This window comes from Dipodomys spectabilis, unplaced genomic scaffold, assembly GCF_019054845.1.
Source record: "Dipodomys spectabilis isolate Male_0828 unplaced genomic scaffold, ASM1905484v1 ptg000669l, whole genome shotgun sequence".
In the NCBI taxonomy this organism is placed as follows: domain Eukaryota; kingdom Metazoa; phylum Chordata; class Mammalia; order Rodentia; family Heteromyidae; genus Dipodomys; species Dipodomys spectabilis.
Window position 1 is genome coordinate 7,037,083 of NW_024871346.1, and position 69,638 is coordinate 7,106,720.

General features: G+C 52.8%; 1 protein-coding gene and 1 long non-coding RNA gene across 5 annotated transcripts; one reads left to right on the forward strand and one right to left on the reverse strand.

The window, feature by feature from the left end:
* The first annotated feature begins 9,886 nt into the window (after positions 1-9,886).
* LOC122101507 lies at positions 9,887-29,546 on the forward strand. Its single transcript, XR_006146389.1, has 3 exons — positions 9,887-9,966; positions 17,104-17,111; positions 29,535-29,546. It is a non-coding gene; the product is annotated as an uncharacterized LOC122101507 (long non-coding RNA).
* Foxp4 (forkhead box P4) lies at positions 9,964-59,468 on the reverse strand. Of its 4 annotated transcripts, none has more exons than XM_042671824.1 (17): positions 59,011-59,468; positions 40,997-41,228; positions 29,171-29,266; positions 22,136-22,258; positions 21,571-21,657; positions 19,808-19,955; positions 19,466-19,676; positions 19,183-19,287; positions 18,414-18,501; positions 17,296-17,379; positions 16,985-17,153; positions 16,829-16,905; positions 16,142-16,243; positions 11,815-11,936; positions 10,981-11,047; positions 10,504-10,673; positions 9,964-10,177 (listed from the first exon to the last, which is right to left on the reverse strand). In XM_042671824.1, exons 2-17 carry the CDS (start codon positions 41,210-41,212, stop codon positions 10,030-10,032), a joined length of 2,013 nt encoding a protein of 670 aa, XP_042527758.1. In that variant the 5' UTR covers positions 41,213-41,228; positions 59,011-59,468; the 3' UTR covers positions 9,964-10,029. The 4 variants fall into 4 exon arrangements, with proteins under 4 accessions (XP_042527758.1, XP_042527757.1, XP_042527756.1 ...); XM_042671823.1 differs by having other exon boundaries at positions 19,466-19,679; XM_042671822.1 differs by having other exon boundaries at positions 16,985-17,189; positions 19,466-19,679.
* Positions 59,469-69,638: the final 10,170 nt, after the last annotated feature.

A 69,638-nucleotide genomic window follows, 5' to 3' on the forward strand; every position in this document is an offset into this window, starting at 1 on the left:
CCATTTTTTCAGATGAGGAGTCTCAGAGAGTGATGTCACCTTGCCTTCAGGCTCACAGCTGGATAGTGGTGGAGCCTGGTGGGAGACCTAGGACGGTCTGGCTTCTAGTTAGGCAGAAAAAGGGGTCAACTGAAAAGAGGAGTGAGAAGGGCCTGTGTCCTCATGAGAGGAGGAAGGGACAAGTCATGCTGCCCATCTCTCCCCCCAGAGGACTGTCTGTGTCATAGCAGGAGAAGACAGGTAAAGGAAGACAATTGCTGGCTGGGGTGGACACCAGGCTCTGCGTCTAGGGCCCCAAGGGCTCTTGAAGGAAACTGTTCATGGCCAGGGACTCCTAGATGCAAGCCAACCTGAACAGCGTGCTGCTCCCCCTTAGCCTCCTCCTTTGTCTTAAACACCACTAGATTTTCACCAGGTGCAAAAGGCCCAGTACCCTATATGGCCAGTTGTCCAGTACCCACACATGGCTGTATTCTTGTTAGAAGGACATACCAGGGTCTTTTAGAAAGGAGCTGGGATGTTACCTGACATCTTCCTCCACATGAACCCAAGGCAAATCTGAAGTCCACCTTCTTTCAGGATAAGCTGAATCCTCTTCTGACAGTCCAGAAAGAAAAAGTGATCTACCTACAACTCTGCTTTCTTTAAGAGTATCAGACAGAGGACCGAGGCTAAACTCTATGTTGAATTAGGGCTGTGGGAGGGGGAACTAGAGGTCCTTTCAGACCCCATTTGCATGAGGTGATGTTCCTCTGAGGGCCTGGGAGAGGACAGGAAGCTTCTGGGTCAGAAGGAAAGAAGAGAAGGATGACATGGTGGAATCTGGAAGGCCTCAACCTGTACTTCCGGGCTATATCTCTTGAGAAATGTCAGAAAGCGGACACTTCCCAAAATCCATTGCAACAGGGATGCAGATGACAAGCCCTCTCCACCAGAGAGCAATGTACTTAGCCGAGTTAGGAAGGCAGAAGTGAGGCAGGTGCTGCTTCTTTGCTCTTTTGGTAAACTGCTTTCACACTCAGGGAAGGGATGGAAATTAAGAAATGTTCCTGCAGCACGCCCTCCCCCCCCAAGGAAATTCCATAGCCCATTCCAGAACCTTCCAGCTATGGAGAGAAAGGTTTGGTGGTAGCAGTAGCAGCTTCCAGATCCTTGGGTCTTAGCCACAGGCTGTGTTCTTGAACTCTTGCTCCAGTGGGACCTTGGGGGTGGGGGTAGCTGGTCTACTGTGGGTCTCTGGGGACTACATGGCCACTTCCTGACTCTCAGCTTGGGCAGTGTTGCACAATTATATGGTGTCATGGATTGCTTCTCCTAGATGGCTTTCTCTTCCCTCCTATTTTCTTTATTTCCTTCCCTTCCTCCCTATCTTCCTTCCTCCCTTCCTTCCTTCCTTCCTCCCTTCCTTCCTTCCTTCCTCCCTCCTTCCCTTCCTTCCTTCCTTCTTTGTGCCGGGGACAAGGCCTAGAACCCATGTCCTTGCATATCCTAGTCATGCACTCTACCACTGAGCAAATCCCCAGTCCTCATTTTGTCTCCTGTGTTCTCTCTTTAAATCCTCAGCCCCAGAGGAGTTGCTTGCCTCCCATAGTGGCACAGCTTTCCACAGCCCCTGCGCATCAAGAGAGCTCTGGGCAGAAGAGCCTGAAGCTCACAGGGCAGCCCCCACTCTGTCACTTACTCTGAGTATTGGAAATGTGTCATCTCTCCTCTGCAGGCCTCTACACATTCAGACATTCTGCCCTCCCTGTTTGAACCTAGAATGGGCCAATGTGCAAATGAGAAATTGACAGGGACCAGCCTCGGTCCCCTTTCTGCCTCTGCTCCTAGTCCTGGTGGCACTGGTTTTGGGAGCCCAGGCTGGCAGGAAAGCACAGACTTCTACTGCAGCTAAAGCATCCATCCATCCATTCTACCAGGCTGCGAACAGCCAGGATCCAGGCTCCCGGCTCCCAACTGCCTCCTCCAGCTCCTCACACATGGTCATCTTCAATTCTTGGAACTTCTCTGTGTGTGTGTGTGTGTGTGTGTGTGTGTGTGTGTGTGTGTGTGTTAGGGCTTGAACTCAGGGTGTGCTCTAACCTTAAATTATTCAGAAGATTCTTTTGGCTTTTACCATTAATTTTCCTCCCCCTCTCCCCTCTTCCTTCCTTCCTCTCTCTCTTTTTCTTTCTCTCTCTCCCTCTCTTTTTTTGTTGCTGATACCTGCTTGTCTTGCTTGCTCAGCTGACCTTCTTCTCCCACTTGAACCATAATTTGCTGGTTGTTTTGTAGATGGAGTCTTGAAGATTTTATTTATTTTTTTAAATTATTTATTTATTTATTTTTTGGGTCCGGTCGTGGGGCCTGAACTCTGGGCCTGGGCGCTGTCCCTCAGCTCTTCAGCTCAAGGCTAGCGCTCTACCACTTGAGCCACAGTCCCACTTCCGGCTTTTTCTTTTTTCTTATGTGGTGCTGAGGAATCGAACCCAGGGCCTCATGCATGCAAGGCAAGCGCTCTACCACTGAGCCACCTTCCCAGACCCCGAAGATTTTATTTTTTGAACCTCAGTCCTCCAGGTCACAGCCTTCTGAGTCGCTAGGATTACAAGCCTGAGCCGTTGGTTCCCGGCTGCATTGCTACATCTAAAATTTTCAATTCAGGTGCCCGTGGAAGTCTCACTGTGTAAGACACAGGTTGAGTTCCCACTCAACGCCCTTCTGTGTGGCTTTCCCTTTGTCCCTGCTCCCTACCTCTGAGCTGGTAACTGAGTCATCCTCTTACTTAGGACCCGATCAGCACTAAGTGAGGTGGTAACTGAGTCATCCTCTTACTTAGATGCGATCAGCACTAAGTGTTATTTACTAAAAAATGATGTGTTATGATGCTTTTCTTTCAATATTTTTCTCTTTGGAGTTAATTCTCCCTCTCCACCTGCCTTGGCTATATCAGGGTTTGAGTTCAACACCTCAAGCTTGCTAGGAAGACACTCTACCATGTGAGCCATACTCCAGTTGTTTTGGGCTTTTTAAAATAATTTTTCAGGTAGGGTCTCTTTAATTTTGCTCAGCCTGGGTAGAGTGACCAAAGCCCTGTGTAGTTGGGATCACAGGTGCACACCACCACACCTGGCTAACTCAGCTACTGAGGAGCTGAGATTCTAGACACTCACTACTACACCTGGCCCTCTCCTGGCTCTCTGAGGTGGCTATGTGTGTGTGTGTGTGTGTGTGTGTGTGTGTGTGTGTGTCCTGGGGCTTGAACTCAGGGCCTGGACACTGTCCCTGAGCTTCTTTTGCTCAAAGCTAGCACTCTACCACTTGAGCCACGGCCCCACTTCTGGCTTTTTCTGAGTTGTTGATTGGATATAAGTCTCGTGGACCTTCCTGCCGGGACTGGCTTCGAACTGTGATCCTCAGATCTCAGCCTCCTGAGTAGCTAGGATTACAGGCGTGAGCCACCAGCACCTGGCTTAGTTTTATTCATACAAATGATTGATTCGGCCCACAGGAGTACAGAGCTCATTGCTGCAAGCTCACATGCCCTGCATGCTAGATATTTTATCTTTTGGAAGAACTTCCTGGTGACTCTGCTCTGGGAATGAGTTCCCCTGACCTCTTCCTTACCTTGACTCCTAGCTTCCTGTGGCTTGTGGTTAGGGGACACATCCTCCACCCTCTCATCGGGAAAAGCCATGATCAGGACCTGGAGTTTGAGAATTTGCCGGTCTCCACGTCACCCCCCTCCCCCGCCCCTGCCCTCAACAGTTAATTAATAGCTTGACCAGGTGCAATTTTAGGTTGGAATTAATTTTCCCTTTGAACGTCAATGTTAAAGGCAAACCTACATTATTTTCTCCCACAGAATGGTTGAGCAATCCAATGTTATTCTGTCCTCATCTTTTTATGCGCCTCGAGTTTTTCTCTGAAAGTTTCTAAGATCAGTGTTTTTGATTCCAGGCTTCTGAAATTCTGTGCTGGCGTTCTTTGGTGAGAGAATATTTCTGTTTGGTCTTCAGAAACATGTTTATCATGGAATAGGCTCTTGAATTATTTCTCCCCTCCTTCCTCTCTTCTCTCCCCTCCTTCCCTTACCCTCCCCTCCTTCTTTCCCTCCCAGCCTTCTCCCCTCTCCCTCCCTCATTTTCCTTCCTTCCTTCCTTCCGTCCTTCCTTCCCTCCCTCCTTTCCCTTTTCCTTATACCCCTTCCTCTTTTCCCGTTGCTAACCTGCCCAGGCTGGCTTCAGTCTTGGCCTCGGGTGATCCTCTTACCTCAGCCTCTGGAGTAGCCGGCACAGTTGCTACCCACACCACCAGGTCAGGTGGGGTCACTTCTTCAAGGAGTTTTTTTCCTGTTCCTAGATTTTTTTTTCTTTCTATAGTTCCTTCAGATGTTAGGCCTCCTGAATTGGTCATCAACTTTTGTCTTTTCTGTCTGACCCTCCCCCTCCCCTTGAACTTGAACTCAGGGCCTGTCCTTAAGCATTTTTTCACTCGACCACTTGAACCACACTTCCTGGCTTCTTGGTGGTTCCTTGCAGAAAAGAGTCCCATGAATTTGACTGTCTGGGCTGGCTTTGAGCCATGATCCTCAGATGTCAGCCCCTCCTAAGTAGCTAGGATTACAGGCGTGAGCCACTGGCACCTGGCAAATCTACAAAATGTTGAAAAGAAAACAAAGCTCCTGCCATTTCCTTTGTCCACAAAAATTTTATTTTGTCTGGAGCCGAAGTCCAGACCTCTGAGGTGTGCAGGCAGCTAGCTGTCCGCCATCGGACTCCAGCCGTGCTCCCCAGGTCTAGTCCTGTCCTGGGGGGCTGGGAGGCAGGGGCCCTTCCAGACACTAGGCCTTTCACAGCGTCTCCACCCATGTACCTCCCAAGCTCAGCTCAAAGCCGGCATCGGACACGAAGCATCATCGGGGCGCCAGGGCAGCCGCGGAGACCCTTCTCCAGCTCCCCCGCCCCGCGGGCTGCCCCTCTTCTGCTCCCAGACTTCTCCAGACTTCTCTGTCCAAGGACTGTGTGTTCCCCTTCTTTAATCCACCCCACACCCGCAGCCTCAGCCTGGTGCTTTGTCTGCTGCTTTGTCCTCAATCAATTTTGAATGTGTGAGTGATCGGCCTCGCAGTTCTACTTCAGTATTTGTCTATTTTTATTCCTCCCTCTGCCACTTTCTTCCTTGTCACCATATTAATGACAATTTTCATCAGAAGCTCTTTAAATAATTTAGACTCTCAGAAGAATTCTAGGTGGCTTCTGTATCAAGGGTTGCTTAGATGAAAAGCAGGTGAAGGACTTTTTTTTTTTGCAGGCAGCTTTATCTTGTTTCATTTCTTTACATATTGCTCTGTGTGTGTGTGTGTGTGTGTGAGTGCTAGTCCTGGAGCTTGAACTCAGGGTCTGGGCACTGAGTTTTTTTGCTCAAGGCTAGCACTCTACAACTTTGAGCCTCAGTTCCACTTCCGGTTTTCTGGTGGCTAACTGGAGGTAAGAGTCTCACTGATTTTCTTGTCTCAGCTGGCTTGGAACCGTGATCCTCAAGTCTCAGCCTCCTGTGTAGCTGGGATTATGTGCGTGAGCCACCAGTGCCTGGCATGGTCTGGTATTTTTTTTTTTTTTACTGAGAACTCCCCATCCCAGAAACCCCTGGGTGCTCAGTGTTTGTGCCCCTCACTCCTTTGCACCTGCGGGACCCCCCCCTCCCATCTGCCCAGGCCCTCCTCTCCTGGCTGTTTTTCTAAACTTTTTATCCTGTGGATGCAGACTGCAGGCTAGGGGAGGGTCAGGGCCTGTGTGTGGCACATGACCGTGGGGATGGCCAGGCTGATTGCCTGAGATGCTAAACCATTAAAGGGGCCTTGGCAAAGACCTATGTGAATAGCAGTGTGTGTGTGTACTCTCAGGAGTGTGCTGTTAGTCTGTGCACATGGACATGTATGGGTCCTGGTAAATTCACACTACACACAAGGGCCTTTCTGTGTGCCCTGGCTCAGTCTTCCCTCGGGACACCTCTTGTGTTATTTTCGTGGGGCATTTTGGCCTCATTCTCTGTCCTTCAGTGACTGTGTCAAGCACCAATTTACCTCACTCTACCTAGGGACAATCAGTAGCTGGGGAACTCAGAAGCCATGGCCTAATTTTTGGCTCTGAGGTGCTTTGTCCCTCAGTTTCCCCACCAGGCATCTCTGAAGAAGCAGTGGGTTGGGGAGGAGGGAAGCCAGGACTAAGCACTGCACTCCTGTACCCTCTCCCTGTGCAAACACGAATAGTGCTCTGCTGCCCTCTGACCCCGTGTGTTCCAGCCCGTGGGAAATGAAAATAATCACAGCATCTAATTCGGAGGTGCAGTGAAACACAAAGCTTCTGCAAGACAGTCTGGCATACAATAAAAGCTCATTCAGTGCTAATAATGATTACTATTAAAAAATAGTTGAAGCCAGGCGTGGTGGTGCACACCTAAAATTCCAGCTTGGGAAGGTGAGGCTAAGGTAGAATGACAAGTTCGAGACCAGCTTGGGCTACCAAGTGTGCCTCAGACTCAAATAAGACAACACAAAACAAACCCAGATTCCCTTCATTGTCTGCTCTCTCGTCTGGCTACTCCCACTCTCCTCCTCTTCCCTGCCTCGGGTCTTCTCTGTTTTTTACTCTAGTGCTTCCTGGTCACAAGCTGCGACTGGGAAGGCCCAAATGGCACATGGAGCTCTTTCCATCCTGGCTGGGCAGAGACTCCTCACAGGTCCCCCTCGCCCAGCTGTTGTCCACAGGAGCAGGTCTGCTTTGTCCGAAGCGCCCTCTGCTGGCCACTAGCTGATGGTCTTAGGCAAGGGTGGCAAGTTAATGACAGAACTGGGGACGGCTTCCAGGTCCTTCTGAATCAGAGGTGAGTGTGTGTGTGAGCCCCACACAGTACCCAGGAAGGTAACAGTGCTCCAATGACTTGACAATCTCAACCCACCCAGGGAGTGGTCCACAGCAGCCTCTGTGCCTTACACGCAAGCCCCTCTCTTCTCCTTGGCTGAGACAGACCCCAACCCCCCTACCCCCCAACAAAAGCCCTGACTGGACATTTGGGCATAGTCCCATGGGAAAAAGATTCCAGTTTCTGGTTTTGTCAGTCCTGGGGCTTCCACTCTGGGCCTGGGTGCTATCGCTAGCACTCTACTACTTGAGTCACTTCTGGTTTTCTGGTGGCTCATTGGAGATAAGAGTCATGGACTTTCTTGCCCAGCCTGGCTTTGAACCGAGATCCTCAGAGCTCAGCCTCCTGAGTAGCTGGGATGACAGGTGTGAGCCACTGGCGCCCGGCTCAAAAGATTCCAGTTTTCCAGCTCTTTGCAGGACTTCAGCTGAAGCAGGAGAAATGGAAACTGGGCAGCTGGGAGCTTGGGCCTGAGAGCAGGGGTGTGTCTGTTTTGTCCCTTTAAGAGCCTGCACTGGAGGGTTGGGGATTTAGCTAGTGGCCAAGTGCAAGGCCTCAGCTCTGCAGCCAAAGTCTGGCTTGGGAAGTCATAGTAGAGACATTGGGGGAGCTGGGCGCCTAAGCCAAGGCCCCTGAATTCTCAGGGCTTGGGGGGCGGGCAGAGCCATGGGTGATGTCTCTTTTGCACAAAGACAAACAGCTTGTTCCGGTGCACAGGGGGTGTGGTCTCTGCAAGGGGGGTGCAGGGGCCACAGAGGATTTCACTAATGTCCAGGGCAAGCTAATGGGACCCCCAAGAGGGCGAGTCTCAACATCATTTGGGGTGCGAGGATGAGATAGGCCTTCTGCAAGTATGCCAAGGACTAGGGTGGAAGAGCAGGGAGGCTGGGGAGGGAGCTGTGGGGACCCGGATGGCGGAAAAAGAGACAGCAGATAGACCTCCCCACCCAAGACCCTGGGGGAGGGCCCACAAGGTGACCTTGGTGCTGGGAGAGACCTGGCAGTAGGTGGGAAGCAGGATGAGGCGGTTGCTACTGAGTGTCTCGGACAGCTTCCCGTCTCCTGACTGCCCCGCGTCCACTGAATGCATTCAAGAAGCACCTCTCCAAGCTGAGTACCACTGGCTCACACCTGTAATCCTAGCTGTTCAGGAGGCTGAGATCTAAGGATTGAGGCTTAAAGCCAGGCCGGGCAGAAAAGTCTGTGAGGGCTAGAAACAGAGCCTTGGCTTGAGTGGTAGAACACAGGCCTTGAGCAAAAAAGTTGAGCAGTGCTCAGGCCCCGAGTTCAAGCCCAAGACTGGCGTACGCATATGAAAACGTCCTTCCCAACTCCCAGTCACCAGAGCCACGGGAGCCACGAGCACGAACCCGCTTACATTGTCAGCATGCCACCCACCCGTGCCGGGGCACTGGGGCCTGAGCACTTGGCCCTCTGATGACGTGGATGGCAGCCCAGGAGGGCATGGGTGGCATCTCTGTAGCCATCTCGTACCTACCATGCTGGCTGAAAGCACCAAACACTTGGGCAGAGACCAGAATCTCACCCAGAAAGAACTGAGGCCAGAGGCTTGGACTGTGGGAGAAAGGAGGGAGAGGCCTGGGGAATGGTCTGGGGGTTCAGGTACATACCTGGCTCCCTCCTGCAGGAGCCCCCCCCCCCCCCCCGCTTGGCGACACACACAGGGCCAGGAAATAGAGGACGTTTAATATTTCTGTGCAGGTCAAATGCAGCACAGGTGGGGTACATGGGGGGAGGCTCTTGCCTCACGGGGGGGGGGGGGGGGTCTGTGCAGGGGTATGGGGTTTGCTTGGGAGAGATCCAAGGAGTCTTCTCAGCCAAGGGCCTGGCAGGGTGCTCAGTGTATCCCCCCCACACCTCGTCCTTGGTTTTGGTTCGGGGTCCCCCATAGGGGGTTGGTGGAAAGTCCCACATTTCCAGCTCTTTCGCTAGAATCCACGCTCCCAGTGGGATGGGGGACTTGGTCCTAAAAAGAGAGGGGTCCGGGAGCCCCCAGGAAGCAGCCCAGAGTCAGGAGCCAGGGCTGTCTCCTCCCTCCTTTCCCCAGGCGGGGTAAGGGCAGAGGGGAGGAAGGGGAGCAGAGCCCCCAGCCTCTAATGAGTCCCAGGGTCCTCGGGTGGGGTTGAGGAGGGGCGGAGGGAGAGGGTCTTGCCACCAACAGACACTGTAAACTTTGGTTTAAAACAATAAGTTAAGTGGAGGGGCTGGGCCGGGGAGGGGCAGTAGGTATTCAGTAGGCGACAAAGGAAAAAGCCAACAAAAAGTTTTGGTTTTTGCTTCCGGCATAAGAAAGGTCTTTGGTCATCCATTTTAACTAGGGGATGGGGTAGGGGGCTGGGGGGGTGGTGTAGGGACTGCAGTGGGGGGGAGGGGGGATCTCCAGCCAGTCCTGGGGCGAGGCTGGATTTCAGCCTGGCTTCCCCCTGTGCCACAGTGGATGTTTCTAGAGTCTATCAGATGGTGCTCAGGCTGCAGGGGTGACCTGACTCCACCTGCCACAGCACCCAGCAACCAGTACGGGCATGGGGGCCAGCCTCAGTCCAGACTCAGAACAGAGGGGCCCAGGGGCTGGTCTGAATGTCCACACCCTACCCAGGGGTCAGGGCTAGTTAGGGTTACAGAGCAAATCTTCACAGTACAGAAAAGACAGGGGGGTGGGCACAGAGGAGGGGGGCCCCCTCCGGACAGAAACCATTGCCAGAGCCAGGCCAGGGGCGGGGAGTGAGGGGACTCAGCCCCGCCTGCGGGTGTTCATGGCACTGAGGGGCCTGTAGGGGGCGCTGGTGGGGAGGAGGGCCCTGCTGCTGCTGCTGCTGCTGCTGGTGGTTGGGGGAAGCGGTGTTCAGGTGTAGGGGAGGGTTGGAGAGGGCCAGACCCTCCATGTCCTCTACCGGTCCCAGACCAGGGGTCGTATGTCCCCAAGTGTTTGTCGGTCAGGTTGTCTTGGAAGCTGCTAGCTCAGGCCTCGGCCACCTGAGTCCTGGAAGTGCCTTGAGGTTGGAGGGGCTGTGGAGTGGGGTAGATGGGCCCAGGGTCTGGGCAGTTGGAGGAGGGGGGGCGCGTGGTATCTCACCCCTCCCCTGCCCTGCCCACCCCTCCAGACCCTTAGGATAGCTCCTCTCCTGGCAGCTCCTCCTCCAGGTCCCTGTCTTCGGGGGGTCCCACGATGCTAGGAGTGGGGGGCACCAAGGGGGGCCCAGGTCGCCGTTCCTCCCCTGCCTCTGCGGGCTCCTCCTTCACCTGCACCTGGTGGCTGCGCAGAAGGGATGAGGTGGGGGGGGGGGGGCGGTATGGGGGTGGGCTCCGTATCCCCTTGCCCCCAAATGTATCCCAAACCCATGGGCCCTCCCGGAACAGCAACACCCCCGACTTTCCCAGGACACCTCAAAAAGAGGGTGTCAGGATGGAGTGGAGAGAGACACGGGGAGAAGCCATGGGGAGAGAGGGTGGAACACAGGGGGGAAGAACGAGGAGGGAGTGGAGAGCTGAGAGGCCTTGGAGGAGGGAAGAGGAGGGAAGGGTCCTGGGGCAGGAAGGGCTTCCTCCGGGAGTCTGCGGGCTCCCTGTGACCTGTCTCACCTGTACTGGGGAGGGGAAAGGCGAGGAGGGCTGCTGCTGCCATTGCTGGGCAGTGGCTCTCCAGGGGCGCCCCCATCGTCCTGGCTGAGGGGCAGGAGGCTGCTGGCGGAGCCCGGGTTCAGCATGCCAGGGCTGCTGAGAAGCGGGAAGCTGCTCTCTGCCAGGGCGGCCTGGGGCGGGGGCGGGGGGGGGGGGACACGCAGGGCTGGGGTGATCAGCAGCTGAAGGAGGCGCCTTCTCACCCTCCTCCTGCCCATCACCACAGCTGCCTGGCCCAACTCTGCCTTTGGCATCCAGCCGCCCCTCCCAGGCCGAGCCCAGAGCTCTGACCTCCCACCGCCCTGTTTTCCTGGGCACCTGACCTGGTTAAACCCTCCCCCGGGAGACGCGTCAGGAGGCAGCAGCTACACCCTGTGTGCTGCCCAAACCCAGCCTTGAAAGGGCTGGACCAAAGCGGATGGGGCAGGGGACAGTCACCTGGTAGCTGGCATTAAGTGCTCCATAACTGAGACCGGAGATCATGTTCTTCACCAGGGTGGGGCTCCTGGGGAGAGAGGGGGGGCTCCAGCTCATCCATGGCCCAACTAAGGGCAGGGCCATGCTGGGCTGTGTGGGTGTCAGCCTGGGAGTCCGGAGCAAGGTCCTTATTCCTGGCTCCCACCTGGCCCGGGAGGTAGCACGCCCCCCCCCCTCCCCCCACCCCCAGGCATCTGCTGCACCTGCTGGCTCTGGGACCTGTCCTGTCTGAGCACAGGATGCTTCCCAGTCTTCACCACTGGGCACTGCTGATGGCCTGTGTGCCCTGCCCCCCCCCCCCCAACCAATGAAATGAAGAACTGAGGGCAGGTATCAGAGGTGGGCTCATGCTATATGGACAGTGTGGACCCTTGGGGGCAGCAGACCCTCAGCCATGGTCCAGGCGATAGCAGATGGCATCTGTCTATGTTCCAGCCCTGGCTGTGGGGACTCTGCCTTATTGTGGTACCAGGTCCCTCTTGGCTACTTCTCTTGATCACAAGAAGCAAGGACAGCTAGGTGTCAGTGGCTCATGCCTGTAATCCTAGCTACTCGGGAGGCTGAGATCTGAGAACAGCGCTTCAAAACCAGCCTGGGAAGGAAAGTCTGTGAAACTTTTATGTCCAATTAACAAGCGAAAGCCAGAGTGGAGCTGTGGCTCTTGCTGTGAAGGGCCAGCCTTGAATGAACATGCTAAGGGAGAGCACTCAGGTCCTCAGTTCAAGCCCCAGTATGGGCACACACACAAAAGGAAAAAGCAGTCGCAAGCGTCTGCTTTCAGGGGGGTCCACGTACCCGGTCATCTTTGGCGGTCTCCGCTTCTGATACTCGCGTTCATCCACAGTCCACACAGCACCCTTGACGTTCTCCACACGGACGAAGCACTTGTGCAGGCTGAGGTTGTGGCGCACGGCATTCTGGGGGAGCAGGGGACAGGCGCTCAGAGGCAGCCGCGGGGCCTGCTCTCCATTCAGTGAGCGTTGAGGTGGCGTCCTCCAGCAGTCCCATGTCCCAGGTGGCAGTAGCTACCTTTCCCAGCACAGTGACAGCGACAGCCAGAGGGAAGGAAGGTCCCTCCCCTATCCATCCTGCCACCAGGGAGCCCCACTTCCTCTCACTGGCAGCCCACTTCGCTATCGGCCCCCTCTCCCTGCCACACTTTAGAAAACGCTGTTTGCCGACTAAATGACATCTAGGCAGCAGTGATTACTTTCCCTGTCATCACTGATCAAAGACACGCGTGGCTGTGACTCAGAGCTGCTGATGGTAGGATGGTGATAGGGTATCCGGGACACAGCTCATCACGGGCACATGCAGCGCTCCCTTTGGATTCTGACAAATTTGGAAGTCACTCATGACCTTCATGGTGATCTGCACCTACCCCTGGGAGACCGAGAGCCACAGCCTGGAGCGACTGCCTAATACACACTTGTAGAAATAAACCACCTGCTAACCGGGAAGGAGTGGCTAGCTACAGGCAAGACGGAATGAGAGAGAGTGAGAGAGAGAGGAGAGGGGGAGGAGAGAAAGAAGACAAGAGAAGACAAGACAGGAGAAGAGAGAAGAAAGGAGAGGAAAATCTGTCACCTTGTTCTTCCTCTCTCCTCCTGGCAAGGTAAATTCAGGAATTGAGGTCATCTGGCTTGTAGGTCACTTGGGTGAGAGCAGGCTGGCTGGACCCAATTCCCCACTGACAGCCCAGGCTAGGGACCTAATCCATCTCCTGCTCCTCCTCCACGTCCCTCAGTCCTGCCTGTGCACTCTGTCCTCAGATTTTCTGTCCCCTACCTCCAGCCTCCAATATCACCATCATCGCCATTCCTGCCTTCGTGCCCCCACCCCCCACCCCGTCCCTGTTACCTGTCCTCTGTCCACTCCCCCCATCTCTTCTTTACATTTTTAAGTGGGGAAGAAAACGGGCAGGGCGGGCAGCCGGTGCCCCTGGAGACCCCCCCTCCCTCTCTCCCTTCCAACTCTTGCCACTTGCAACTGGCCCGATTTCATTACCAATTTTAATTTGCCTCTAATTAAATCCTGTGTATTTTTCCGACTCGCTTGCTAATCCACGAGGGAGGCGGGCGGCTGGAGTGGAATCTCATGGAGCGATAATTACAAAGGGCCTAATCACGCTGGGCTCCTGCCTTGGAATAAATTTGCCCGCATTACGGGGCTCCGATCCTCCGCTTTGCAAATGAGAATGACCCCAATTTCCGAGGATGGCCTCACCGGGGCTTTTTTCCCTCATTTCGAAGCCTGATTCGTGATGGGAGACTAATTCGTTACGCTAAAACATTAGCGGCAATTTAAGGGGTCTGGCGGGGGCTGCGTAAACAAAAGGACGGGCCCACAACATGGGTCCTGGGAGGGGATGGACATGCAGGCCGAGAGGACGAGGCCTCGGCAGATGGCAGCTCTGTCCCTGGAGCAGCAGCAGCTGGCCAGGCCCACACCCACTCACAGTCCTTCTGCCCTCGTCTGAAGCAAATGGCACCTGGGTGTGGGGTGGGGGCCAGAAAGGGTGAAGGAGAGAGGGTAAGAGGAAGACCAAATACCGTAGGGCAGGGAAGTGGTGGAAAGCGGAGGTCAAAGGGAAACTGTAGACAGAGAATACTTCACAAGTAACACAAATGAAGTGTGGCTTTAAAAAAAGAAAAAGAAAACAAAACCCCTTGAGTCCAGAGCCCGTGTCTCACACCTATAATCCTAGCTACTAAGACTGCGGGACTAAGACTGCAGGATTATGATCTGCGGATCACAGTTGAAAGCCAGCCTGGGTAGGAACATCCTTAAGACTCCATTTCCAAAATGACTGGCAAAAAGCTAGACCGGAGGCGAGACTCAAGTGATAGAGCAACAGCTGAATAAGCAAGCCAAATGAACCCAAGGCCCTCAGTAATGGCAATATCAATCAATCACTCAATCCATCAGTCAACCCCCTTGAAAGTCAAAGTGGATCTTAAGCATAGACAAAATCTAGTCTGCCACTGGTAGTGCCAGGCACGGCAGCCTCGGGCAGCAGAGCACTGCTAACTGGGACGGCCACTCAGTCATTCACTCCGCCTAGCCTGGCTGGCTGCTTACTGCTAGTTAGGGAAGAGACTGAGGTGAAGGCAGACATGACCAATCCTGGGTGACCTGTTTTCAGCTCTTGATTGCAAGAGGCGACACATGCAGACAATCCAAGGAGAGAAAAAGGTACTCTCCTCTAAGAGAAAAGGCTACTGGATGAAAATGAAGCTCTACATTCCACCTCAAAAGAGGCAAAGGATTAACAAACGGCAGCATCCAAATTGACGTTAGATCACAACTGTAGTCTTTCCTCTGTACAGAACCACCACTGCTAAAACCTGGTATCTGATCTGGCTTGAACGGTGGAGATCAGCCCTGGTAGCCCCAAGAGGGCCAGGCTGGCTCAGAAAGAGGGTGAGACTGTGGTTGGCAGGAAATGACATCACTCATAGCCAATCAGAGCAGCTGCTCTAGCTATCTAGTCTCTCTTCCCAGGCTTTGGGGGCTAGGCATGGGGACCTGGGAGAATATGGAGCAGAACCTCCTCCTGCACTCTGCAGCTGCATACTCCAGGGCAGGGGCGGCTGGGGCCATGCAGACCCCACCTCACCCTGGGCGCTGGGGGGGGTGGGGGTGGGGTGTGGAAAGAGGCCTCCCAGTAACACTTGTTGAAATCTTGGGGGAGGGGAGAAGGATGAGCTTGTTTAAGTGCAGTTTCTAAACTGGCCAGCAGGGGGACTCGAAAGCCAGAGATTCAGAAAGGTTTAGCGATAGGGACGCCCTCAGGTGTCCCTCTGTATGGGCAGCACACACATGCACACACACACACACACACACACGCACACGCACACACACACACACACACACACACGCGCGCGCACACACACACACACACACACGCCCTATTTTGGCTATAAAAAAATAAATGGCTTAGCACCCAAGCTCACATCTCTGTGTCCTATTTTTTCTAGGGGTTCCCCTCTTGCATTCCCCTGGTCTCTCAGGAAAACTCCTAATGACTGAAGGTGTTAAAATGACTAATTGGATAGAAACAATTATCTTCCTGCCACTGGTGGCAGAGCTGCGGAGTGTGAGTGGCTGGGTTTGTGTTTCAGAGTATGCTCCACTAGCCCCCATCCATGCCTGTTATCCCCGCCCCACTCCCAGGTGGAGCATTCAGCCAACGTCCAGATCTAAGCGTGGACTCACCACCAGCCTGCCCACTACTGCCTCCTGAGGCCCTACTGCATGGGGCTGGAGTCTGTGGACTAGAGCAGAACAACCGAGAAAAGAGAAAGACTGGTTTCCACAAAGGCAGGAACACAGAGGGGCCCTGGGAGCTCATGTTTGTAATCCTAGCTGATCAGGAGGCTGAGATCTGAGGATCACGGTTCAAAGCCAGCTTGGCCAGGGAAGTCTGTGAAACTCTTATCTTCAATGAACCACCCAAAAGCTAAAAGTAGAGCTGCAGTTTTAAATGGTAGAGTGCTAGCTTTGAGCAAAAAACCCCAAACCAAACCCACCCAGGGTAGCATCCAGGCCCTGAATTCAAGCTCTAGAACCAGCTCAAAAAAAAGGAGGGGGGGGAAGTAGTATAAAGCTGGATAGGATCATTAAAAGACAGGGGAATGCCTGCTTTGCATGCATAAAGCTTTGGATTCAATCTTGTAACTCTCTCTCTCTCTCATGACGGTGCCTGGTAGCACATGCCTGTAAGTAATCTTAGCTACTTGGGAGGCTGAGGCAGGATCCTTCTGAGGATCTTCTTTTGAACCCAAGAGTTCAAGGCCAGCTTGGGCAACATGGTGAGTCTTTATCTCAAAGAAGAAAAAAAAGCTAGTCAAGGAACAACACTCAGCAGCTCTTGCTGAGCTGGGGAGAGGCCTTGGTTCTGCCTGAGGCTTGATGAGCTATTCATTTTCTTTTTTGGGAGGAGGGTGGTACTAGGGTTTGAACTCAGAGCCTCACTAGCCTTCTAGTGAGCCATATCCTGCCCCTGGCGGGCTATTTCTGCAGAACTCAATGTTGAGAGGAAGAACTGTTAGTCTTGCCCTGGAAGGGAGGGAGATGCCTGGGGTGCCGGGAGGGCAGGGGGAGGAGGCGTATACCTCACCTTCCAGGTAGCGGTGTTTCTGCGGAAGTAAGCGAACATCCTGGTGAACCAGTTATAGATCTCATTCAGGGTCAGCTGCCTGTCAGGAGTTTCCAGAATGGCCTGTGGGTGAGAAAAGAGCAGAGACCCTCAACCTGGGCCTGGTAGGGCCTCACTCCCGTGTTCCTTCCCTCTGCCTGGGCCCTAGCTAGCCAGCGTGGACGAGTCACTGCAGGCAAGAGGATAGAGACGGGCAGATGTGGAGGTCCCCTGAGGGTCAGCCGGGCCTGTTCGGCCAGCCTGCAGGAGCACAGGGGCTTCTGAGGACAGCTTCACACACCAGGTCCTGGAGGGAGGACGAGAGTAAAATTCTCAGAAGTGATGTCCATGGGGTGGAGTTGATTGGGATTTTCCCAGAGCATGGAGAGGGACATGAGAATGTATATAAGGTTCTGTGTACGTGCGTGTGCATGTGTGTGTGGGGGGGGGGTATGACAGAGAAAGAGAGTGCTGCCCGCTTATCACAAGTAGATGCACATGGACATGACAGATGCCTGACAAACCTAGTGCGTGTGGGCAGTCAAATCAGTGTGCCCTAGTCACCGTGCGACACGTGTGTGAGCAGCAGGTCTGTGTGAGCAGGCAAGATGGAGGGCAGGGCAGTGCCTCTGTGCCATTCCCCAGCCCTCCTCCGCTCCGGCAGCTCACCTGGCGGATGAGGGAGGCGTAGGTGAAGGGGGGCCTGACGTCGGCGTTCTTGTAGAACTCATGATTCTGGGCCAGCTCTGGGGGAGACAGGCAGGGGTGAGGGCCCTGCGGGCGGCGCCCCCCCCCCCCCCCAGCCCTGCTCTAGCGCACCCTTACCTGAGGAGATGGGAGAGCAGAACTTGTCACTGCTTCTCCTGCGGGCTGGGCCCCCGCTGTGCAGGGAGGCAGAGCCCAGGCCAGGGGGCCGCAGGGGGGTGACGGGGGCAGCAGCCGAGGTTGGGGGGTGCACCAGGCCATCTGGGAATGGGTCTGCGGAGACGGTCACCTTGGAGAATGAGGAGGAGCCGGGGACTGGGTTCAGCTGTGAGCAATGGGGGAGGGGAGCTGAGAACAGCACCAAGGGAACTGAATGGAGGGTACAAGGGACTGTGGGGGCTGGGGGGGGGGGGGGCAGGAGGGTCACTCACGGGCTGGCTGAAGGGCTTGGGCTCAGAGGGCCGCATGTGCAGGTGCGCCATCATGGCCTGTAGCCGCTCACTCTCCTTGGCGAGCTGTGGAGAGGCAGCGGGGCGAGGTGAGCCTGGGCTTCCTTTACCCAGTGCGCCAGCACTTGGGTAGGAGGGTTTTGGGGTCAGAAGACCCTTATGTACTTAGTGATTCACATACTCAGGTTCACGCCTATAATCCTAGCTACTCAGGAGCTGAGATCTGAGGAGGACCATGGTTTGAAGCCAGGCTAGGCAGGAAAATCTGAGAGACATTTATCTCCAATTAAGCATCAAAAAGCCAGAAGCAGAGTTATGGCTCAAGTTATAGAGCACTAGCTTTGTGCAAAAAAGCAGAAGGACAGTGCCCAGTCCCACTACAAACAAATAAGCTCATTAATTAATTCAATGGATCTTTTGCTATAACCCTCTCCTGGGAGAGTGCTCTGTGCCTAGCAGATTGGCTGCTTGTTGGACTGTGCCTCAGAGCTTCAAACACAGGAGCCTGACTGCTGCCTAGGTTCTAGGCACAGCTCTGTCACTTGCCGGCAAAGCAACCACCAGAATGGCTTTCTGTGCTCTCTGTATACAAAATGGGATTAATGATCCAGGTGTGACCACATGAGGCTGCCTGCCCTGCACATTAGTTTTTATTTTGGGGGGGAGGGGCTGGTACTGGGGCTTGAACCTCAGCAGTAATGTTGCTTGGCTTTTCCACTCAAGGGTTAGCACTCTTAACACTTGAGCCATAACTCCCATTCTGGCTTTTTGCTGGTTAATTGGAAATAAAGAATCTTTCAGCTTTGTCTGTCTGGGCTGGCTTCGAATCGATCCTCAGATCCCCACTTCCTAAGCAGCTAGGGTTGCAGGCATGAGCACCGTCGCCCAGCTTGTTATTTTTGTGTTTGTGTAGCCGAGTCTTTTCAGTTCCCCACTTTGGTTCACACTCAGAATTCAGCTGTCCTCACCTCATGCCGAGGTAATTAAGACTTAGCATAGAACACTCCCACAAGACTATAGAGACCCTTCCTGGAAAGCCCACATGATACTGGGCAGGGCCCAGCCCATTGTACCCCCACCCCTGCCCCCTTGGGCCACACCTGGATCTCCAGCTGCTGGACCACCTGCATCTGCACACGGCACTGGGCCGTGCTCCGGTCATCCAACGCATGCTCAGTGTTGAGGTGTCTTGGAGGGGAAAAGAGGCGGAGAAGAGAATGGGTCTGGGTTTTCCTGCTTCACCTCCCAACCCAACCTCCAATCCCACTCGCCTTTGGTCTGCAAAGCAGACAGACCAAGAGATACAAAGAAGAGAGAGAGGAAAAAAAAAGAAGAAAAGAAAAACAGGGCAAAGGAGGAAGCCTTCTCGTCAGGCTCCTTTGATGTCTTTGCTAAAACTCAGCAACAGAGAGATCTAATTGCAAATGAACTAATTAAGTAAACCTCTGACGAAGCGTGAAAACAATTTGTTTGACCCTGATGCTGCATGGGTCCGGGAGACAGCAGAGTTAATCAGTCAGTGACAGCCTGGCACTGCGGTGGCAGCTGGCCGCCTGCTGCCAGCCGCCTGTCGGCCTCCCGCCCTGCCTGTCCGCGGCCCTCCCTCTCCAGGCGGTGGGGAGGGCGGCGAGTAGTGAAGTGCTTCCCCCTGAGACTCCCCCTTGTCTGGGTAGGGATGGCAGGCTGCCAGCCAGGGAAAACAGAGGGGGAGGGGAGTGATGGGGGCCAAAGAAGAACCAGAACACCCCCTCCCGCTCCCCTTGCAGGGAAGACACAGGCCAGCTGGTGACCGAAGGCCCCAGAAGGGACAAGCTTGGTGGCAGGCTGGGGTGGGGAGCTGCTGCTGGGGAGGGTCAGGGTGACACTTACTTGATAAACTGACCCAGGTCTTCGCACAGGGTCTCACAGCCTGGCCATTTGCACTCTCCATGTCCATAGAGGGGGTGGGAGCCGGGGGTCTCCTCATGGGAGGAGCTGGGGGGAGGCAGGAGGTAGTTGTGGTTAGAGACACCCCCCCCCCCATGGCCCCAGCTCCACTGCTGGCGCTCTGGGAGACAGGGCCAACTTCTGGGTCCCTGAGCTCTCGCCGGGAGTCCTGGCCAGCCCGTGGGACAGGTCATTGCCTCCCGCTCCCATGCCACCCCCACTCTACCTGTCTCTCCGTGCTGTGAGCACAGTAGGTTGTCCGTTGGGCAGGGGGTGGTGGGAGAGGGGTGGGGAGACCTTGGGGGGGCTGGCAAACGAGGTAGCAGTAGCAGCTGTGCCGGCGAGGTCCAGCCCCTCCTGCCTGACGCTGTCCTCAGCAGGCTGTCCAGGGGCACCCTCGCCCTTCCACAGCTGGGGCAGATCCGTCGGGCACACGGCTGCTGCGGGAGAGATGGGGAGGCTGGCAGGGCCCGGGCCCATCCACGGCCTGCATCTCACCTGGCTCGGGGGCTCAGAGATGGCGGGGGAGCTGGGGGTGGAGGGTGGGGGAGGGTGGGAGTGGGCTCACCTTGCGGGAGAGTCTGGAGGGGCCCTGACGCTTGGCTGGGCTGCAGGCTGACCAGCCCCTGTCTCTGCAGGTTGAGCAAGTGCTGCTGCTGTAACTGTTGTATCTGGAGGAGCTGCTGCTGGAAGGCCAGCTGCTTGTTCCCCAGCGCCTGGGAGGGGGCCCGAGGGGGTGGGCAGAGAGGGGCGCCGTTAGCCTCAGCCGTGCCATCTGGCCCCCACGCTGCGGCCACCCCCTCCCAGGGCCTGTCAGCCCCCGGAGCTGCCGTGGTGGCGTCCGCGGCTGCAGCTTCTCTGCTCCCGGCCCAGCTTCCATAGGGCTGCATGCCTCCTCACAGTAAACACACGCATGCACGCATGCACGCACGCGCGCGCGCGCAAACACACACAGCCAGACCCAGACACGCAGCACGAAGCCCTCCTTCCTTCCCCCTCCCTCCTCCGCGGCTCTGGCTCCCGAGCTACAGCTGTGCATCTGTAGGGAGGGGAGGAAGCTCGCCCTATCACCATGATCAATGAGCCCGTCAGATCTGGGGACCACTCCTGCCTGGAGGGCATCCTTTCCACAGGCCCAGGGCCCCCTCCACTGGGGGGAGGTTCTGTCCCCGCATTCCTCCACCCCTAGATCCCATCCTTTCTTGCTTTTTGGACACAGGGTGGGGGGAGGGTGGGACTTGGTCGGAAGATCAGCTCACAGAGCAGTTCCACTACCACGGCACACACGGCTTCTTCTTCTGCGGACAGCTTCTGCCAGCCCCCTCCCCCTTTCAGGTCTTCTCACATGCACTGACAAGCGAGCTGTCACCAAGCACTCTGAGTCCTGAGAGCCATGCATGCCCTGGGTGTTTGGAAGCAGGGTCATCACTGCCTGCCTGCCTGCCTGCCTGCCTGCCTGGGGTGGAGACTGGCTACTGAATAAGGAGACAGGAGGCTAAACCAACAGAGACTGATGATCTGGAGCATCTGTAAGACGAAGGGTGGCTGAGGAGAGGATGGGGAAAGCCCTGGAAAGAGGCATTAGAGAACCTTAGGCTGCACTGTGGCCAGTTTCCGGGACATGGGTGGTGTCTGGGATGTGGGGAACCCGATGGAGTCACTGTGACCCAGATAGGGCAGGGGGTCTGGGCTGGGGAGTTCTGGAACAAGTTGGTGGGGCTGGGCAAGGCATTATAAGAAAGGACAGGTTGGGCACCATGGTTCATACCTGTAATCCTAATTACTCAGGAGACTGAGCTCGAGGATCACAGTTCTGGCAGGAAAGTCTATAAGACTCTTAACTACCAAAAAGCCAGAAGTGGAGCTGTGGTTCAAGTGGTAGAGCACTAGCCTTGAGTGAAGGACAGCACCCGGACCCACCCACCCACACACCCACACACCCACACACACACACACACACACACAGAAAGCAGCTTAGGCCTCTGCTGAGGGGCTGGGTCTCCAACAGAGGTGGGCAGCAGGATGGCATGACCACAGCAAGCAGCTAGACATGAGCACAGAACATCACTCTTACGCTGGTAACATGCATTCGTGTGCAGTGACAGCTCCAGACAAGGAGAGAAAGAAAAAAATGGGTGGCATGCGAGTAACCTTCCCTCTTACTCCCTTAAAGTCTTCCCTGCAGCTTTTTCCTGGCCTTTCTATTTCCACAAGGCTGACCACTTCCAGACTGCAGCTTGTGTCCAGGAGAGGGCTGGGCTGCAGGTGTGGGGGAGGGGAGCTCCGAGGGCCATCCTGGACTTGGGCCTGGTGGTGATTACAACTACTCACCTCTTTGGGCTGCTGTTTTCCTGCCTGCTGCTGGGTGAGGAGCTGTAGGTGGAGCTGCTCTTGCTGCTTCTTGTAATATTCCTGCAGCTGGAGGAGCAAGGGGGTGGTTAGCCACAGGGCCTGCTGGCTCCAAATCTAGCCTTGTTCTGCCCAGGGTCCTGCAGGGTTCCCTAGAAAAACTGGCCTGATAGGGTCTGTGATCCCCAAGAGCAGAATGTGGGGGTGGGGGCAAGAGGGAGGAGGCAGTCCTCAGCTCTGCTCCTCTGACTTCTTAGTTTTCCTGAACAGGTGACAGGGACAAGGGGCCGGCATGTTCCAGTACTTTGCCCTTCCTGAGTCCTAGAGATGGACATGGGGCCAGCACACAGAAAACCTGGAAGGGGGAGCTGCTGAGGCAGGTGAGACCTTTGGCTCTCCCAGTTGCCCTGAAGGAATGTGGATGGGTCCAGCCTGGGCAGTCTCTCTGGTTTCTACCACAGCCTGAGCCCTCAGCAGGCTGGTGATAGAGAGGGAGGCCAGAGGCCAGGCAATCTGGGGAATCCCGCTATCCTGGGGTCGAACTCACCTGCTGGAGCATGAGGGCCTGTTGCTGCTGGAGCAGGGCCTGCAGCTGTGGGGGTGACAGGATCTGCTGCATCTGCTGGGGGGTAAGCATCTGCTGCGACATCATGGCCACTGACATGGGCACCTGCAGGATTTTCCCTGTTAGTGCCAGGCAGAGCCTGGGGCCTCACACAGGGTGGAAGGACGGTTCCAATGAGACTGCCTGGGTTTGCATGCTGGCCCTGCCACCTACAGCCCTGTCTCTTTAGACACATGACTTAACCTAAAATGGAAAAAGGAAAGCAATGCCTACCTTGAGAGGGTAACACAAGGGTTAATGGCTAGTGGTAGGGCAGAGCCTGTAAGGGCTGGCGGTGATGGTAGGACACTTAGTCCTTGGTGCAGGACAATTAGAGGGCTGTGACCTCCGATTAGTGGAAGCCATCCTTTGGAGGATTTGTCACTCAGTGTGGGGAGAAGCACACAGGATAGTCCCACCTCTGTTCAGTCTGTCCTGAGACCACCAGCTAGGTGCACAACCACAGGAAGAATTTTTTTTTTCCAGTCCTGGCTTAAACTCAGAGCTGGGACACTTTCTCTGAGCTTCTTTTGCTCAAGGCTAGCACTCTACCCCTTGAGCCACAGAGCTTTTTCTGTGTATGTGGTGCTGAGGAATCGAACCCAGGGCTTCATGCATGCTAGGCAAGCACTCTACCACTAAGCCACACTCCCAACCCGACACAGGAAGATTTTAACAAGTGGCCCAGCCAGGTGCTGGTGTAATCCTGTAATCCTACCTATTCGGGAGGCTAAGACTTGAGAATCACAGTTCAAAGCCAACTGGGGCAGCAAAGTCAGTGAGACTCTTTTATCTCCAGTGAAGCAGGAAAAAAGCTGGAAGTGGAGGTGTGGTTCAAGTGGTAGAATGCTAGCCTTGAGTTAAAAAAAAAAAGGGGGTCAAAGGAGGGGCTGGGAAGGTGGCTCAGTGGTAGAGCGCTTGCCTTGCATGCATGAGGCCCTGGGTTCGAGTCCTCAGCACCACATAAGCAAAAAGGATAAAAAAAGCCGGAAGTGGCACTGTGGCTCAAGTGGTAGAGTGCTAGCCTTGAGCAGAAGAGCTGAGGGACAGCGCCCAGGCCCAGAGTTCAGGCCTCACGACCAGACCCCCCCCCCCCCACCAAAAAAAAAAAGGCCAAAGGAGAGCACAAGGCCCTGAGTTCAAGCCCTATCGAGTGTACAAGGAAATGAAGACCTATCCCAGAGGGAGGGACGAGCAGCGGGTGGGGTGGGGGAATCAGGAGGACAGTCTCTCCTTCTAGCTCACGCTAAACTTGTTGGGCAATTTCTAGCAGGTGGTCTGCCCTCTCTGAGGTGTCCCTTTTCCTCATACATAAAGCACAGGCTGGCTCCTAGCGGGAACAGAACACAGGGGATTTGGGGGATACCAGCTTTACACCTTCTGTCCTGTGGTCCAACTACAGGCAAGAGGCTCGGGATAAAGCACCAGTGTTACTCTCCCCACCCCATGCTCCTGAGGCTTGCACAGTCACCAACGGACAGCTCTAAGCCACTACACTCTCCTCTCCCCTTGTACAGAGCAGGTGCTCTGATGCAGCTCTCTGCCAACCCCGTTCTAGAAGCTTTCACTGCCTACCTTGCCTAATCTCTCACTCCCAAGCCTGGCACACAGTAGGTGCTCTTAACTAAGTATATGCTTCCTAAACTGAAATACCTGGGGTGGGAAGGGAGGGGTATAGGGACAGCCCAGTCAGGAAGGAAGTCCTGCAGGAACTTGTCCCCAGAGCCCCTCCCAGAGCCCCAACCCTACCTGGAGGCTGGAGGAGGAGTTGGCTCCCTTCCTGCAGGGGCAGGACTCAGTATCCAGCCATCCTATAAGCCACAGAATAGGAAATTTCCCCAGGCAGAGTCTGAGCAAACAGGGAACACAGGCATACCCTGGAAGGTCCACCGCTAACCCCCTGCCCAACTGGTGGCTAAGCCCTACTCCTGAGCTTCCCCCCTCCCCCCCCCCCCCCCCCCCCCCCCCGTCTCTGGGAGGTGTGGCAAGCTAGCTTTTAGCATGGCTGTACCATGTAATATAAAGGAAGGCTCCTGCCAGGGACCTCTAAGCAGGTGGCAGGTGAGGTGAGGCAGGCTGGAGAGCTCTGTGGGGCTTGTTCCTTACAGCCCATTTCCACCCAGGAGCAGATCAGCGAGGCCACACCTGGGCTTGAAGTAGGAGGGTTAGGATTTAAGACCAGGTCTATGAAGCCGTGGCTCTGGGTGTTTGCAGCTCCCACTAGTTTCTCAACCACAGACCCAGAGGTGACTTTCAAAAGTTGCAACCATATGCTACGCCAAACTTAACTTACAAATTCATTTTCCTCTTTTTCAGAACGAACAGCTAAGAAGACCTTAGAGTGTCTTGTTAAGTGTTTCCTATTTTCAGATATGAACATTATCAGCAGGACAATTCTCTGTGCAGCGGTGTTTGATTCATCTGATAATGACATGGGTCATATCATTAAACAAAACATAGCTGGTGTGGTGGCTCATGCCTGTAATCCCAACTACTGGGAAGGCAGAGATTGAGAGAATCATAGTGTTCATGAGAGGATGACTATGCGTGCAGAAGCCTGTCCACGTTCCATTCCCATGGGAACAGCCCAGGCAAAAAGGCAAATCTGGAAATGGGTAAGCAGGCACGCCGGGGATGGGGGATGCAGCAGTCCCAGTGGAAGGGCAGAAGCAGCCGAGGCCTCAGAAGTAATTCCCTTCTTTGTACCTTCATTCCTGAACCATTCTGTTTTCCATCCAGAGACTGGGTGGAAGGGTTTCAAAAGCCTAGGCAGGAAGTGTTCCACATGAGGTAGGGACCCCGGCCTGTCCTTCCCTTCCTTCTCTCAGGGCACCTGCAGCGGCAAGTGCCAAGCCCTGGCTTTCTGAGTCAGGTGATCGAGGCTCTTTGAAGTCACCAAGCCTCACCTTGCCCACCTTCTGGCTGGGACTCAGAACACCTGCCCTTCCCGTTTCTCACAGTACACAGGCTGCGCTCACCAAGCAGGTTCGGGGCATGGGGCCTGGCCCTATGAGGTGGTACTGTGATGGTTACCATTTCATGAATGAGCGCTGACTAAATAACTTGTCATGCTCCCAAAGGGGCAACAGAAGGGGGTTATCAAAGGGCACTGCATGGCTAGGGACACTGAGACCCAAAGTAGCAGGTGTACCTATGGCAGAGAGAACTGAACTCAGAAGAGATAGACAGGACAGACAGACTAGAGCTGCCCAGAGCCTCAATCCAGGCACTAGAACCGTGAGTCACAGGCAGAAGCACACAGCTAAGGACTGGCCTGGCCTTCCCCAGGGCTTTCCACCTCACAGACACAGAAATAGAAGAGACCTCGGATGGCCTCCCTGGCTCAGGGGCTCCTGCCAGGGTAGCTGCAGAGGCCACTATGAGACCCAGAGGGTGGAGTGCTCATGCATGCCGGCCTCCAGGTGGCCTGATGGGACCAAGAAGTGTCATGAAGTGGCTGGGTACAGCCACCCACCACCGTGCCCCTTAGGGGTGCTGAGAACCGAGTCCCCATGGACTCACCAGACTGGGACATGTTATCACAGGCACTTGCCAGCTGGTAAGCTCAACGGGGCCCCAGGAGGCCCCATCTGGAGAGCAGCCAGGAGCTTCCCTGGCCGGGAGAACTGCATTGAAAGCCAGCAGCTGATCCAGCCCCCTAGCAACTCTGCTCAGGCCCCAGTTCCTCTACCTACCATAAACACAGGGTGCTAGCGGGGAAGAGACGATATCTGACAGAGGAAGTTCATCTGGGGAGCACAGGTCAGAGTGGAAGCAATTTGGTGCCTGAGTGAAGGACTCACACACGTAAGTCAGGAGTCCCTGGGTGAGTGGGGAGCAGTATGGAGACATCAGCATGGAGTGTGATTTGGGTTGACTCCTTTGCAAATAACCAGAAGAAAATTTGCAGACTGGCCAGGCACCAGTGGCTCATACCTATTAATTTGAGCCACTCAGGAGGCTGAGATGTGAGGATCAAGGTTTGAAGCCAGACAAGGCAGGAGAGTCTGGGAGACTCTTATCTTTAATTAATTAACAAAAAAGCCTGAAGTGAGCCGGGTGCCAGTGGCTTATGGCTAGGACTATAGCCACGGTTCAAATCCAACCTAGGCAGGAAAGTCTGTGAGGCTCTTATCTCCAATGAACCACCAGAAAACTGGAAGTGGCGCTGTGGCTCAAAGTGGTGGAGCACTAGCCTTGAGCAAAAGAGCGTGTGTGTGTGTGTGTGTGTGTGTATGTGTGTGTGTGTGTGTGTGTGTGTGTGTGTGTGTGTGTGTGTGTGTGTGTGTGTGTGTGTGTGTGTGTGTGTGTTTACACAGGTTGCAGGGGAACGTGGAGTTGTGGCTCACTAGCTATGGCTAACCTTGAGCAAAAAAGCTCATGGACAGTGCTAAGGCCCTGGATTCAAGCCCCAGGAATGGCACAAAATGAATGGAAATGGAAAAGAAAGGAAAGAAAAAAGGAAGAAAGGAAGGAAGGAAGGAAGCAAGCAAGCAAGCAAGCAAGGTTTCAGTGTAGTTATAGCAAGAAAGTGGTAGGACATTTAGAAAACTTTCCAGAAATGCCATATGGCTGGCCCCAGCCATCTCCTCTGAACTCCCAGCTACCTGTACCACCTCCTGTGATTTGGCTTTCTCTGCCTAGGGTTCAGGCCTGACCTGACCACACCAGTCAATCTCCCCATGTTGTACCTGGAGCCTTAATACGGTTTGGAAGGCCATCTGAGGCTGCTCTTGAAGGGCGAGAAGGATGCTGGGAAGTGAGTGGCAGGCCATGCCGTTAGGGAGCAGAGTGGTACCTGTGGGGCCCCAGGAAGGACACCATCAACCTCCTAATAGAAAACAAGCATTTCCACTCAGGTAAGAAGCCCAGCCCTGTCTTCCTTGCCTGAGGGCCTGAAGCCCACAGGAATGCTCTGTTTCTAGGCGCGGGAAGTAGAATCAACAGTGAGGGCTCCCAGCTCCTGGGGAAGTTCAGACCTGATCCCAGGGAACTTGGGTCTCTATGGTGGAGACACAGGCAGTAGTGTGTGGGGACTCAGGAGTGTGAGTGTTGGGGGCGTGACTTTGGACAACATAACCTCTAGGCCTTACTGTCTTCATCTGCAGGATAGTTTGATGAAAGCACCTGTCCCACAGATATGAGGGCAAATGACATGGTACATATAAAGAGCTTGGAGCCCATCTCTAGAACATTCCATACATGTCAGCCATTGGCATAGTAAGAAATACTTGGTGAGGTCTGCTGAATGAACCAATGAGCTGATTACTGGGAGGAAAGGAGGCAAAAAGTGAGAAGATGGTTTTATCTGTTCCTCTAAGCTCAAAACTGGCTGGGCATCAGTCGCTCATACTTGTAATCCTAGCTACTCAGGAGACTAAGATTGGAGGACTGTGGTTTGAGGCCAACTCAGGCATAGGAGTCTGTGAGACTCTTATCTTTAATTAACTAGCCAAAAGCTGGAAGTGGAGTCGTGCCTCAAGTAACAGAGTGAAAAATCCTACGGACAATGCCAACGCTCCAAGTTCCAGCCCCAGTACCAGCACTAGAAAAGACAACAAACCCTTAAAGCTGTTGGATAGCTCTCATGTTCTCAGGGGTGGGAGTGTCCTAAGGATGTCTCAGACCTTGCCACAGTACCAGACTCCAAAGCTCCTGCCATGCCTGCCTACGGCCTCCAGCGCCACCCAGCTCCATCCCTCCCGCCAGGGCCAGCAGGTCCCATTTGGTTTGGGGCCAGTCCTATTGTGGGGCCAGTCCTTTCCTGTTCTTATAGGGAATCCCTGAGCTGGGCTGGCAAGGAGAGGGCAGCCACTGCAGAACCAGAGCGCATCTCGGGGTGGGGGTGGGGGGAAGTGCCAATCCATCAAGCAAACCCAGTCTTGACAACTCAGAGTGTATGTATGAAGACAGGCATGGGGTCTCTCTTCCTCTCGGTACCCCTCTCCAGCCACACCCCTCCTCTCCAGTCCCCTCTGAGAGCCATTTAGATAGCTCACGCATTGTTCCTTGGGCACCTTGAACTTTTCAAAGCACTTTCTGACTGTACATTCAATTTTTAAAAAATAAAACAGATCCTTGGTTGAAGCTCTGGAACTTTCCTCAGGACCAGGTTCTTCTTTTTGGGGGGGTGGGGGTAGGAAAGGAATCCTATATTCCCCTCCCTTTCCTCATACCCCCCTCCCCCTCTGGCCCCCTTCAGCCCCTAGAAGGCTCAGGATCAGCTCTGTACAGTGCTCTCTCTTCCTCCCTTAGATAAACTTCCTTTCAAAGCCTGGCTTAATCCTCTCTCCCCAGTCCCCAGCCATCCGCACTGCTGGGGGGGGGGGGGGGGGGGGATGGGCTCCACTGCAGGGCAGAGGGGGAGGGGAATGGCTGCCCCAGTAGTGACCCAACCAGACTCAGACTTCAATTCTCCCAAGTTCTTTGTGTCACAAAAGGTAAACAGAAGGCCTGGCTTCCCCTCCTCCCTCCCCGAGTTGGCCAGATGGGCCGGCAAGCTGGGGGGAAGGGAGAAGGGGGAAAAAAGGGCAGATTGTACAAAGGAAAACAAGAGAGATAGAGAGACAGCAGAGACGGGAAACGGGGAGAGACTGGGAGAGTCAGTGGTTGAGAGATTGGCGCGGGGGGGGGGGGGGGGGGAGGGGGGGGGTGCTACAAAGGGAGGTGCGAGGGCGGAGACTCCGGGGCAGAAGGAAGCACACTGGGAAGACTGCCTGGGACAGACCCCAAGTGGAGAGGCAGGGCAGAGGAGGCCCGGCAAAGGAGGGCCAGAGACAGTGACTATAAAGACAAAGAGGCAAAAGTGACCCGGGCCTGGGGACCAGAGGGGCAGGGAAAGTGGACGTGTCTCCACCCACACCCTTGCAGTGACTAGACTTCTTCCTGGAAAAAGTTGCCCACTTTCTAGTCCCCCAGCCTAGAGCAGGAGCAGCAGCAGCAGCAGCAGCAGCAGCAGCAGCAGCACACCCTCCTCACCTGCAGGGCAGAGGCTGACTGTTTGCTGTCATTGTTCCCGGGGGAGCTCAGACTGGAGGCCTGCTGTAGCAGGAACTGGCGGGCCACCTGGAGAGCCTGTAAGACAGGGGCTGAGTCAGTGGGGGCCCAGCAATAGCCTAAGAGGTGCGACAGTACCCAAGGAGTTGAGGGATGGGGGTGGGGGGGTGGCATGGGGGCGGGAGGAGGTCTTGAAGCTCGCAGGTCCATAGGGAACCACTGAGAATTGTCTGTCTGTAATAGTCACAGACCTCAGGGACTCACCCTGGAACCAGTGAGATTCTGTGAGGGTTCACTGAGGACAATGAGTGGAAAGTGGATGATCAAACAGGATCCAGGGCTGCAGGGCTCACTCCTGTAACTCCAGCTACCCAAGACGCTGAGGTCTGAAGATGGCAGTTCAACACCAGTGCCTGGACAGTAAAGTCCATAAAACTCTTATCTCCAACTAGCTACCAAAAAGCTGGAAGTGGAGCTCAAGTGGCAAACTGCCAGCCTGGGGTGATAAAAGCTAAGGGTGCCCAGGATATAGCATGGAGAGGTGTAGGGGCCAGATATCAGGGGGCAATAGCCCTAGAGCTGGCCAGCCCAGATGACCTCAAGGAGACATTGCTCAGGATGAAGAGATGATGTGTGACCATCCCTGGTAGGGTGGAGAAACAGCAGGGGTGGGACTTGGAGGGGAAGTTGGGGGAGATCCCAACTCAGTCTCTGGGGCAGAGAAAAGTAGCCAGGGGAGCTGAATTCACTCTTGCCGACTCTTTTACGTTGTGGTCCCCTGGAGCATGAAATTACAAGATTTACAGGGGAAAAAATGACAGGGCCTTGCAGTCTCATTCCTCCCTGTGACAGGCCTTCCACTCCAGGTCCTCCCCCCAGCAGGTCCCTTCCCCCTCCTCCCACCATGCCTAGGGTCCCCCTCCTTTAGACCAGATAGGAGAGAAACCAGGTAAGACTCCTGGCCTAGTCGAAGCTATCTATGCCTTCCCAGGCCCAGGTGCTGTGGCAGAGGACTAGAGAGCCCATTAAAGTGATGTACAAGGGAACGTCCACCTCTGCTGGTGGTGAGGGCTGAGCGGGCCTCCTGGAGGACTGGGCTCTCAGCGTTCTGAAGAGCCAGGTCCAAGTGGAGAAGTAAGGAGAAGGGTGTTATTGCAGTGACAGCAGGCCAGAGTTCAAATCCCAGACTCTGGGATTTGAAACTATCCCCAGGGCAGGCAGAAAGCTGAGCTGCTCCTGGGCTGCACTAGGAAAAGGCTGGAGAGGCCTACAGAGGCCTCTGGAAATGGGGGATCTTGACCTCCAGGCCCTTTCCTCCCTTCATTCTTTGCTTCATTCACTCACCATCAGCTCAGCACCTGCAAGCCAGCACCTGGAACTCGGAAGCTGACCTCGGAAGCTGACCTCGGATACCAGTGTCTTGACATATAATGTGCTTACAGCTTGACTTGGAACCAGTGTGAGACCCAGAACCATCTGAAGCCTAAAGATCATCTTGGTGTGCCAACTGATGGGAGCTTGGGCTCTGAATGCCTTTGCTCAGATGGCCTGGGCATGCCACCCACTGCTGGGGTGCTACAGATGCCGCTTCATGCCCCACTCCCTGCCTGCCACCAGCTTTGCCACCCATTCCCAGCCTGGGAAAACTTGCAGAAACAGAAGGAAGGCTTACACCAGGCACCAGTGGCTCATGCCTGTGATCCTAGCTACTCAGGAGCTGAGATCTGAGGATCACAGTTCAAAGCCAGCCTGGGCAAGGACTGAGGATCACAGTTCAAAGCCAGCCTGGGCAAGGAAAGTCTGTGAGACTCTTATCTCCAATAAACCACTACAAAACTGGAAGTGGCACTGTGGCTCAAGTGGTAGAGCGCTAGCCTTGAGCTGAAGAGCTCAGGAACAGCGCCCAGGCCCAGAGTTCAAGCTCCAGGATCAAAAAACAACAACAACAGCAACAACAACAGAGGGAAAGCTGGGGAGTGGGGGAGGTGAAGAGAGACAAACACAGAGTGGAAACCTGGCAGCCATTGGTCCTTAAGCCTCCTTTTCTTTCTCCATGTCTTGGATTGAAAACCATGTCCAGTGCTGTGGTTTGGAGGACAAGGCCTAGTTTTCCTTGGGGGGTGGGGGTGGGAAGATATAGTACTGCTTGAAGCATGGGTCATCCTGGCTCCCCTTGACACTGGGTGACCTTGGGTAAGACAGATCAGCCTGCTAAACCTGAGAGGGGGGTGGTGTTTATGTGTGTGAACACACAGGTGCACAGGCGCATGCCAATACTAAGGCTTGAACTCAGGGCTTCCGTACTTTATCACTTAGGGATGACACTTTACCATTTGAGCCACAGTTCTACTTCTGGCTTTTTGCTTATCAGAGATTAGAGTCTCATAGACTTTTCTGCCTGGCCTGGCTTTGAATTACAATCCTCAGTTTGCATTGAGTAGCTAGGATTATGGGCATGAACGCAGGCACTGGGTTTGAGCCTCAGATTTTCCCTTTGTAATGCTGGAGCAAGTTCACACTTCCTTCACAGGAAATCTGTGCAAGGGACAACATATGCCACATGGAGCCCTTACACACAGCACCCAGCAGGTCCTGGACCCACTATTTTAACTGTCATTAATCTATCACCATCCAGAAGACTCTGCAAACAAAACCCTTTTCTAGCCCATACTTCTCAGTCTCCTTAATGAAGCTGAATTCCCTTCCCCCAACCCCATTCAGAAGTCATGAGCAGGATCTCCACAATTAGGAACAAATGGCTTATGACGGATGGCATCCAGTACCCAGCAAGCAGCTAGGACACAGGGATGGAGGGAAGCAGAGCTACAGCAATGAGAGAGATGGGGGCCACTATGAAAAGAAAACCAAATCTTGAGATAGCGGAGGACAGGGTGGTCAATCACCATTTCTGCTGGAGGAGGGCTCAGAGCTGTGGTCGTTAACAAAGCTTGGTGCCAGGCTGTTTCACTGAATTGGGGAATGAGGCAGCCAAAACAAACCACACCCCAGTTTTTTTGTTGGGAATTTTGACAAAAGTAGGATTCAGCTTCATCCATATTGTCCTGAGAATTAATTGTCACTGGGTTTAACCAGGAGGATTAGAAGGAGTTCTGCCTCCCTCACCCATCTCAAACCTAGAAGTACTCCCAGGAGAGCCTGTCACTTTACTCCAGGGCCCAGGGTAATTTACTAAGTCACTGGCCATTAAATAATCTAAGGAGTGGCCAGGGAGGACCACTTACTCGCCCTGCCCTCCCATTGAGGGGCTTCCCTTCTACTGGATAGCCATAAACACTAAGCAAAGACACAGGAAACCTGGATTCTGTGTAATTATTATGCAGAGGATAGGCCACCTGGGATGTGTAGCTAGGAAAGGCCTCTCTGAGGAGACACCTTATAGCAAGAAAAGCCTTTTTTTCCTAAGGGGTACAATTTAAGGTGGAAGAAATGGATGGTACCAAGGCCCCAAGGTGGGAAAAACTAAAGAAAGAGGTTATAATAAACTAAAAGGACCTGCCAAGTGAGGCAACACACACCTGTAACCCCAGGCCTCTGTCGTAGACACAGGTGAATGGGGAGTTTGAAGCCATCCTGGACTATGTAGCAAGAATCTATTAAAAAAAAAAAAAAAAAAAAAACGGCTGGGAAGGTGGCTCAGTGGTACAGTGATTGCCTTGCATGCATGATGCCCTGGGTTCAATTCCTCAGCACCATATAAACAGAAAAGGCTGGAAGTGGCACTGTGGCTCAAGTGGTAGAGCACTAACCTAGAGCTGAAGAGCTGAGGGACAGTTCCAGACCCAGAGTTCAGGGCCCATGACCAACAGGGAAAAAGATAAAAAATAAAAAAAGCACACACAGACACACAGACACAGACACAGACACAGACACACACACACGAGATAAATGGCTAGTGGCTGATGGCTCACAGGTGTAATCCTGACTACTCAAGTGGCTGAGATCTGATGATCAAAATTCAAGGTGAACCCAGGCAGGAAAGTCCATGAAACTCGTATCTCCAATTAATCACCAGAAAACTGGAAGTGTTGGGGGGGGGGGGGGGGAGGAGGATGGGAAGGGAAGGGGAAACAAAGGAGGAGGCTACAATGCTTGATAAGAAATGTACTCATTATTTTGCCCATGTAATTGTAACCCCTCTGTACAGTATTTTCACAATAAAAAATAAATAAAAATTAAAAAAAAAGAAAATGAAGTGGCACTGTGGCTCAAAGTGGTAGAGCACTGGCCTTGAAAAAAGGAGCTCAGGGACAGCACCCAGGCCCTGAGTTCAAACCCCCAACTGGAAAAAAAAAAGACAAATTATAAAGATTAGTGTAGTAAAACAAAGTAGCCCAAGAGGTGTGCAGATGTTACATCAAATAGGAACATAGATAGACAGATAGATGGATACGTAGAGGACTTTGAATAGAAAGTGATTAATTAATCTTTAATGGTAGATACCTAATTCCCTGCTACAAAACAGCAGGTGTCTAATAAATATTCCTTGACTTCAACTAAACACCCATCCCTCAAAATTGAACTCCTCAGGGAGCAGAGGGTGGGAGGGGGGAGGGAAATCAGGGAGATGGGACCAGAGGTCAGGTCAGTGACCAGCACCATGGAGGGCACTGACCTAGAGAAACACAAGTTCTTGACCAGCTAGACTTTGTCTTCTAGCAAAAGGTCATTAAGAAAAAGAAGGAAGGAAGGAAGGAAGGAAGGAAGGAAGGAAGGAAGGAAGGAAGGAAGGAAGGAAGGAAGGAAGGAAGGAAACTGCATGAGACTAAAGGAGGGTGGGGTAGAGGTAGAGGAGACCATAAAACTCAGAAGTGATTCCACATTCCCACCCCCACCCCCCCAGCCTTGGATTTTTTTTTTTAAGAAGCTTTTTGGAAAAGGCAGTAAATTTTTTTTACACCAACCTCATAAAAATGACATCGGCACATTCTCAAATTAGAACTATTAAAATGAAAACCAGCGACGCACAGCAGACAGACAGTCCCGCGTGGGTAGGAGATACATCCTGTGTGCACAGTGGCGGTCTCTGGACCCTCCTCCATCCCTGCCCATTGTCCCCAAGGAGCTGGTCCTGGGAACCACCCTCAGGAGGCCTCCTTTCTCCTCTCTGTCACCAGCACTGCCCAGATGGGCTTCACAGCATGGTGACCCAGCCTCAGCAGCTCAGCTCCCAGCCATCGCCTAGGCCAGCTTCAGGATACTGGGAGAGACAGGGCTGGGGATCAGTGCCTGGAAGGGCATCTGACTGATGCAAGTAAGGAAAGAGGCAAGGTATGCATGGTGGAGGGAGAGAGGTGAGCGTGGTAACAGTGGCTGTCCTCTCTCATGGTGGAATTCAGCCAAAGTGGGTCTGGCGCCTGATCTGCCTTCCCCTAGTCACCTCTGCAGGATGTTGTGAGAGTGGGATTTAGTAGGGTGCATGCAGGTTCTTTCCCACTTTCCCATGCCCCCCACAGAAGAGAAAGCAGCTCCCTAGGAGCCTGGGGTGCGGCCCTCCCCACTTCAACCCTTATCCGAAGACATTGTCCTCAGAAGAAATGCTCATGTGCCTTCTCCAGAAAGGGGGGGTGGGGCGGCTTCTATGTCAAGCTTCCTGTTGGGAGCCTGAGGAAACTGAGGTCTAGAAAGATGTGTGCCCCTGCTCCCTAGCCCTGGGTCTATCCTCTCCCCGGGCTTGAACTTGGGATCTGGGTGCTCAGATTGTTCCTCACTCAAGGTTAGTGCATCTACTACCATTTGAGCCACAGCTCCATTTCCAACTTTTTACTGGTTCATTGGAGATAAGAGTCTCAGGACTTTCCTGCTTGAGCTGGCTTCATAGCATGGTCCTCAGATCACAAGCTCCTGTGTAGCTAGGAATACAGACCAGGAAATTCTTTTTTTTTTTGGTCAGTCGTGGGACTTGAACTCTGGGCCTGGGAGTGTCCCTGAGCTCTTCAGCTCAAGGCTAGCCCTCTACCACTTTAGCCACAGCACCACTTCCAGTTTTCTGGTGGTTAATTGGAGATAAGAGTCTCTCGGACTTTCCAGCTCAGGCCGCCGTGATCCTCAGATCTCAGCTTCCTGAGTAGCTAGGATTACAGGTGTGAGCCACCAGCGCCAAGCTCAGACTAGGGAATTCTTACAAAGGCTTTTAATGTAATATGTATGAGAAAAGACAAAGAGTGAGTGTCTACAGCCCTCCCCCCCCTCCTCTTACCTGCCCTCCTCCACCCATTCCTAAGCAGAGGTGCTAGCTTCTAAGATTTCCCAGCAGCTGGTGTGAATATGAAAGAAGGTGAAGTGTATGAGGGCCCCACCCCTCCACCCACCCCCAGGAGAGAGGGGCCTGGTCTCCAGATGAACAAGGAGGAGCCAGTAGGTGTGGGAGCTAAGAGCAAGGCTCCAGGGCAAGGCATGAAGCTGGGAGTCCAAAAGAGAAATGGACCCTACCAGAGGATGGCAGACAACTGTTGACCATGTAGGGGTGGGAGATTTCCCCCAGGAACCTCCTTCCCACCTCTGTATCTCCCTAGTCTGGACAGAGGAGGGCCAACTGGAGGAAAAAAAGTCTTCTTTCTTCTCCCCTCCCCCAACTCTGATACCCCCCCAAATCTCTTTGGAGGGGGTAAGTTAAAAGACCATTAATGTGCAGAACCCCTCCCTTCCAAAACCCTTTTGAATCCCCTCACAGGATGTGGACGGGGTGGGATTTGGCCTGGTTGCCATGACAACTTCAGTGGGAGTTTCCAGACACTAGGCAACTCTCTGGTGACCCTCCCTGACCTGTCACCCCTGCAACCCATGGACAATGGGAACTGGAACTCCAGAGGCCCAGGATGCCTTTCAGTAGCCGCCAGACCGCTCTGCCTGCCCCCATTTCTGCCTGCCCCCATCACCAGCTCAGCTCCCCCTCCTCCAGCGTGGCAGACCAGCCTTTTAAGACCTTTCCAGACACTCCACTTCCAAAATCTGGCAGACACGTTTCCTCGCCCTCCTTGCCCTTCATTAGAGAGCCCAAAGGATCTATCTAGGGCCCTTGGGCATGGGGAACATTTTCACATGGATACTAGATTAAGATGAAAGGTAAAACCAAAAGCTGTGTATTGGGGCATTCAGGATTATATTCTTGGTTACTCAAAAGGCTCCAAGCTGACGATCATAGTTTGAAGCCAGCCCAGGCAGGAAAGTCTGTGAGACTCTTATTTCCAATTAACCACCAAAAAACCCTAAGTGGAGCCGTCCGTGGCTCAAGTGGTAGCATGCTAGCCCTGAGCTTTTGAAAAAGCTAAGGGACAGAGGTCTGGACCCTGAGTGTAAGCCCCAGCACCGTGTAACACACACCAAAAATGTAAAAGCCACTTTCAGAGAAAACATCCCTCATGTGGGGTAAAAGGCAGGAGAGGGTCCAGCAGGATAGGAGCTACTTGTCTTGGAGAGAGAGGGGATCCATGCATCCAAGCACTACTGGGACAGCTGCAGAGGACTTCAAGTCCAGCTGGCCCACTCAGTGCTAGGACAGGTACAGAATCAATGGCTACCTGCTGAGTGACTGAGTCCTCTGAGGGCCACAGCCCCTCCCCGCAACACCTCAGCTCATGGCAGGGTCTCTCCAAGTATCAGAAAGCCTCAAGGACAGACTGGAGCTCAGTACTCCAGTGGCTCTGTCACTTATCAGTAAGGGTGCTGGCAACGCTGAACTAACAGCAGCCAGCCAAGGACCCTCTGTCTAGCTAGACCTGGCCTGGCCGCTGAGCTGGGTCAGCCTGCCGTTGCATGGAAAGGCTGCTGGCCCGGCTTGTCTCAGCCTAAAGTCGGGTCACCCGCCTGCCGGGCTGACTTTTGACTTGCCCTGTCTTTGTCTCTTCTTGGTCAACTCATTACTCCTGAAGGCTAGGACTGCTTTTTCCAGGGCTTGTTTACCTGGAACAGACCAACAGAAATGAAGGGAGAGGGGCTTGGAGACCCCAGGAGGGTCCAAGAAAGACAGGAAACATAGTGCTGGGTCCATGGCTTCCAACTTTACATCACCCTATGAGGATGGATACTCTGACATGACACCTACTTTAAAGTTTTTTGGGTGTAGTTTTGTTTTGTTTTTTGGGTTCGGTCATGGGGTCTGAACTCTGGGCCTGGGCACTGTCCTTCAGCTCTTCAGCTCAAGGCTAGCGCTCTACCACTTGAGCCACAGTGCCACTTCCAGCTTTTTTCTTTTTTGCTTATGTGGTGCTGAGGAATCAAACCCAGGGCCTCATGCATGCAAGGCAAGCGCTCTACCACTGAGCCACCTTCCCAGCCCTTTTGGGTGTTTTTTGTCAGTCATGGGACTTGAACTCAGGGTCTAGGTGCTGTCCCTGAGCATTTTCACTCAAGGCTAGTGCTCTACCATGTCAAGCCACAGCTCCACTTCTGGCTGTTTCATGGTAAACTGGAGATAAAGAGTCCCATAGACTTTCCTGCCCAGGCTGGCTTTGAACCACGATCCTCAGATCTCAGCCTCCTGAGTAGCAGCTAGGATTATAGGCAACAGCCACTGGCACCCATTTTTTTTTAATAATTATTTGGGCTGAGAATGTGGCTTAGTGGTAAAGTGCTTGCCTAACATGCATGAAGCCCTGGGTTCGATTCCTTAGTACTACATAAACAGAAAAGGCTGGAAGGGGCACTGTTGCTCAAGAGGTAGAGTGACCAAGTGCTGAGTCCAAGCTCCAGGACTGGCAAAAAATAAAATAATAATGATAATCAGAATAATTATTTGTAAGAGGAAGAGGCAGGAGGGAGAAGTTTCTTTTATATTTTACTTTTGTAGTATCAGCAATTGAATTCTAGGCCTTGCACTTGCTAAGCAAGTGCTCTACTAAATGAGCCACACCCCTTGTCCAAAGGATTGCTTTTGCTTTTGTGTGTGTGTGCATGCACATGTGTGTGTGCGCACTGTGAGTGCACACGTGTGTGCTAGTACTGAGGCTTAAATTCATGATCTGAGAGCTGTCCCTTAGCTTTTTGCTCAAGCCTGGCACTTTACCACGTAAGCCCTATCTCCATGTCTCCACTTCTGCCTTTTTGGGGGGAACTAGAAGTAAGATTCTTATGGACTTTTCTTGCCCATATTGGCTTCAAACCTCAATGCTGAAATCTCAGCATTCTGAGAAATTAGGATTTAGACACTGATGCTCAACATGGGGTTGCTTTCTTGCTGTTTAAACCCTTCCAGTATCAACACACATCTATACAGCACCTACTACTACATATGAGAACCACCCTTGTCAGGTCCACAGAGAACTGTGCCATGTGTGTGAAGCCCTGAACTAGGAACCTGGAGACAGGTCTAGCTGTGGCCTTTCTACCCCCTGTATAAACTGCTATCTATCCCTGGCTGAACTTGGGAGTAATGATAATCACCTTGCCCCCACCGAGATGGTGAGTCTATGTAATGAGTGTGGAAGAGGCCTTCTAAGGACTTCTTGCTTGGGGCTGAAAGAAAAAAGGGACCAGGCTCTCTTTTCCACCCTACAAATAAGTATACTTATCATTGGGGTACTAGCAAGTGTTACCCTAAACTCCTTTAAAAGCTTTATTCAAATACTGGGGGCGGGGAGGGAGGGATGGGATGGCCCATAGACTGTTTGATTGAAATTTTTGTAATTTTAATTTTGCAGAGTTCTTTTTCATAGTTTGAAGCCAACAAAACTCTTTTTTTTTTTTTAAGTCTCAAATATTTTCCTTGGCTATGCCCATAGTGAGCCCAAATGGATAAAACAGCCCTCTTGCCTGCCTCCAAATCCCCACCCCAGTTTATTTGTGAAACTGATACAAGATTTTCCAGGACCTTGGGATATTCCCCAAAACAAACAGGAATAACTGGAACGTGGGCTACAGATGGGAAGACATGGTTCATGTGTAACGCAGAACTGAGAAACCCGATGCGTACAGACAGTTCCATCCTTCCCCACCCCAAAAACATCTCCTCACTTACCCAGAGAGCTGTGGTCATGCTTCACTTTAAGTCAGTTGTTAAAAGAAACAACTTCCCAGTTTTGCTATCTCCTCACCTCCTTCCCCCTAACACATTTGGACTTTTGTATAGTTCTTTAATAAAGGTAGGATTTCTGTCCCTGGAGACTGCAGATTCAGTGGGTATCTTCCCAGAGGGATCCCACTTCTTCACCCACAAAGTCCCAAAGACCTTCTTCCCCAGGGAAAGGATCCAGGCCCTCCAGCTTTAGTCTCCTAGTTGACAAGATCCAGTGATTTTGAAAAAGTTCTTGATTCTGTTCACATACATATTCTGGCAAGTCACCCTAGGCACTGGTGACTCAGACCTGTAATCCTAACTTCTCAGGAAGCTAAAATCTAATAAGGATCACAGTTCAAAGCCAGCTGGTCAAAGAAGACCATGAGACTCTTCCCTCCAATTAACCACCAAAAAGCTGGACGAAGTGTATGTAGCTCCAGTGGTAGAGCAACAGCCTTGAGTGTCAAAGCTAAGCAAGAAAGAGTATGAGGCTCTGAGTTCTAGCCACAGTGCTGTAGTAAGGGGTCTCATAGCATTGAAGCCTAATAACCCAGTACTTCAGTCCCCAAGCTAGCTAGCTAGGTGCTACAGATCAAAGTGTCACACACAGCTGTTAGGCGAGTGAAAGGAACTCAGCCTAGGGTTTCTTCATTCCTGCCTTAGTGCCCACTGAGCAGCAGCGAGAGAGCACAGCCCTTGTGGGATAACATGACCATCTGGGGTGGATTGAGAGCACAGTTGCCTGGAAGGGATAAGGAAGGAACTGGGTACACAGCTGAGTGGGAATGAGGGCACTGGGAGGGAAGAGGATACAAGATCCTGCTTTTCCACCCTCTCAGAAGAGCCCCCAGCTACCAAGCTATGATCAGAGGAGAAAATCAAAGACAAGAATCCCAACCAAAGCTCAAGCTGGCTGGGCCGGTTCTCTTCAACTTGTCAAGCCCGATCCCCCCACCCCCATTCCAGGTGGAGCTGGGACCCAGGGGCCCCCTGTTCAGTTGCCACCCAAACAGGCTCCCCACCCTAGCCCTAGTGCTTTTCTCAGAGGCTGGTCCTAAACTCCTGAACCCTGTGTTTCCAGGTAGGGCTGAAAGAACTCCGAGGAGCTTCCCAGGGAACCTAAAAGAGGCCTGCCTTTGCCTCCCCTTCCCCCTCCCCCTCCCCACGCCAGGAACTATAATCTCTTTTGGGCTCAGACTAGGGATCTGACTGGAGTATGGGAGGTAGAGACTATTTTATTAGACAAATAAAGACATCCTTGGGCGCTTAGTGGCTCACACCTGAAATCCTAGCTACTCTGGAGGCTGAGATCTGAGGATGCTATAGTTCCAAGCCAGTCAGGGTAAAAAAGTCTTATCTACAATTAACATTCTTATCTTCAACTAACCAGCAAAAAGCAATAAGGGGGGGAGGTAATGATTCCAGTGGTAGAGTGTTGCTAGTCTTGAGTAACAAGTAACAAAGCTCAGTCCCTGAGTTCAAGCCCCAGTATTACACCCAAAATAAAAGAAAAAAGAAAAAAACACAAAAGATAAAACCTATGGACACCCCCTCCATGTTAATGTACTCTCTCTCAAGCCTGCTGCTGGCCAGATATGGGCCTTTCTTTATAGTACTTTTGGGGCTCTCCCCAAGCTCCATGAACTCAGACCCCCAGTCCTGTTCCTCTCTTAGGAACACTGACTGAACTACCTCAGGATCTGGAGGCCGAGAATGATAGGAGGCTGGGAGGGATGGGAAGAGGTTGGGAGGGGAGGGGAGAGAAGAGGAAGGGTGGGGAGGGCGCCATCTCCTACCTGTTGCTGCTGGAAGTGCAGGAGCTCCGCGGGGCTCATTTCTCCATTGCTGTCTGTGCTGCCTGCCGTGTCCCTACCTGCGCCATCCCTGCCGGTGCTGCCTGCAGCTGTGCCCGCAGCCCCAGCCCCGCCATCGGTCTGCCCAGAGAGGCCGCCCACGCCGTTCTGACCAGATGGAGCAGACCTGATTGTCTCTGAGGCGGATTCCACCATCATGTCGTTCTAGCGGGACCTGGAGAGGAGATGAGGGGAGGAAAGGAAAGGGGCTGAGACTCTAGATGGGATCGTATCATCAGGTTTTACCCAACCACACAGCCAGCACCATTGCCAACCCCTGTACTCCCTCAGCTTCCTAGAGGGAGGTTGGGTGGGCGTCCCTCTTAATGCCACCCCTCTCCCAGGCAGAGGAGCCCTGGCCCCAACCTTTGTGGGGGTCCTAACCCAGTTCTGGCCTCTCCCTCGAGATCAGGGCCTTCTAGGTCAGGGTATGAAACGAAGAACTATTTTGCTGGGATGTTCCGGAAGGCTGTCCTACTCGCTGCCCCCCCCCTCCCCCAGGGGTGGACTGCACACTGGATCCGGAGTTCCCTCAGGGTACAGGGTAGGGCCTGTTTACTCAGGACAACCCCTAATCAACAAATGATAGTTAAGGCCGCTGCCATTGGTCCCACCCTGTCCCCAACAGGAGGCAGCAATGGCCCTAGGCCCACTTCTCATCTTCTTCGCTCCTACCCTCAGGCCAGCATCTTACTCAAAGTAGACACTCAAAACTACTACTTAGTAGTATAGGCCCACCATTCCCCCACCGGAGAAGAGGTTCTATCACACCCACTTTAAAGAAGGAAAAAAAGGATGCTGGCGGTGCAGCTTGGTGATGAGAGAGGTTTGCATGCTTGAAGGCCTGGGCTCCATCTCCAGCACCAAATCAATCCATTAGCAGTCCCCTCCTCAGACACACCAGAACTTCTACATGAACAATGTGACTGGGGGCGCTGGGAAGGTGGCTCAGTGGTAGAGTGCTTGCCTAGCATGCATGAAGCCCTGGGTTCAATTCCTCAGTACCACATACACAGAAAAAGCCGGAAATGGTGCTGTGGCTCAAGTGGTAGAGTGTTAGCCTTAGCACAAAGAGGCTCAGGGACAGTTCCTGGGCCCTGAGTCGAAGCCCCAGGACTAACAGTAAAAAAAATAAAAATAAATAAATAAATAAATAAATTATATATATATATATATGTATATATATATATATATATATGTATATATATATATGACTAGGATGGAGCTGGGCTGTGAGGAGCAGGTGACCTACATCAATCATGGAAGCCCAATATCCCACAGGTTTGTACACACAGACAGCAATAAAAATGGGGAAAGCTGTTCCCAGTCCTGATCTAGTAGTTCACACCTGTAATGCCAGCACTGCAGCACTTGGGAGGGAGGGTTTGGCAAAGGGTTTTGAAGTTGAGGCCAGCTTGAGCTACACAGCAAGCCTAAAGCCAGTATGGGGCCGGAGGTGAGGATACCCAAGAAAAGCTGTTCTCAAATTCACAAAATCCCAGAGTCCCCAAAGCTATCACCCCTTGAGAGAACTGTGGATTTCAATTCAACAGAAGGTGGTTGGTGTCTACTGTGTGTGAACTATTTACGCCAGGCCTCTTCATCCTTTTTTTATTTTTTTGGCAGGTCGTGGGGCCTGAACTCTGGGCCTGGGCACTGTCCCTCAGCTCTTCAGCTCAAGGCTAGCGCTCTAGCATATGAGCCACAGTGCCATTTCCGGCTTTTTCTGTTTATATGGTGCTGAGGAATTGAACCCAGGGCCTCATGCATTCAAAGCAAGCACTCTACCACTGAGCCTCCTTCCTAGCCCTCCCTCTTAGTCCTTTGAGGAGTAAAGAGAACTGGCATACAAGGTCCCTGGAAGAATAAGCCTCACCAGCCTCTTCTCCACCTACCTTAATTGTGATTAAGGGTAGAGACCCTGTTCAGAGGTTAATGACTTGGCCTAGATAAAAGCATACAGTAAGGCCCTGGAAAGCTAGCCAGTGTTCTTTTTTTTGGTTCAGAAGCCCTCTTAATGCACTAGGTGAATGAGGATCTTTGGTAATAGATCTAGGGAGAAGCAGGAAGATAAGGGGATTCCTTTCCCTCTCTCCCTTTGTTCCCCAGAGGATAGCTCACCCCCAAGAGGGTCCCCCTTCCACTCCCAAATTGTCTCTGCACTAGGCCGCTTGCTGTTTTTATCCCTGCTGGAAGCGGAGAGGTAAGAAGCAGCTCTGGGGTTGGAGGGGAAGACAGAGGACAGACAGCATGGACACATCGCTAGGGAGCCACACCGCTGCTCCCGTCCCTCTGATGTCCCTTCCCGGTGGATCTGCATGGCCTGCTGGGGGTCCCAGTGCCCTGCAGTTCTCCCTGTGGGTTCCCTCAGCTGCTGTTCCCACGCCAGAGTTCTGAGTTGGGCCAGGATGGGGGTGACGGTTCGGAAGAGATTGAGTACTTGGTCTTAGGCCTTAATGGCCATGTCAGCCCCAGGGCTAGTGGCTGCCAAATGATGGATGGGGTGGGCGCCATCCTCCACCCACCACAGCACAGGGTTCCAACCCCCTTCCCTGCAGCCACCCACCCTGGAGCCTGCAGGAGTGACTTCCCCACTCAGGCCTGAGCCCCAGCTACAGGGGAGGGGGGGGATGGGAAGGCAGCAGGGGCCCACACAGATCTCCCTTTTCCCCAATCCCGGCCCCAGTGGGGGTGGGAGAGCAGCTGCCAGCACTGAAGCCCAGTCTAGCTGCTCAGAGATCTGAAAGTCCTGGGCCCCAGGGGACAAAGCCCAGAGCCTCAGGGGTGTGAGCACACACTGGAGAAAGCCCCCCGGAGAATCCCTGCAGTGATTTCCCTGGGGTAAAGGAGACTGGTTCCTTCTAACATTCACGGGGACACCAGAAAGTTTAGATCAGACAGCAAGTTTGAAAAAGGGAGCATAAAGGCCAGGAAGATGCAAATAGAGGTGTCTTTTTCTTTCCTGTCTTTTCACTGGGGGGGGGGGGGGGGGGCGGCATAGAGAGACACCCAGAGAACAGCATAATTGCTGCAATGTGGCGTGTAATAATAGCTATTCAAGGGCTGATCATTCATATTAAACAGGGTGAAGCAAGCCTCTCATTTGCATGCTTGAGATTATATGCATTTTGAAAAGTCATTTCCGCAGGGTGTATGAATGGCATTAATTCCTGTGTGGCATGCTCTGCCCTTTCCCGGGGCGGGGCCTTCGCCCCACTGACACATACCCAGATACTTCCTTCCATACTCCTGCCCACCCACCAACACCCTCCCCTCAAACTTGTATGGCAGGCACTCTGCATCCTCAGTGCTGGGATCCAAGCACACTGCCAGCCTTGGCCTCCCACCCACCGCTCTACAGGGTGTTGCAACAGCACTGGGTGTTTCCCCACACTGTGTGAGACTGGGTGCTAGTGCCTGAGGCCCCCCTTGGCCAGCTAGGAATTGCAGGGGTGGGTGGAGTGTGTACGTGGGGGTCTGAGAGGCTTGGGTGTCAGTACCCTGTAACTTCGTGGCAGATGGGGGGTGGGAGCCCGACTGTTAGGATAAAGGCCAGGGCCTAGGCTCAGCCACAATTAACTGTAAATCTTTGCCTTCCAGGGTCTCTTGAGCCTCAGTTTCCCTTCTCTGCTCAGAAAGGTTGTTTGAAGGTCTCTTCTGACTTGGGAGCTGCTGGGGCAAAACTTCCTAGTCCAGCAAGGAGCCCCTGGAGTCATGAATACAATCTCTTCTCCCAATGGGCTCCAATGAAGAGATGAGCCCTGTAAAGGGGGTGGGGGGGGGCAGGCGGCCATCTTTCAGTCTTCTCCACATATTCCTACCCTCCTGAACCTCACTTCTTCCCCCATCACACCCTTCCTTTCCAAGGAGCCCCAGGGCCCACCTCCGGCACAGGGGCAGAAGCTCTGCGATGCGCCCACCTGTTTCCAAAACCCAACTACACGGCCTTGGGCAAGTCACCGCCCCTTTCCCAAGGCTCTGGGCTGCTTTTCACGGATGGGACGCCAGAGGTCTTTCCAGGACCCTGCAGCTGGGGCTGCTACTCTCACCACAGCCTGTTGCGTGGGGTGGTGCGTGGTTTCTGTGGAGTCTCCCGTGGGGGAGCCAAGGCACGAAGGGAGCCCGGCCGGGCCCTGCGCTGACAGCACGTGCTGTCGGAAGGAAGCTGGGCTAGAAGCACAGTTGCCTCTTCCGGGGTGGGGGTGGGGGGAGACTCTGGCGCCCTCGGGGGATCCCCCTGAGGCTCCTGCCTCTCAGAAGGGCCCAGGTGGCCCCAAAGCTGTGACGCCTTCTGGGATCTCGCCGGGGGTCCGCCCCATCCGGAAGTGACGAACCCCATTACTTTGGGGCCAAAGGGTGACCCAAGGCCTAGGGTGCTTTGGGAGGGGGAAGGGAGTCTGGGGGCCCCCCATGTGGGGAAACCTTTCATGCCTTTTCGCGGACCCATATGGCGTTGGGAGTATTAATTACCATAGCTTTTTAATTAACAATCGCTTAATCTGAGTTGTAACATTTGCCTCGACACCCTTCTCCTCGTGGCGAACCCGTGCAGCCCGCCCTGCCAACTCATCAATTAATTTTTATTGACGTTTTCTTCCTCAAACAGGCACAATACCAGGGTTTTCCAATTAACACCTCCGCGATCTCTAATTAGTGCAATTAACAGGCTGATGGACGCCCAGAGCCTACCCCAGAGGAAGGAGGAAGGGGGCGGGGCGCGCTGGGCAAGCAACTGGAGAGGGGACAGCACCCCAGCTCCTTCCCAAGACAGCCTGCCTGCGCTGATGGGGGTGCTGGGGACGTGACCACAGGTCATCTGAACTCAGGGCCAAGGCTGCCACTACTGGGGGTGGGGAGGAGAGGTAAAGCCCTTAATCCTAGCTACTCAGGAGACTGAGATCTAAGGAGGATGGTGGTTCAAAGCCAGTCCAGGCAAGGAAGTCTGTGGGACTCTTTATCTCCAACTGTGGCTCAAGTGGTAAAGTGCTAGCCTTGAGCAAAAAAGTTCAGGGACAGTGCCCAGTCTCTCAAGCTGTGCAAGTGCGCACGAACGTGTGCGCACATGCACGCGCACACACACACACACACACACACACACGCATGCCAGTTTTCAGATCTTCAGAAACCTGCCAGGTTTCTGAATGCCACCTGGACATCTTGACACTAGAAGTAGCATGGCTTTTAGCCCTCACACTATCAGGTACTTGCTGAGTTAATTCTTCACTTTTCTCTGCAGAATGGGAAGAACTGGCTGGACTGGACTTAGCTATTTGCAAGAAAGGGAAACAGACTGCAATAAAAGAAAAGTTGCTAAAACAATACAATGGAATGGAAAAAAAAAAAAAGAATAATGAACCCAAATCTGCAAGCAAGAGATCACAAACTTTAGCCCTGTGACTATCTATCTCCTAGGAGAGCTTGTAACTGGGCCTCACTCCCAGTTTCTAATTCAATAGGTCTGGAGTGGGCTTGATAAATTTGCATTTCTAACAAGTTCCCACCGGATGTGGAACTGCTTTTCAGAGGCACTTGGGTTCCAATGATGAACAGAACGAGCTTGCCAGCAGCCAAAAACAGGAGGATGGATTTCCAAAGGCCATACATTCATTCAACATGCATTTAGGAGCAGGGTTGCTTCCCATCTTGTAATCCTAAACTACTTGGGAGTTCAAAGACAGCCTGGGCAGGAAATTCCCTAAGATTCTTATCTCTTAGCCAGCACAAAGCTGGAAGTGGAGCTGTAGCCAAGTGGTAGAGCACTAGCCTGAAGCAAAAAGGCTCAGGCTGGGCGTTCACGCCTGTAATCTTAGCTATGCAAGAGGCTGAGATCTAAGGATCCTAGTTTAAAGCCAGACTAGAAGGAAAGTCAGTGAGATGCTTATCTCCAGTTAACTTCCAAAAGGAGCCGGAAGTGGAGTTGTGACTCAAGTGGTAGGTAGCACTAGCCTTGAGCAAAAAAGTTCTGGGACAGTGCCCTGAGTTCAAGCCCCCATACGGGCACTAACTTAAATAAATACATAAACAACAACACCAACCACCGGGCATTTAGAGCCCAGTGGAGCTAGGCAGTGAGGATCTGGCAGCATGTGGCCTCTAGCTGACCTGGGAACTAGACTGTGCAAGGGTATCCTTCATGGGTTGAGAGCTCTGTGTGAGGACTCTGCCAAGGAGTAGAGACCCATCCCTTCCCCCTTTGCTATGCAAATCTGACAGTGGGTCTCCAGCTACTTTCACCACATATTGGTTCAAGTACCAGAAGCTGTATGGCTGTCTATAGACCTAAACAAGACATCAGCTCTCTCTCCTTCAGCTTAAGTCCAGAGCAAAGAATAAAGAAGAGGCAACATAAGTAGTGAAGCTCAAATAAGATAAATTCTATCCTCTGTGAATACAGGAAATAAGTGTGTGTGAGGGGGGGCTTCACTTTGAGGAAAAGCCATTTGGAATTTAGGCTTAGTGGATACTGAATACAGGGGCATGTTCAAAGTCCCTCATATGACAAGTACAGAGGAATCACCCCTTCCCCCACCCCTCACCAGAGCAGGGTTTGAACTCAGGGCCTGGACACTGTCCGAGCTTCTTTTGCTCAAGGCTAGCACTCTACCACTTGACCACAGCACCACTTCTAGCTTTTTCTGTATTATGTGGAATTGAACCCAGAGCTTCATGCTTGCTAGGCAAGCACTCTACCACTAAGCCACATTCCCAGCCCTCCTTTCTCTTTTTGTAAACTGTCTGTCTTCACACTTTCCAATGCTATAAGTCTTTAAAATGGATACACTTCCTGGGTTATACATAAACACCAGGGCACTCCATAGAACACTGCATGAACCACACCTTATTTTCCCCCTCTTTCTCTTTGTACACCTCCCTACCTAGCTACCCTGATAGAGGATCTTGTCAGCCTAGCTTGTGTACTTGTTACTGGGGGTACCTCTCAAGGCCTAGGCCCAGGGGCTGCCTTTTCTACTTCCGGTACCTTTGACACCACTCCCCTCGGCCCCCACTGGCTCAGGCTACCAGGTGACTATAGCAGCTAATGCCCTTCCCTGCCCTCTGATTTACCTTGAGGACATTGACCAGTGATGTCACCAGTCTGGGCCTTGGTTTCCTTATCTGTAACCAGGAGACGAGGGAGGGCTACGACAGGGAGAGTGCTTAATACCAAAAGAGACACACTGCATGAACAAGATGGCCTGAGAAGAATGCCTACTTTTTGAGCCCAGATTTCCAGGTACAAGCAAGCCAACTCTCAGACTGAACTGCTTGGAAAAACTCATCCTATCCCTTTCTTCCTGGCCTTGGTTCAGGACTGGAGAAAAACAAGGCAAGGCTGGGGTTAGATGCCACAGTGGTACTGGGATGCAGCTCAGTGATAGAGCACGTGCCTCTGTGTGCATGCACCGTCCTTCCTCTGCACAAAACTACTACTCCTTGTCCCCTAAGCCTCTGGCCTTTCTAAACTCTGGGGCTCTTCCTTGTGTGAGGCCAGAGGCTGGCATTTCAGCTTCTCTCCCCACTTCTACCTCTCCCTGAGGATTGAGTCCTAATTCTCCACAAATGACATGTGACACCCTAGGAGGTACTTGCCCCAACCCCCGGGACAACTGGAAGCCTCAGCACAGAACTTCATGGATAGAGGGGCTCTCGGTACAAGTGACAGAGCAAGGACATGCCCACCTAAAAGGTTGTGACACAGCTTTCAATGTCCATAGTTATCTGTGCCAAGTTCCCTCCCAAGTTTCAGAGAATTTTATTTTCTAATCCTTAAAATAACAGGCCTCTTGGTAGAATGTTTCTCTTTTCTGAGTGGGGGAAGGTATGTATAAACTGGATATGGTAGCATATGCCTGCCAGTCTTACCACGCAGGAGTCTGAGACAGGAGGATCGAAGGTCAAGGCCACCCAAGACCGCACAGGAGACTCTATCCTGCCCCCCTCTCTTTAAAAAAAAAAAAAGAAAAAAGAAAAAAGCCAGGCACTGGTGGCTTGTGCCTGTTATCCTAGACACTTGGGAGGCTAAAACCTGAGGATCCTGGTTCAAAGCCAGACTGGAAGACAAATCTCATCTCCAATTAACTAGCAAAAAGCCAAAAGTGGAGCTCTGGCTCAAGTGGCAGAACATCAGCCTTGAGCTGAAAAAGCTAAATAAGAGAATGAGGTCCTGAGTTCAAGTCCCAGTACAGTAGTTTAACTAATAGTGCAAAAAATGAAAAGAAAGAAAAACAGAATTCCAGAGATCCAGCCTTTTAGGATAACACCTTCTGGTCAATAGTCAATCCACTTTCACTGCCTTTTGTCATATGAACATCTAAAATGCAAAATGGCTATGCAAAGTGGTAGAGTGCTTATGGGGTCTTGGCTCCATCCACACATACTCCTACACACACACACATACAGCAGTGAAACCGTCACCTTCTATATGTTAAGTTTTCCTGTTTTTCCACTTTCTGCTTACTATCATAGCATTTCCATGACATCAAATACTTTAGGCAACAGTTTGTTGTGTTGTTGTTGTTTTAGTGATACAGGAGTTTGAACTCAGGACCTTGCACTTGTAGATACTCAACCACTTGAACCTCAACTCTACTTCTGGCTTTTCACTAACTGAAGATTAAAAATCTCAGAGATCTGTTCCTTGTTCCCCAGCCCCTCAAATCGTGATCCTCAGATCTCACTGTCCTGAGTAGCTAGCATTACAGGCATGAATCACCAGCACCAGGCTTAAAGTATTCTTTTTTTTTTGGTCAGTCCTAGGGCTTGAACTCAAGACCTGTGCCCTGTCCCTGAGCTCTTTTGCTCAGGGTTAGCTCTCTACCACTTTGAGCCACAGCTCCACTTCTGGTTTTCTGTTGGTTAACTGGAGATAAGTCTCATGGACTTTTATGCTCAGGCTGGCTTCAAACTGTGATCCTCAGCTCTCAGCCTCCTGAGTAGCTCAGATTACAGGTGTGGGCCACCAGTGCCCAGCTCAGTACTTCATTCTTAAAAAACATTCCTCTCCGGGCTGGGAAGATGGTTCAGTGGTAGAGCGTTTGCCTTGTACGCATGAGGCCCTGGGTTCGATTCCTCAGCACCACATAAGCAAAAAGGAAAAAGCCGGAAGTGACGCTGTGGTTCAAGTAGTAGAGCGCTAGCCTTGAGCTGAAGAGCTGAGGGACAGCGCCCAGGCCCAGAGTTCAGGCCTCACGACCGGACCGCCCCCCCAAAAAAAAACAACATTCCTCTCTAGAGTCCTTGAAGACCCCTCCCATACCTGGTCCCTCTGCTCTCTTCCATATTCCAGCACTCACTCTGACTGACCCACAGGTGCCAAGTGACTTGTCAAGGTCACCTGGCTGCTAAGTAGCTGAACATCTCCCCTCAGAGGTGACAAGGACCTAAGACCAGCCTCACTCTTAAATTTCTGAGGATCTGGGCCCCCTCACTACCTCTCTCCAATTCACCCCTTTACTGGCTCCAACCTCAAATACTTCCACTAGGCCCTGGCTAGGAAGCCGGGTTCAGCACTCCTCCCAACTACCGTGACCAAAAGGAAGAATTAACAATAGAGAGGGAAAAAAAGAGAGAGAACAAGCATAAACCAAAGATCCTACTCCATCTCATTAAGAAAGTAAACATAAGAGCCATCTAAGTGTCTAATTAAGCTTCTAATTAGTCCCTGCTTGTTACTAATGCAAATTAGATTACTCCCGCTTAACTACAGCATGTCCACAACACCCTTGTTAATTGCGGCCTTTTGAAATTAAATTACTCCCTAATTAGCATATCAAAGCCATTGATTTGGAGCTGGGAAAGATGAGGGCAAGAGGAGCCTAACGCCAAGTTTGGTTAATCAGAGCCAGCTAATTAAATAGTGACGTCTTACTGGGGGGCCTGCTGGTTAGAAGGGTAGGGGCAACACGTTCCAAGCCAGAGTGGGCATCTGGAGCCTGGTTCCGGTAGGACCTTTGGTACCAGGGTCTCCTGTGGGGCCCTAACATGCCCTGGTCCCTGATTCTCCAGATTTCTAGGTGTGGCATTTCCAGGGATCTTGGGCCTCAACACTCAGAAACATCCAGAACACAGCCAAACTCAGATGTGGACAGACTTCCCACTCTTCCACCTCTTTGCTGACAGAAGATTGGGTTCAGAAGGGTGCCTTGTTCTCTCAGTCCCCAGTGGGCCAGGACCCACTTGTGATTCCAGGGGGGTGGGGGGAGGGAGAAACCTCTTTCCAACAAAATGTACACAAAGAGTAAGTTTTGGGGGAGACAGCAGGTCAAACTTTCATCCAAGGTCTCACTGGGCAAAGGAGAGAGACACAGACCTGTCTTCCCTCCTTCTAGAAGGGGAAAGAGTTATCCTTCATCCTCAGTTTTTATGCAGCGGTGTGGAATTTAGATTTGGGTCAGATTGTCCTATAGGCCTTCTCTGAGCTGGTGTTGTACAACCCTCTGAAGAAAAAAAGAATCCATCTCACATGAGCCTCCCTAGATTTTCTTTAAAGATTATTTTGGAGTTGGGCACCAGTGACTTACACCTGTAATCCTAGCCACACAGTAGGCTGAGATCTAAGGATCACAAGTTGAAGCCAGCTCAAGCAAGTGGGTGGAACTGATCTCCAATGAACCAGCAAAAAGCCAAATGGAGAGCTGTGGCTCAAGTATGAAAAAGCTAAGGGACAGTGCTCAGGACAGAGTTCAGACTCTTGAGTTCAAGTCCCAATACTGGCATGCGCACATGCATACACATGCACGGGTATGCACACACACATTCAGTAGAGGTGAAATTAGTCTCTGATTAACTGAGTGACCCTGGAAGAGTCACATCGCCTCTCTAGGCCTAAGCCTTATACTTGTCCACATGAGAGTAACAAGCATCTCAACTGAGGTGCCACTAGGCTGCCGGATTAAATGAACAAGAGGCTACAGTAAGGCATAGTTCCTCAGTGAGGGTCTAGTGAGCACCTAGTCGTACCTGCTTCAATCCTTTCCCAGATTTCCTAATGAGGACATTTTCCAGAACCTTCTTCCCCCATACTCCATGTCAGAAAGGCCCCGAGCTAGGACTTCCAAGTGTCCTTGAACATGTTAATATCTGGTTCCTGTAGTTGCCTAACGGGCTGGGGAAGCGGGGAGGTACCACAGCTATGTTCTTGGCCCCACATTTAATGGACAGCTCTAGCAGGGACAAACAGCTCATAAATGACTCCCAGAAGGGACCGAGTAAGATGACCAGAGGTCCCTACTTTGGTCCTTCTGTGTCTCCCTTCCCCCAACTAGGGTTAGGCTATCCCCACCTCCCTCCCCCACTTCAAGTTTCTCACCAGTAGCCCCTGGAGCACATGTGGTCAGGGTCAGGGCCAAATTCCCAAAGGGTGAGATTTTGTTTATTTAAGGAAAGATCAAACACAGCCCAGGGGAAAGGAAGTTTCCCTACCTAGCACCCAGACAGTAACCAGCCCAAGGGCTCTGACGAAGCCAAACTGGGTAAAGAGAACCATAAAGCAGTGGTTTTATTTTAGAAAATGTCTGAAAATTGAAAGCAAGGCAGAAAAAGAGGAATGGGGGAAGGGAAGACTGTCCTGGGGGGGGGGGGGGGGGAATGGCTACGCAGAAGGGCCAAGCTGCAGCCCGCTTCACCCGCGCTCTCTCCCAACGAGATTCAATTAATTGATAACAAGAGGCATCAAATTAATTTCTGGAGGATGTGAGATTTTGATGAAGGGAAATCTCGTCGATGGGGATCAGGTGGGAGGGGGTGGGCAGCACCCCTTTTAATCAGGCTGGGCTGCTTAATTGGCAAGGAGACTAGCTGGGGTGTCAGGGTCCCCTGTCCTGAGCCCCCAGAGCTCCCCTTTCAGGAAGGACCCGCAGAAGCAGCAGAAACAAAGAAGGTGTGCCTGGTTGGGTGAGAAGCCAGGCGACGGCAGGTGCTCACTGACTGTACAGTAGAAAGCCGGAGGCCCAGAGAGAAGACCATCTCCACAGGCTGAGCGCGCCTTCCTGCACAGTGTAGTCTGGATCCTGTTTAGAATCCAGGCCCACCCCATCAGCCCTGAACCCAAAGCTTAGGCACAGGGATAGGTTACCCTCAGTGTGGCTCAGACATCCTACTTTGGGAGCTGACAGCTCTCACCCCTAGGCTAGGGTCTGTCAGAGCGACCCAAGCTGTAGTCATTTTCTTCATGCTCTGAAGAGGGCTGCAAACCCAGGAACTGCATGCCGAAAGCTGGGTCTCAGACACCAAGGAGTTTGCTCAGAAATGGGGTGACAGAATAGCAACCCAAAGCAAGTACCCCAAGATAAGAGAGAGATGGAAAGCCTGGCTCTTTAGGGGAAATCCCATTGGCTTCCTGAAAGGGAATTCTTCCAGGGACCAATGCTCAACCCTCAATACAGCCCAATTCTTGGGCATCTCTAGCTCCTAGCTTGGAGAAACTCATGCTTTGCCCCCCGAAAGCCAGCGTACCCTTCTTTCTCTTTTATTCTTTTTGGGTGTGGGGCTTGGACTCAGGGCCTGGATGCTGTCCCTGAGCTTTTTTGCTCAAGGCTAGTGGCTCGTCACTTTTGTGCCTTAGTGCACTCTTGGTTTTCTGGTAGTTAACTGAGGTGTCATGGGGACATTTCTGCCAGGGCTGGCTTTGAATTCTGATCCTCAGATCTCAACCTCCTGAGTAGCTAGGGCTACAGGTGCGTGAACCACCAGCACCCGGCTCCCTTCTTTTCTTTTGATACAACTTTTATGCACATGGGGGAGGGCAGAATATAGGGGTTTGGACTTTGAGCCTTGCACTGGAGCAATCTCTTTAAACCTGGTTCTCCTAGGAATGTGGGCTTCTAGTAACATTCTCCTAGAAGGGCTTTTCCATGGGGAATCATGTCCCAGGAGGCCAACTCAGACCAACTGGGTTGAGGAAACAAGAACCGACACCCCTTCCTCACCCACCCGCTACCTTCCCTTCACACTGGCACTCCCTCCTCCTGCAAGGCAAACACTTTTTCTGTGTCTGTGTACTGAGGAATTGAACCCAGGGCTTCATGCAGGCTAGGCAGGCACTCTAGCACTAAGCCACATCATTCCCAGCTGCAAACCAATTCTTACTTCATCTCATCTCTGAGTTCTATGCCATGAGCACTCCACAGCAGCGTTGTGGTGCTAGGAGCACGGGTCTCCATCCCAAGTCACCCTGACTTGCAGGGGTCATCACCCTCCCCTTCCCTCCATTCAGAATTCTGGAGCATGCGTGAGATTCTGAATTCAACCCCAGTAGCACAAGGAAAACTACAAAGAAAAATGTAGGTCACCTGTGTTCCCATCACTTCTGTCAATGCTGGTTCATGCCAGAGCTTGTTCTCATACTATGCTACTGTTTGGGGAAACCCACCATTCATTCCCTCTGCTCATTAACATGATAGCCAGGTCAGAAGTGTCAGAACCATCTCTAGTGGGAAAGGAAACACCCTTTACCTCTATCTTGTACCACCAATGGACCACATTCACGGAAAAGGCCAGTTGTACAGAAGAAAGGGCCAAGAGGGTGGACAGACAAGTTGGGTTTCAGGCCACAGGCCACAAGGTACTTCTTGGGCAGGGAAGGGCTTCACTGGAGGGGGTATGTGGAGAATAGACCCCCTGGGTAGGGGTAGTCCTGGGATTGGGGCAAGGGGTGACACTGGCTAAGTCTGGTTGGACGCAGACTCTGCCTTTTGTGCCTGGGCCTTACATGGAGGCTCTGTAACAGAGAGGAGATGCCACAAAGTTTGAAGGGCAGAGGAGCAAGCTTCCCATTGTGATCCCCGGCTAGGCGGGCAAAATCCAGAATTCTCAGTGATCAGCAGCTAGGAAGGCAGACCTTGCAGTGAGCCAGGGAGTGCAGTCCAATGAAAAATCTGGAAGGCAACTGTGAACAGAGCCGCCAGCAACTTCAGGCGCAAGGGAAGAAGTTTCTTTTCCTCTCTGAGATGATCCCATTCCAGTGGTAGCTCCCAAATTGGTCTGAGACCAGCAGCTGCCTCCAAAAGGATGTGAAGGCAGTGAATTTCAAAAACTAAGAATATTCTTTTTTGGAGAGAAGGGAGTCTCAGTCATTTTTCCTCTTCTGCTCCCATTTTGCCCCAGAGGGGGCACTCCAGGGTGTATATGGGCTACCCAGGTTCTGCTCCCAGATCCTTCCTAAAGGTAGACAGGAAGGTAACCTGTAGCCCAGGTATAAGAGGAACAATTACTTCAAACTGGTAAAAGTGAGAAAAGGAAAAAGGAGTTGAGGAACAGGGTATGTTAAGGGGGGCTAGTAGCCCCTCTACCCCTTCTAGTAGCTCTCTTACCTATAGCAGAGGTTCAAGCCCTACTGGTTATACTGGGTCAGGAACCCCACAATTTGAAGTCCTAGCTTTGCTGCTAAGCAGCTGTGTAACCTCAGACATAGTCACCTCTTCTCTGACTTCATTTTCCACCCTATAAAATGAAGGTTAATACTCCAGTATTTCTAGTATCCAGCCCAATAAGTGGCCTGGCAGTGCTGGTAAACTAATTAAAAAAAGGAAAAAAAAAATCCCTGGACGGGCACTCCCCTGGCCAGGCAGGATGCTGAGGACTTTACCTCGCATTCAACTCCCAAGCAGACTCTCCACCTGGGTATCACTGACCTACTTTCCATCCTAAGAAAATTGAGGTTCCTGGAGCTTAATTAAGTTCCCCAGAGTCGCATCTCTATTGCCAAGTTCCAAAGCCTTTTCCACTCTGACACACGGTCTGCCCTGGGGAGGTCGAAGTTCATTGCCTGGGATCCAGAACTATGGAACCAAGTCTTAGGAAGCCATTTAAGCCATTTGCAGCCAATGGAGAAAAGCAGCAGAACCTGGACGAAATAGTGCCTGTGGCCTTAGGCCTAGGGAAGCCAGGAGAGGGGTGCGATGCAGGAGAGAGAGGAGGCTGAGAAGAGCCCCTGGATGAAAGGAAATATCAGTTGGCATGAATGGAAAAGACTTTGTGCCTGCTTGGGTGCACTATGGCCAGCTGGAAGGACAGACAGCAGGCCTCTGGGAACGGCCAGGACAACTGAAGGGTTAAGATATAAGGAGGGCGGCTGTGGAACGGGGAAGGCTTCTGGGGGACACAGCCTTTCCTTCCCCTGGGACTTCACACCCCCTCCTGTAAAACAGATGCCCTGCCTCCCCAACCTCTCTTTCATCCCAGCACTGGAGTCCAGAGGGCGGACCTCAGCCTCTCAGGTACTTTTGGTATCTTTCAGGTACCTCAGGACCTGGTCAGACAGAGGAAAGACTCAGCTACCAACATTTGGGCAATTACTGAAGCCCCCCCCCCCCCTCTGCCACACACACTTAAGCCATTCTGCTCCCCCCACCGCCCACCCAAGGAAGAGGTGTGTTTGGAGGACTGGCCCAGCAGGATAGCACATTCCTGAGGAGAAGAGATCTACCTGCCCACAGCCAAGAAAGGAAGTTTTCAGCAAAAGGCAGAGTGGCATGGGGGGGGGGGGGGGGGGGGCGGGGGAAAGTGGCTACACAGACTGGACCAGAGGCAGGCAGGTCCTGGGGCAAGCTGGGCCTGCATGCCCTGACCCCCTATTCTCCAGCACGGAGCCAGGCCTTTTCCTCTCCAGGTCTCAGGGGTTCCCCTATCCCCCACTCCCCATCTCCCAGGGCAGGGAGAACAGAAAATTCCATCCTGGAGTCCAGAGCTTAGTGGCCAGGGTAAAGTAGGAACCTGGGGGTCCCAAAGCAGAGGTTCAGATCTTAGCTGCAGCCCCTCAGAACCCCTTCTTTTTCGTGCCTCGCTGAGTGGTGTTGTGGGGAGACACACCACCTGTGAAGCCCTCCAACACAGTCTTTAGAAACTCTGGTCTAGGGGTGACATGGGAACACGCAAAATCTAGGCACTCTGTGTCCTCTCTCCACCCACTAGGTGACAAAGAACCCCAAACCCTCAGAGCAAGACCAAGTTAATCAAGTCAAGGAAAAAAAAAAAAAAAACCTGCCAACTTCCACACGGCGGTGTTTTGAGAGGAGGGAAGAGCTTGCTTGAGTCCTGCGGCTCCTTTTTGAGTAGCTCCTCCTAGCTCTTACCAAGAAGGAGGTTAAAAGACCCAAAGGCATGGGGGACAAGGAGTCAACTCCTTCCTGTTCTTGAATCTCCAGGGGGGAAAAAGGCGTGCTGGTGAGAAGCTGCGCGATGGGGAGCTGCCCCCCGCCATGCCAGGCTACCAAGATGGTCCTGCTGCCCCTTCTTCCTTCGGGAGAAGGCCTTCGTGGAACCATAGCAGCTGTCCCCCATGTTGCACTCTCTGCGACCCCCCAATTCTAGACCTAAATTGGATCTGTGAGGAATCCAGCCGGGTGCCGTGAAACAGTGGCAAAGTTCATGTAGAAATCCCGCATTGGCCAAAACGCTCCTGGGCTTTCTCATCCAGTCTGCCGTACCATGGCTTCAGAACGCGGGTTCACATCCTCCAGGCCCCCCACTCTTCTCTCCTGCTCCGGATGCCCCATCAACCAGCTGGGAGACATGATCTGGGGTGGTGCTCCACACCCTAGATGCCTTCAATCCCAGGTGCGCCGCCGCAGAATGAGCAAGAAAACCGGCCCCCAGAGCTGGCTCGGAGAGACTGGGGTGCCAAGGGAGCAGTGGGCACTCTCCGAGGTCAGGACCCCTAATCTTCCTCCTCTAACCTAGAGAGACTGGGAGCCACCCCGGTGCTCCCAAGGTCGCCACAGTTGGGGGAAAGTAATCGGCCGCAGACAGGGCCTCTGCATTGGCATTCGCATCCCGCGAAATCACATGAGCGACTTTCCTCCCTCGGATAGCCGCGATCCCCCAAGTCTCCAAGGGCACCCCGCATTCTAGCGCCACCGGCTCAGCGCCCGCACAACCCAACAAGTTTGTTTGGCGGTTGAGGCGGAGCGTGAGGCTGGAGAGGCCCAGGAGGGGCCGGGCCCGAGGTGCTGGGGTGGGGGGTGGGGGGCCTGTCCCAGGGCGGTCTTGCACGGATGGATGGGGTCCTGCTCGGGGTACGCCAGGAAGGACCTTGTTCTCCGATGACCTCTGACCCCGCTGAGCCCCCACTTCCACTAGGGCGGGAGATGTTCCCAAAGGAGGTGAATCGAGGTGTCGCCCAGAACAGTCCCCTATCCCCGCGGCGCGCGCGCACACACGCGCGCGCACACACACACACACACACACACACACACACACACACACACACACACACTCACGAAGAGAAAAAGAATCAGAACCCCCCCAACAGGGGCTATTTCCAGACGCTCTCAAGTTCCCAAGAAGTTTTCCGCTCTATGTCCAGGCAGGAGGACGGGTTCCGGAACGAGGGTTCGGGGGTCTCGGCAACTTCCGAGGTGCGACCTCAACCCAGCCCGTGCCCGCCTCACCCCAGGCGACGCGGGGAGCGCGCCCGGGGCGTGTCGGGGGGGGGTTCCCAAGCGGACTCGAGTTGGAGGCTCCCAGCGCACCACCTCCCTTCCCAGCTCAGGAAAGTCCGGGAAGTATTCTTTGTCTGACTCGGGGCGGGGAAGGGGGGGTCGCGCCCCCCAGACACCCCATTCCGGGGAGGGGGGGCGAGGCCGGGAGGGGCGGAGCCCGGGCTTCCCGGGGCAGGCCGGGCCTCAGTGGCGTCTCCGTGCCCCCCCCACACGAACGCCTTCCGCGGGCCCCACTCGCGCCGCCGCGCTGCAGCCCCACCTGTTCCCCGGGCAGCCCCGGCCCGCGGGGGGCCCGGGCCGGGGGGGGCGGGGTCTCGCGGCTCCCCGGGATCCGGGGACCGCGGCCGGCCCGGGTGGAACAAAGTGCTCCTCCCGGCGCCCGGCGCGTCTCGGCGGGCAGTTTGCAAACACAAAGTAAAGCCGGGGAGCGGGGGAGACGGGCGGGCGAGCCCGGGAGGGGGTCCGCCGCCCGCCCCGCTCTCCCCCACCCCCGCGTCGCGTCCCCGGCCCGCCACCTACCTGTCCCGCCCGGCCGCTCCGTGCGGGCTCCGGCCCGTCAGCCCGCGCGGGGCATGGGGCGCGCTCGGGGCGCAGCCCGGGCCCGCCGCCGCCCGCCGGGGCGGCCGCTCCGCTCCGCGCCGCTCCCGGGCGTCCTCCCCGCGCGCCGCGCCGCGCCGCCCGCCGCGCGCCTCAGTCCCGCCGGGGCATCGCACTTTGTGAGTCGCTCGGCTCGCCCGGGGCTCCGGTCCTCCTCCCCGGTCCGTCCGCGACGTTCCTCCGCTCGCTTCGGCTCCCAGGCTCCGGGACCCCGGCGTCCCCGCCCCCGGCCCAGCCCTGGTTCCGGCCCGGGCTCCTCCCCACCCCGCGCCGCCGCCGCCGCCGCCGCGGCCGCCGCGCCCTCTCCGCGGGCTGGGGCGCTCGGTTCCGGCCACCGGCCGCACTGTCCGGCCCGCAGGGGCGGCCGGCTGCGGACTCCGAGGGGCTGCGACTGAGCCCGGGCGGCGAGTGGCTGCGAGCGCGCGGCGCGCGGGCGGGGCGGGGCGGGCGGGGGAGGGGGAGCGAGGGAGGGAGCGCGCGGAGCGCCGGGGAGGGGAGCCGGGAGGGAGGGAGCGAGGGAGCCGCGGAGGGAGGGGAGAACCAACTTCTAGGGCTACCGTAATTCGCCTAAAGCCGACGCGGACCCTTTCACGCCGCGAGGCCGCCAGCCTGCCGCCGGCGCGACACCACCACGTGGACCAAACTTCAGGGGAGGAAAACCGGCGACCGCTGGGGAGGGAGGACGCTGGGCGGCGGATCCGCGCGCGCGAGGATAGGCAGGGGGATCTCCGGTGTTCACCCTGACCCCTAGAGTCTGGAGGAATGGACAAGTCCTGCTCCCACACGCTTCACTGGTTCCCGGCGGGCTGCGCCTGGGTCGGGGAGTGGCCAGCCCCCCCCCCCGCCCCCCGCCTCCGAGTCCGGAGCCCGGAGCCGGCGTCGGGGCGCTGAGGCCCGGCCTGGCCTCCTCTCATTCCCAGCGGCGTGGGGGCTGGGGGTGGGCTTACTGAAGCGGAGGTGGGGGTGGGGAGGCTCCTCTGGGCTTTGTGATCACTCACCCCCCCTCCCCTTACCCCCTTCACCTGCGAAGGGGACTTTCCCGTGGAGAATCTTCTCTGAAAACCCGTGAGAGCTGGATCCACTCCACCCGGGGAAAGTGACGGGAAAGTTGTTATCTGGCAATTATCTGGCCGAGTTACCGATTGTAAACAAAATCTCTGCGACTCGGGACCGCGCTTCAGCCCACCGGGACTGGGGGGGTTGTGGTGGCGACGCGTATTTGGGGTGGGAGGGGCGCGGGGAGGGGGGAAGTCCGGCAAGGAAAGACCCGGCATCGGTAGCTGACCAAGATCGCGGCTGGCAGCTGTGGACAGCTGAACACATCCTCCCGGTCTGCCACACCTGATCTGATCAATCCCCCTACTTTTCTCTCCCCCCCCCTTTCAGGATCCATAAAGCAACCCCCTCCCCACTGTGATTCAGGCCCCACCAGCAAGGGAACGCCCAGATGGTGGGTGAAGGCAGGAAGGCCCTCTTGGCCCCAGGTCACCAGAGGCAGGTGGACAAGGAGCAGCCACGTGATGCACCCTCCCTCAGGGTGGGCCTAATTGCCTGGGAGGGTGGAGGTCCATCCCGGGTGGGGTAGAAGAAAGGGGCCTCAGTGAGGAGGCTCCCCTTGGGTTGCTCTCATTCTGCCTTTATTCTGTAAGAGCGATATTCGAAGTAGCTGTAAATGTGATACCTGCACAGGCCTAGGTCTTCTGTCTGTGTCCAATTGGGCAGGTGAGACAGGCACACCTTGGTCCTGCTGTAGCTTTTCTGACATGAAGCTGTGAGTTGGGAAGTGGACTCTCTTTAGTTCTGTTATTTGTTTGGGCAATTGGGCTGCTGGGGATGGACCCCAGGGCCTCAGGGATGCTGAACACATATTCTACCACACCTGTGGCTCCATGCCATTCATTGGATATCACGGTGGCCTATTCCAATGTAGCCTTAGCCGTAGCACTAAGAATCAGATGACAGCTACAGTGTGAAGTGGCACCTCATGCCAGGCACATTGGCTGAACCTAGGAAGCTAATGTTTCTATTACCTCCATTTTACAGAGGAGGAAACTGAGACACAGATAGCTTTCACCACATGCCCACGATTCCAACCAGATTGGCTTAGACGAGCACTGGAAGCCACTCCTGAAGATCTTGATCTTCTGCAGAAAGCCAGCTTGGTGGATGTGACAGTGTGCAGACCGCCCACACAGAGCCTAGAGTGGCTCATCTCCAGTCCTGCTAAGTCTCCAGAGCTCCGGGAGTCACAGTGGAAAGCCCAGGGGAGTCGGAAGACTGTCTTGTCCTCTCTAAGGGTGTTCAATGAGGAAAACCAAGCTCCTTCTGAAGAAAAATGCAGACTAAAGGATGCCAGAAGCCCGTCCAGAGCAGCACTTTCTTCTGGTGCACTTTCTCTGGGAGATTCCAGACAGGAATACTTGACCCTGAGTGGGAGCAACCAGCCTTGTTCCATCTCAGAATGAAGAATAGGTACACCAAACAATGGCAGGAATCAAAAGCTTGCTACCTGGCGCTACTAGGAAGGCCAAAGGTAGGAGCCTGGGAGTCTAAATCAGGCAGCCTCCAGCTGAACTTCAGCCCCTGCCACCATTTCCTAGTCTGTGCCCTGCACGAAACACACAAGGGGTCTGAGCCTCGCTTTCTTCACCCACAACATCTGGAGAATGCATCGGTGAGCGCTTGGAAGGAGAGTAGAAAAGGCTTGAGGGCCAGGTCTTCAAGGGTTTTACATAAATGCTTCATTTTCCTTTTGTGAATCCATTTTCTCACTTTAAAACATGGAATAGTGGCTTCAGAAAGCTGCAAATCAGCAGGTACTTAGGAGGCTGACATCTGAGGATTACAGCTAGGAGTAGAGGTGTGGCCCAAGTGATAGATCACCAACCTGCAGCCAAAAAGCCAAGCAAAAGTTAGGCCAGGTGACTCACGCCTATAATCCTAGCTACTTGTGAGGCTGAAATCTGAGGATCTTGGTTTAATCTTTTCCAGCCTGGGTAGGAAAAATCTGTCTGCCTCTTATCTCCAGTGAACCGCAACCACAAAAATTCAAAAATGGAGCTGTGGCTCAAGTGGTAGAGCGCTAGCCTTGAGCAAAAAAAACTCAGGAACAGCACCCAGGCCTGTAGTTCAAGCCCCAGTATCTGCATATACACATACGCACAAGAAAAAGAGAAGCGAGAACGTGACATCCTGAGTTCAAGCAAAAGAAAGAGAAAGAGAAAGAGAAAGAAAGTTCTAACTACCACTTGCTCAGTGCCTGCCTTGTGTGCCAGGTCCTAGCCTAACATGCTAAGTAAGCTTCATTGCTCTACCTATGCGTAGTGGCTCTTTTCATTTATAGACAAGGCTCAGGGAGGTCATGTAACTTGCTGCTAGCCACAGAGCTGGAGGCAGGGACTCAAGGGTTCATGCTCAGGTCTCTGTGCTCAGAAATAGATGCCCTTCCCCAGGGTCTGCTGACTCCCGGTTGAGGGCTTGAAGTTGACTAATCCAAGACACCTTGGGAGAGAGTGAGAGGAGCTGATGATTCATGTGTACATGGGGACACATGAGTCGCATTCTCACAGCCCCAATATCTTATGAGCCCATTCCCCTGACTGAATTTGAATCTGAATTTTTCCTCCTCTCAAAAACATTTTTCCCCAGGCATTAAGGAATGGCACTTGATTAACAAAATGTAGCAAAATGAAGTAACCACACTCCTAAGTAAATGCCCACAGAAAGGTATCCATATGTATATTTGCCAGAAGGCGTAGGCTACCATGTTGTGCTGTCTGCTGTCTAGTCCTAGACACCAATGATTTAAAATCCACTCTAACAATAGATGGGTCTTGGGGCTCAGAATGTGGCTTGCCTAGCACACATGAGACCCTGGGTTCCATTCCTCGGTACCACATACGTAAAATTAAAAAAAAAAAAAAAAAAAAGATGGTTCTTCTGCCGCCAGGCACTTGTAGCTCATGCCTATAATCCTAGCCGTTCAGGAGGCTGAGATCTGAGGATAGAGGTTGAAAGCTGGCCAAGAAACAAATCCTAGAGGCTGTTATCCCCAGTTAACCATTAAAAAGCTGGAAGGTAAGGGATCAAATGCTAGCCTTCAGTAACTTTACTGCCTGGTCTGGCTTTGAACCATGATCCTCAGATCTCAGCCTCTTGAGTAACTAGGATTACAGCCACTAGCACCCAGCCTAATTGTATGGATACTTATGATTTGTATACCTTTTTGCTTAAAAAAATTCAAGTCCTCACTGATCAAATGGAGGCCCTTCCCTATCCATTAGTCCCTCTCTCCCTTTGTCTGTTCCTTCACAAACCAGTACCATAAATGGCCAAGGGGTAGCTCAGTGGAAGAGAACTTGCCTACCCATGAGGCCTAAGGGACAGGTGAGGGATAAATAAAAGTAAACAAAATGTATCCTTAGGCTCTATGATTTCACTTGTTTGTTTTGTTTTTGTTTTGCTGTGTATCCCAAGTTGACCTTGAATTTGTGACCCTTCTACCTTGGACTTGCTGAGTGTTAGGATTACAGGTGTGAGCTACTAGGCTTTACTTGTGTTTTATTCAACTTTTGTTTTGCTGAGATGAATGAATTCAGGTTTGTTACCTGTATCTCTAGGTAATGTGTGTGTGTGTTTGGGTGTGTGTGTGTGTATGTGTGTGTGTGTTTGCCTCAGCTCCACTTCCAGCCTTTTTGGTAGTTTAGTGGATATAAAAGTAATCATGGCTGGGCCCAGGTGGCTCATGCCTATAATCCTAGCTACTCAGGCAGCTGAGTTCTGAGGATCACAGTTCAAAGCCAGCTCAGGCAGGGAAGTCCATGAGACTCCTATCTCCAATAAACCACTAGAAAGCCAGAAGTGGCCCTGTGGCTCAAGCGGTATAGTGCCTGCCTTGAGCTGAAGAGCTGAGGGACAGCACCCAAGCCCAGAGTTCAAGCCCATGACCGACCAAAAAAAAAAAAAAAAGGTATCATGGGTTTTCCTGTACAGACTGACTTCAAACCATGATTCTCGGGGCTGGGAAGGTGGCTCAGTGGTAGAGCGCTTGCCTTGCATGCCTGAGGCCCTGGGTTCAATTCCTAAGCAAAAAGAAAAAAGCTGGAAGTGGTGCTGTGGCTCAAGTGGTAGAGTGCTAGACTTGAGCTGAAGAGCTGAGGGACAGCGCTCAGGCCCAGAGTTCAGGCCCCACAACAGGACCAAAAAAAAAAAGAACCATGATTCTGAGATCTCAGCCTCCTGAGTAGCTAGGATTAAAGGTGTGAGCCACTAGCATTGACTCCAGCTTCCTACCTTGATGGACAGTTAAGAGTGCATTGAGCCTGATACTGGTGGCTCACGCCTGTAATCCTTACTATTAAGGAGTCTGAGATCTGAGATCATGGTCCAAAGCCAAACCTGGCAGAAAAGTCTCCAGGACACTCTTATCTCCAATTAACCATTCAAAAACCAGAAATAAGCCGGGCACAGGTGGCTCACGCTTGTAATCCTAGCTATTCAGGAGGCTGAGATCTGAGGATTGAAGTTCAAAGCCAACCCTGGGCAGGAAAGTCCATGAGACTCTTCAATAAACCACTAGAAAACCGGAAGTGATGCTGTGGCTCAAGCGGTAGAGCACTTGCCTTGAGCTGAAGAGTGTAGGGACAGCGCCCAAGCCCAGAGTTCAAGCCCCACAACCGACAAAACAAAAACCCAGAAATGGAGCTGTGGCTCAAAGTGGTAGGGTGCTAGCCTTGAGGGGAAAAACGCTCAGGGACAGTGGCCAGGCTGTGAATTCAAGACCCACAACCAACAACAACAACAAAAAGTGCACTGATGCTCAGCAGTGATCTTACTCCAACAGACCTTCTTCTGTGCCCCCCCACCCACCCCCATTTGCCTCCCGCTTAATCAAGACTTTCCCTTTTCCTCACCCTATCTTTCCTCTCTGGAATCTTCTTTCCTCCTCATCTACCCTGCTTTTCAATGTCTTCAACTCAGAGACCCAGAGTCTGTGCTCAGTGGAGATGGGGGAGGGATGGAAGGGACAGGCTTTTCCTTTTCCACAAAGACCCCTGTTCCCCAAGATAAATGACAATTTAAACAAAGAAATAGTTCATTAAGGGTTGATATCTTAATGAACTGTGCCAAGAGCCTTCAAGGCACTCTTTAGACTCCTCCCTTGTTGGGGGGGGCGTATCCCAGCGCTGGGGAAGGCTTATGGGTTTTACCATATTGGCCTGAGTAGAGGACCATGTAGTGAGTCTCTGGACAGGACTAGGTGCAGTTGTCATAGGAGCCAGGCTGGCTAGGTGGTTGGGCCCTGGGAGCTGTTTACAGACTCCTCTCCCCCCTGAAATCACTTGGTTTGTACATGGTTGTGGGCCAGGGGACTTGGAGATGATTGGTGGGAAATCAAAATTAAAGATGAGGAAATGAACAGTAAGTAACTTGACAGCAGTGTGGAATCTTCCATCAATTAGAACACCGAGTGGTTGGGTCAAATGAGATCCCTCTACTGGGATTTCTGTGTGCTGAGAGAGTAAGACTCACCTAGAAATGGGCAAGAGAGCAGGTCTGGAGCCTGGTCCTCCCCCTGTCATTTTTGGGGGTGGGAGGGGAGAAGTGGGGAGGTACAGGGCAGGGAGGGCCAAGGAACAAAGAAACTTCTCCATTCTTTTTCCTTCCTCCCTCCTTCCTTCCCTCTCTCTTCTTTTTTCTTTCTTTCTTTTACAGGTACTGGGGCGTGGACTCAGGGCCTCATGCTCTTGCTTAGCTTTTTTGCTAATGGCTAGGAATCTGCCACTTGAGCCACATTTGCACTCCCAGCTTGTTGGAGATAAGAGTCTTTCAGTACTGGGTGCCAGTGGCTCAGATTTCTAATCCTAGCTACTTAGGAGTCTGAAATCTGTGGATCGCAGTTCAAAGCCAGCCTGGGCAATAAAGTCTGTGTCTGTGATACTTTTTGTTGTTGTTGTCAGTTGTGGGGCTTGAACTCAGAGCCTGGGCCTTGTCCCTGAGCTTTTTTGCTTAAGACTTGCATTCTACCACTTTGAGCCACAGCATCACTTCCGGTTTTCTGGTGATTAATTTAACACTAAGAATCTCACAGAGCTGGGTGTGGATGGCTCAGGCCTTTAATCCTAGCTATTCAGGAGGCTGAGATCTGAGGATCATGGTTTTAAGCCAGTTTAGGCAGGAAAGTCTGAGAGACTTTTATCTATTATACTACAAAAAGACAAAAACAAAACAAAACAAAAAACCCTGGAAGTATAGCGCTGTGGCTCAAGTGATTAGAGTGTTATCCTTGAGCAAAAGCTTTGGATAGCACCCAAGCCCAGTTCAAGCCCCAGGACCAGACTAGTACACACACACACACACACACACACACATCTCTTGGATTTGACTACTGAGCTGGCTTTGAACCTTAGCCTCCTCAATAACTAGAATTACAAGTGTGAGCAACTAGCACTTGGTTCCCTTATCCCTCCCTCCCTCCCTCCCGCCCTCCCTCCCTCCCTTCCTCCCTTCCTCCCTTCCTCCCTTCCTTCCTTCCTTCCTTCCTTCCTTCCTCTTTCATGGGAGTCTCACTACTTTTCCCAGACTAAGAACTCCTCAGTTCAAGGGATCCATTTTCTCAGTTTCAGGAGTGCTGGGACTACAGGCTCTCACTACTATACCATTTTATTTCTCTTTTTAAAAAGCAGGATCCCACGTTTTCCTCGTTTCAATACCAGTTCTGCCATTTTCTAGCCTGAATCTCAAAGCAAGAGGCTTGATCGGTTTCTTCAGTTGTGTGAGATCCGGCAGAATGGGCAGTGAGGAATGGTGAAGCTGGGGTGGGGTTCTCTGTCCTGGTGCTATTTCCTGATTACTCTGACCACACCCTCCTCATTCCCCTCCCCTCTCTGGGATTCTGGTCATTGATGTTATAATGTATTGTTGGCTAACTTTTATTTCAGAAGCACCTAGTAACTTTGAACACATTGTATTGTTAACCGCTTAGCTTTTTATGTCACATTTCTTCAATTAGATAATAAAATCTTAAAGTCACCACCCTCCCCTCTTTGGGATTCTAGTCATTTGGGATTTCCCATTGTACCAGCTTAGTGCCCTTTGCATATAGTAGGTGCACAGTGAATGTTGGCTGATTTCACGTTATTTCATTATGATTTGATCCTTTGAAGCACAGTTAAACAAACAAAACTAACCCGGTTCTATAGGGGACATTGAAGCCTTGCAGGTAGAAACTGGACATGGCTAGAACAAATGGAATAATCAAGTCTTTATTGCTTGCAAGAAAAAAAGATGGCTGGAAGCCTGTGGCTCACACCTGTAAATCCTAACTACTCAGGAAGCAGAAATCAGAGGAGCAAGGTTCAAAACCAGCCTGGGCAGAAAGTCCAAGAGATCCTTATCTCTACTTAACCAGCAAAAAATGGGAGTAGAGGTGTGATTCAAGTAGTAGAGCAGCAGCTTTGAATGAAAAGTTGGGTGAGAGCATGAGGCCCTGAGTTCAAGCCCAGCAGTGGCACACCCCGCCCCTTTTGGCTTCTTGCCTTGAGGGTAGAAGGTGAGGAGCACGTGGCACAGGCTGGGAGCAAGCAGGATTTCCAGGCTCTTCAGCCCACCGTGCCTCCCTGTGGGCCACTGGCCAGAAGTTATAGCCAGAGCTCATTGTGGATGGAAAGACTGGGTGAGAAGCAAGAAGCGGGAGATAGAATAGCCTGGGAGAAAGCGAAACTGGAAAAATGAGACGGGAACAGAAGAGCTCTGTCTTGGGGCACAGAGAGATGGCAGGCTCCAGGGTTGAGGATTTCCAAGCCTTTCCATTATACAGTGGCCTCTACCAAAGGCGTGACTGAGTGGAAGAAAAGCCTTTTACTTGTGGTGCTGGGGATTGAAGGACCTCACACATGGTAGGCAAGTGCTCTACCACTAAGCTACATCCCCACTGCAGGTAAGCAATAGCCCTTGCTGAGAATCTTAGGACTAGAAGTTGAATTTAGCCTGCTTCTGGTTTTTTTGTTGTTGTTGGTCGTGGAGCTTGAACTCTGGGCTTGGGCGCTGTCCCTCAGCTCTTCAGCTCAAGGTGAGCACTCTACCACTTGAGCCACAGCGCCACTTCCAGTTTTCTGGTGGTTAATTGGAGATAAGAGTCTCACAGACTTTTCTGCGTGGGCTGGCTTTGAACTGTGATCCTCAGATCTCAGCCTCCTGAATAGTTAGGATGACAGGCATGAGCTACTGGCATCCAACTTTGGTCTGTTTTTTTTTTTTCCTTTTGTGCCAGTCCTGGGCTTGAACTCAGGGCTTGGGTGCTATCCCTGAGCTTCTTTTTGCTTAAGGTTAGCACTCTACTACTTGAGCTACTGCTCCACATCTGCCTTTTTAGATAATTTATTGGAGATGGGCTTCTCATAGACATTCCTGCCCAGGCTGGCTTTGAACTGCAATCCTCAGGTCTCTACCTCCTGATTCGCTGGGATTATTAAGTCTGAGCTACTGGGACTTGGCTTTTCCATTCACTAGCACACCACCACTTGAGTCACAGTGCCAGCTTTTTGCCGGTTAGTTGGAGATAAGATTCTTTCAGATTTGTTTGCCTGAGCTGTTTTTGAACTACCATCCTTAGATCTCAGCTTCCTCAGTAGCTAGGATTATAGGTATAAGCCACCAGGTACCTAGCACCGGGCCTTGTCTTTGCTAAGTAGATGCTCTACCACTTCAGTCATGCCCTCAGCCCTTTTGGTTTTAGTTGTCTTCCCCCCCCCCAAAAAAAAAAACATATATATGCCCAGACTGACCTGGGCTGTGATCTCACTGGTTGAAAAATGTTTCTTCAACTCCTTCCCTCAGTCCCCTGGAGATGACTTGAAACTGCAATCCTCCCAATTTCTGCTTCTTAGGTAAGTTCGTATTACAGGCAGGAGCTCCACATCTCATGATCTTATGTAGAGATGGGAACCTGGATGCAGGATAGCCTGATCCACTCACAAAGACTAAAATTATTCCTGCAGAGAAAACCATGAAGTTTCCTTTGTCTTAGTTCAGACACTCCCAGAAGCAGATGAAGGGACAAGGATGTAATTATAAGTAGTGTATTTGAGAGGTGGTCCCAGAAATGCCAGTAGAGAGGGGGAAAGGGGAAGGGGAGGCAGCTAATTCCAAGTAACCACCCAAGTTTCCGCTGTGGACAAGAGGAAGGCGTTCCCACTGTGATTCTGGAAGCTCTGTGCACTGTACCTCAAAACATGGTGCCTCACGCCTGTAATCCTCGCTACTCAGGAGGCTGACATCTGAGGATTGTAGTTGTAAGCCACAGCTGGAGTGGGAAAGTCTGTGATACTCATAAGAGTATCTCATAAGTGGACTAATAAAAGTCCAATGAGTCACCAACAAGCTGGAAGTGGGGCTGTGGCTCAAGTGGTAGAGCACTAGCCTTTAGTGAAAAAAGCAAAGGAACAGTGTCCAGGCCCTGAGTTCAAGCTCCAGGACTTGGCACAAAAAGGAAAAACAAAAACCAGCTGTGCACAGGGCCAGAAGCCAGGGTGCTTACCCATCAGCCCCTC

Excerpts from the sequence above, each read along its gene's own strand:
- Foxp4 (XM_042671822.1), bottom strand. The coding sequence starts at position 41,212 with ATGATGGTGGAATCCGCCTCAGAGACAATCAGGTCTGCTCCATCTGGT. Across the intron at positions 17,380-18,413 it reads TCCAGCAGCTGGAGATCCAG|CTCGCCAAGGAGAGTGAGCG; the intron begins GTGTGGCCCAAG and ends GCCTCTCCACAG. Across the intron at positions 16,244-16,828 it reads ACGCCTCCCTCATCCGCCAG|GCCATTCTGGAAACTCCTGA; the intron begins GTGAGCTGCCGG and ends TCTCACCCACAG.